Source organism: Schistocerca gregaria, chromosome 1 (assembly GCF_023897955.1).
Source record: "Schistocerca gregaria isolate iqSchGreg1 chromosome 1, iqSchGreg1.2, whole genome shotgun sequence".
NCBI lineage: Eukaryota > Metazoa > Arthropoda > Insecta > Orthoptera > Acrididae > Schistocerca > Schistocerca gregaria.
The window spans coordinates 748,744,660-748,816,748 of NC_064920.1; positions in this window are offsets into that span (position 1 = coordinate 748,744,660).

Here is a 72,089-nt window from a genome sequence, read left to right on the forward strand (position 1 = left end):
TCAACATGGCGGCCACTGAGTGACGCGCGTTTCTTTGGCTCGCGAGTTTTTCCGCTCATTGAAGGTGTTACAGAGAAGTGCGGCAGTCCACAACGTGTGCATCTGACTAAACAAGTGTTACTTGCCGTGGTGTATTGTTCTCCATTGATTACCACAAGTGATAAGTGAGTGAAAAATGGGAAGAGCACGAGTAAGCGGCAGCAGGCGAGGCTACAGGGGCGCAGGCAGCGCGGGCGCCCGGTCTCCGGCGGCAGGTGAGGCCCCGCTTCCCGACATCGGGGAGCTCGTCCGGTCCCAGGTGAGTGCGGCGCTGCACAGCAAAGACACGCTAGACGTAATCGTCCAATCCATCACGGACTCCGTGACGGCAGCGGTCATGGACAAACTACAAGAGTCTGTCGGGCGCAACAGCACCGAAATCCAGTCTCTTAGAAAGTCCCTGGCCGCACAAGAGAAAAAAGCCGCCGACCTAGAGGCTAAACTGTCTGCTGCCACCGATGAAATTGAGCAGTATCAGTGAAGGAACAGCTTGCGCTTGTTCGGGGTAGCTGAAAACGATCGCGAAAACACCGACGACCTGGCCATTAGCCTCGTGCGTGAGAAACTTGGCGTGCAGATCGACGTGGGCGATATTGACAGAAGCCACCGTGTTGGGCGCAGGATACCAGGTGCCATGAAACCCAGGCCCATAATAATTAAATTTGTGTCTTACCGGAAAAGAGCTGAAGTGTTTGCTCAGAAAAGAAAACTCGCCAAGAGTGGGGTTACCCTGAGGGAAGATCTGACGCGCGAAAGACTAAAAGTTTTGAACGCTGCGATCACACAGTTTGGCCTTCAAAATGTATGGACCCAGGATGGCAGGATCGTAATCAAGACGGAAGGAGGGAGGAAAACGGTGACAAACATGTTCGAACTGAAAGACTGAGCGAAATTTCGCGAGACACAAAGTCTCATATTGTAATCTGTCTAATATAAGTTAATTTTTTTTTTATTCTTTCTTTTCATTTTTTAGCTTAAATACTGCTCCGTTATTTCTATAAGTACCATAAGTACTCTATTTAAAATCAGTCAATTGTTTCACAAAAATATTGTTTCTTTATTTGTCTATTATAAGTGCTCATGTATATTCATATTGTCAGTCAAATGGGAATTAACATTCTCCATTAACAGGAATCTCCTTACAACCGCCTTTCTATATCTGTTATTTTCATCTTCGCCACTACCACTACTACTACTACTATCTTTTTCGTAACTACTACTGCCACTTTCCATCTTTCTTTTCACTCCCTTCTTCGATACTTCCAGCGTGTTTTTCACCTTTAGTCCACAGACGCTTGAGTCAGTCACGACCTTGGACACACCTGTAAATATGTCTTGCCCCGCGAAATCCAGCTTTTGTCCCTCTTCCGGCCAGCAGGTAAACGGAGCGCGTTCGGTCCTACAGGCGGCCACAATGGGACGGACCTGTTCCGGCGGTGGGCTCTTTGTGGCCCACGCGAACGCGCAGTCGCTAACGGCTCACTTCGACGAGTTCTGTGACCTGTTCTGCCAATCGCTGTTCCACATTTCTTCCGACGCTATCCGAATCGCTGGTTACTCTCTCCTAAGGGCAGATCGTGAAACACGACGCGGGGGTGGTGTGGGTGCCTATGTTCGCTCTGATCTGACACCTACTGTGCTATGCACATCGGATGCAAAGGGCGAAGGAGAAGCAGAGTTCTTGTTTTTCGAAATAAATACATCAAATCAGAAACTGCTAATTGGAGTAATCTACAAACCTCCAAACGTCGGTGCCATGTCCTCCTTTCAGTCTGCCCTGTCCTCACTCGTGACACAGTATGAACACATAATCATTATGGGCGACACAAACATCGACTTACAGTTAAAATCTCCCTCTGCCGAAAAACTAAGGCGACTGTTCCACTCCAATGATATGAGTTTAACAGCGCTGGACCCAACTCATCACACGCCACACAGCCACACAATCATAGATATAATAGCAACAAAGCGACCAGATAAAATAATCCGCGCCAATCAGACATCCGCTCCTGGACTCTCTGCTCATGACGTGATATTTTTAAATTACTCAGTGCATACTACCAAAGAAAAATCTCACCTGGTAACCTACAGAAACTTAAAAAATGTTAACAATGACGCTCTTCAAAAGGATTTCTCAGACATCCCTTGGCATGATATAAGCGATGAACCGACTTTAGACGAAAAAATTCGGCAATTATGTCGCAAAATTATTGCACTGTATGATAAACATGCTCCTCAACGCACTGTTAAGGTAAAGAGAGCTCCCGCTCCGTGGCTCACCACTGCATTACGTCAGTTAATGAATAAACGTGATGCTGCACATAGGGCCTTCAAGCGTAACCCAACTCCCGAGGCGTACGAAGCTTATAGGAAACTCCGAAACAGAACCAAGCAAAGCGTGAGGAATGCCAAAATCAGACATGCCCGCTCTGTCGTATGCGGCATATCAAAACCTGCTGCACTGTGGAAAAAGTTGCGCAGTTTCGGTATAGGGAAGCGAAGATCTGACGCTGCTTATCCAGCGTCTGCAGAAGAATTAAACGATTTCTTCTCAACAGCTGCAAACTGCCACGCAGCGACAAATTACCAGCCCCAAGATATCAATCTCTCGAGAGACAAGTTTTTCCTAAAACATGTCACTACCGGCACAGTACACAAGGCAATTATGAGAATCTCTTCCGAGGCAGTAGGAAATGATGGAGTGAGCATTGGCATGATTAAGGACGTCGTAGACAGTATTATTCCAGTTATCACAGACATCTTCAACCTGTCTCTTGTCAGTAGTACATATCCTACGGAGTGGAAGCAAAGTTTAATTAAGCCTATACCCAAGACTGACAACCCTAAGTCGCCAGGTGACTACAGGCCGATCAGCATACTACCTGCAATTTCTAAAGCCCTAGAGCACATTGTCCATGAACAACTGACGGATTACCTCAAAACTCATAACATCCATGACGAATATCAGTCAGGCTTTCGAAAGCACCATAGTACAGCAACCGCATTAATCAAAGTAACTGATGACATTAAACATGCTATGGACAGACGTGAAGCTACTATCCTAACACTGCTTGACTTTAGCAAGGCTTTTGACACAGTTGACTTCGATATATTACTAATTAAAATGAAACAGCTGAATTTCTCAAACTGCGCAATACAATGGTTCGACAGCTACCTCAAAAACAGAAGTCAACAAGTCATTTGTGGGTCGGAAAAGTCATCATGGAAAAGCGTGCGCTCTGGAGTTCCCCAAGGCTCCGTCCTTGGTCCACTACTCTTCTCACTGTACATTAATGATATTTCTTCAGTGATTCACTCCTGCAACTACCATCTTTATGCCGACGACATCCAACTGTACATAAGTGCAAGCCCCAAGAACATTGCTGGCGCAGTAGCTAGTATGAACGCAGATCTTTGCTCCGTTTCTCGATGGGCACAGAACCTAGGTCTGAAACTAAACCCCAAGAAATCCCAGGTCATACTTATATCTCATCCAAAGTTAATCAGCCGGTACTTTCGCGAAACAGTCCCTCAAATACTTCTCAATGGTACCCAACTACCATACCAAAAAACAGTAAAAGACCTTGGAATAATCTTGGATGAACACCTAAACTGGGAAGAACAAACAGTCACAGCTTGCCGGAAATCGCTCTCCTCCCTACATGCAATTCAAAAATTTAGAAAAATATTTCCAACCCATGTTAAACAAAAATTAGTCCAAACACTAGTCTTGCCTAATCTTTACTACTGCGATGTAGTTCAACACGGCATAAATAGTGAAAATTCTAGATGCCTCGAGCTAGTGATGAGTGCTTGCGTTAGATACGTGTGCAATATTCGGTTGTATGATCATATCAGTCCTTCATACTCCCAGCTAGGTTGGATACGCCCACATACGGCACGCGATCTGCACACGATGTGCTTACTTCATCGATTTGTTAGCCACTGGTGCCCCCAATACTTATCTTCTCACATTAAACACCTATCATCATTCCACAATCGCAACACCAGATCGGATACGTCTATCATCTTGGCTGTACCTTTACATAACACAAAATCTTTCTCCGTGTCATTCTCCATCTCAGCCATACGACTATGGAACGCGCTCCCCTGTGATCTGCGTCTTATCCAGAAATACTCAACATTCAAGAGGGAACTCAAAACATACATATTAGGGACGGTATAGCCACCATTCTTGTGCCCCTCCCATCTCTTTCTTTCTCCTCTCCATCACAGCTTCGAATTTTACCGTTCTATTTCTCTTCCTCTAACCTATCTACCTCTTATATATCTCATTCACCCCATTCTATCGTCTCATGTCTGTGCTCGATGAGAATAACTCACAAGCTGCAAGAACATAACGAGAAAATTCCCAACTAACAATGTGACTGACATTCAGAAAAGAAAAGTATGTTTACTTTCATATTCATAGTCATTATTATTATTATTATTACTATTATTATTACTATTACTATTATTATTATTACTATTATTATTATTATTATTATTATTATTATTGATTGTTATAATTATTTTTTATTGTTATAATTATCATTGTACTACTGTTATAATATCTATTTTTTTCTTTAACATCAATACTGCATAATAGGCTATATGTCCTTAATGTTAAGTAGAAACTGTAACTCGTTCAATCTGAGTATGCCTGGTTAGGTGTAAGAGAGGGCCTGAAGGCCCTAATCTTGCCAGGTAAAATAAATGCATAAATAAATAAATAAATAAATAAATAAATAAACGATTTGTAACAGTTGGTTGTGTCACAGTGGTGACAACTACTGATCAAATCGTAGCTGCCGATGCAGTACGATGCTCCAGAGCCATACGCCAAACATGATGGTCTTCTGTCCCGATAGTGTCACATGGCCATCTCGAGTCCAGTCTTCTCGCGACCGAACATTCTTATGACTACCGCTGTCAACGATCACGTACAGTGTCTACATTCCCGCCAAGTCTTTCTGGAATATCGCAGGAGGGACAAACAGCTTCTGGTAGCCCTACTACATGATCTCATTCAAACTCAGTGATGGCGATTTTCGCGCCTTAAATGCACTGTTGAATAACATGAACTCACCACGTCCAATCTCTTAGGCAACTAACGCACAGGACCGTCACATAGTGTGTTTAAAGCAAACCTGATTTTCATGGTGCCACTAGCGCCACTCTTACTCCACTGTCTGAATAGACATAACCTTCCTGCAAGCCTACCAACTTACATACACATCACAAAACTCCTTCTTCATGCTGCGATTCTTTTCCGTCAATGAACATCCACAACATGCTCACGTTTTTCGTCACTAATCTTGTACTCAGATATAATCGAATTCTTTCTCTTCGCTATAGGCATTATTTTACGTTTATTGTCATTCGAAGACACCTACAGTTTATTAGGCCGAATGAGAATCCATTTCGACTAGCTCACTGCAGTCGCCTCTCGGTTTCCCTCTACAGTTTTTGCCCCCCCCCCCCCCCCCCGCCTACACTTCGCTCCACAACTAAACCGACGAATCTTTGACTCCTCAGGATGTGTCCTACCAATCGATTCCTTCTTTTAGTCAAGCTGGGCAGTACATTTCTATTTTCTGTAATTCCATTCAGTATCTCGAAATTAGTCATGTAATCTTGATCACTCTACTGTAGTACCATATTTCAAAAACGTTTTATTTCCTCCTTACTTGAGCAATTTGGTGACTATTTCGTTCATAAATATATTGTCTTAAATATATTGTCTTAAAAGATGGCAAAATGTCTATTGTATTATCATCCGCCTAATATGTGGAGGAAATAAATCAGGTATGATTCTCTTTAATACGGAAGTTAAGCAAAATGCGATGACACAGCTTAACTGTCTATGTAAGAATTTTTAGATGGAAGCTAAAGTTTATCAACGTTCTGTAATGAAGTGAGATGCTCCTATTCGAAATATCACATCAAGGACGCACGGCTATTTTTGTATATTGTACTTGTGAAGTAAACAAAATACATGAGACTATATCCTAAAACGAAGGTATGTTTTTGTATGCAAGTAGTACAAAACATACTCTCAACAATTGCTGTACAACATTCCTGAGGAACGAGACTGCAATGCAATACTTTTTTTGAAATGCTTCTTCTGTGCTACAAAATTTCACCCAAATTTATATCGATTTTGTGATTCGTTCTCTTTCCAAATTGGTTCAACTGGCTCTGAGCATTATGGGACATAGCATCTGGGGTCATAAGTCCTCTAGAACTTCGAACTACTTGAACCTAACGAACCTAAGGACATCGCACACATCCATGCTTCAGGCAAGATTCCAACCTGCGTCCGTTGCGGTCGCGCGGTTTCAGACTGAAGGACCTAGAACTGCTCGGTCACAGCGGCCGGCGTTAGCTTTACTGATATGACTTCGTAACAGCTGCTTTTAAAATTCTTTTGTAAGACTCCTTTTAGGCCCACTCCTATTTAGCTCGCCCGTGACGTCATCGAATTACTCTTCGCTGTGAAGACACATTTTTGTCGGGGAGTAGAAAGGCGGGCAGTCTGGGGAGCTGGGCAGGACTTGACAAACAGACCTGCGGCCGCGTGCCCGCCTGATATTGGCCGCGAGGGCAAACAGCCGCGGATCTGAGGGCGACGGCCCTTCAAAGGGCTCAGCGCGGCCCCGGGCCACGCGCTGGCGCTCCCAGCTGAGGCAGAAAGGGCTGCGAGCACTCGTGGGCCTCGTGCGCCTTGTCGTATCAAAACTGGAAGACCATCAAAAACCTTTATCCATATCTCAGCACCTCATGTGTAATTCATTTAATACTCTGCAACTGTTATTTGCTTTCTAGGAACTCACAAGGGGAAACAGCCTTAGGTCGCTCTCGAACACAGTCCGAATTTTGCAGGCTGAAAGAAGGATGAAATTAAAGGAACACGTATTTTGGATTAGATACCCATGATGAACATATTCCGAAAAAATGATGGTAAATGTTTCGACGTCACTTCGTCAGTCTGTTGCACTTAGCAAAATCATGTGTGTGTCTTTCTTTGTCCTGCAAGTATCTTAAAACAATGATTTTGTGACATAGCGGAATACGATGGAATTATTGAGAAAAAAAATATTTTCAGATCTCGTTAAAAATATATTTCGTCATCACATATCATATCTCATCTTATACAGTTTACATTAATTGAGACACATACACATTCCAGTATTCCAGTTTTGCTTTGATTTTTACTTTTATACTTCAAGCGAACCAGTGAATTTACCCGGATGACACCTAAAATACAATCAGTCAAACCACGAAAATTCACATAACTACGAGCAATGAGCCAAGTCACGTGTGCCCAATCATTTGTAGTGCGCTTATCATTAAGAAAAACACCTTCTTTAACACTGTTAAAAACCTCTCTACCTGGCGACAATTTTGCGGCAAACCACTCACCTCGAATGACTTTCTCTAGCTGGAGTTGCTGAATATGCATCATTTTAAACGAATCGCTTTCTCTTGTGATTTACCTTTCCTGTGGCATGGGAAAAGCGCAAGTGTAATTCTTCACTGTCGGCATGTCACTGGGTTGATAGAAGGCGTGTTGCCCGTATTTTGACTTTGTCGATAAACAGTCCATCGTGTAGGAAAGAATAGCGTTGCCCATTCTATGAGTAATGTACAGAAATGGTTCTGTTTTACTTAAGGCAGCAAAAAATTTGGAATACCTAATGATAGGTGTCATTCGTGAGCTTCCCAGAGTTTGTATTTGTTATTTGCTCATTCCGTTAATTGGTTTACGTCGTGTTGTACTCAAGGACCAATTTTGCCACTGACTTTATACGAAGTATGTGGTTGTGACGTATGTGCCTCAGCGCGTTGCTTGAGGTGTTCCACATCAATTAGTTTTTAAAAGTTCGGTGATAAGTATCACTATGGTGAATGCACTGGTTCTCTTGAGGTATAAAATTCAACGCAAAAATTGACATACTGGAATATATATGTTTCTCATTTTCACTTGATGTTAATTATGTAGGAAATAAAGAATAATTTTTTGCAACATACCACAATGGCGTAGAGGAAATCGAGACGAACAATTTGATCTACGACGTTTGAGGTTTATCAACTCGAGAAACTACCTCAGACTGGCCTATGTACAGCTAATGTACAGCTCATGCACGTTGCGCGAGATTTTCCGCATTCTCCTGCTCTCTGCGTGCAGTCTACCAGAAACAGTAAATAGAACATTTTTTGAAGAAAGTTTAATGTTATTTAATTTTGTGCTGGTATACGTTTCCATTAGAGGCCGCAGTTTTCGAGTTATTCAAGAAAAACGTACAAAGGTGACCCTCAAACACATGCCCAACCTCACCCCTCCATTTCAGGACTAGTAAACTCATGGCACTCCCTTCTAACACAACAAAAATGAAAAAAAAAAAAGAAATGCGACTACGCGAATTACGATATTCGATCTTTTTTGGTCTTCACTGATTGAGTTACTACCGTACACGGCATGCGTAAATTTTATCTCCCAGTTTTGACAATTTCAACAGCATATAATTGTCGTTTACACCCTGTATAAACTTTATGAGATTTGTGATGACGTAATGTACTTTTAATGAGATCTGTAACGTTTATTTCTTTAGTTAATAATTCCATTGTATTTCACGATATTCCAAAAAAAGTTGATGTAACCTACATACGCAACAAAAAAAAGCTGGATTAGGACACGGACCCAAAAGGTCGAAATTGACTCGATTTTGCTACTTGCGTGAGTACTAACGAAATGAAATCGAAACTTTGACCGTCTTTTCTCGGAAGCAATAGAGTGTTGACACCTACACAAAAATAGGTATCCCTTTATATTCACACTTCTTTCATCCTGCGAAGTTTCGACTGTGTCAGAGAGCGACCTAAGAGTGTAGATGGTACCCCATATGGAACGCAAAAGTGAAAACGAATGAGCTGGATACACACAAAGAAACTTACGACGAGAAAGAAGCACTGCGCCAACCTAGTCGCCTCCGTGTTTCTCTTTACATCGATAAAATCCGTCTTAGGGGTTTTGAGGTGAAGAAACGGAACCTTCCATTCTAAACCGATATCAGAAGGTTTACCGACTACATGATTCTGCAAAGGAGAGAATGTCGAAACGAATTTTCCTCAAAGATTATAACTGTGTGCAAGATCGAAACAAGTAACAGATCCGCTGTTTTTCGTGGGCGTCGTTCATATAAACTAAGCAATTCGAGCACTACTCAAAGCTCTGTACTGTAAGTATCAAACTCCACACTCAGTTACATACGTACTGAGCAAGTACAGCCAATTAGGGATCAGGCAAAAAATTTTATTACGCAGAGACTCCTCCCCTGGAGGTTCTACTTCATCAAAGAAAAAAATTTCCGACTCGGGTATCCATTAATAAACTATGCGTATATTTAACTGAATTAGAGATAGCTAGCCTTTTGGAGTAAGAGAGCCTTCCTATTGCCATAGCGACTTCATCGTTTCGGCGTGTGAAGCGACTGAGGTATTGTCAGGTGAAAGTCACTGACGTGGCGGCCCAGAGCATGGCACTCAGGCTGCAAGTTCTGCTATGAGATGAAGAAGTTGGAACAGGAGAGGAATTCGTGGCGGGACGCATCAAACCAGTCAGAAGGCTGAAGACTCATAAAAAAAGTTTACTGCTGAAGTAAGCCCGCGCCTAAATGCTGTGCTCCGAACATAGGTTCTCAGAAACTTCTTCAAATTAGGGTCTATGTTTAATACTACTATTTTCTTGGCCAGCAATGCCCTTTTTGCCATTGCTAGTCTGCTTTTGATGTCCGTATTTGGTTATTTTGCTGCTTAGGCAGTAGAACTCCTTAGCTTTATCTATGCCGTGACCATCGATCCTGATGTTAATCTTCCCGCTGTTTTCATTTCTGTTACTTCTCATTATTATTATAAGACAAGTTATACTACAAGTATGCCTCGTCACATTTTAAGCGGATGTTTTCACATCCATCAGAGTAACAATTTTTCGTTTGGCATATTTTATAGCTCTAAGACGCCATCTATTCTGTAGTTGTATTCCACTGTATTGCTGACTGAAACCTGTAATCTAAAGTTATGTGAGCAATGGCGGAAATATAAGAAATTCGTTCCAATCTTTCTAGACCAGTGCTTTAATCCGCTACCATGACACAACTTGTAAAAAATAACACGACCATTAAATCGTCGCAATCACTGGCTTCACATTTTACAATAGGGCGTACATTCAGTTACAATAAAATCAGTCTTAACTTCCACTAACCACTGTGTCCATGAACTACTCTCTACCGCTAACAGTACTATCAAAAGAATTACTAATTCGCTTTATATACATGACTTTACATATGTACATATAATATTAATCACTCTCGCTGAGTAACGATAACAACAGGATTCACAAGGCTCTCCTCACAGAGATTTCAACGCCAATTCAAGGTGTTCAAGAAGAATACATCAAACTAAATACACGATACTGTGTTCACGGTCCGACCGTGCGAAATACAACACCATGCTTGCTACATTTACTGTAAACGGGGTTCAATTCGCACAACACAGCATTCAATCAGCACACCAAAATCAATGACTGACCCAGTAGTGCTTCTGTTCTGTTGCGTGATTGAAGCTTATTCTGGTTACCTGACGGAGCCGCCGTCCTCTCGCCACGGGCAAACACAGCGACTCACAGTTATGCCGTGGTCGAAGGAATTTCACTTTAATAAACAACGTTTTTCCCATCTGCAAAGGACTTTTCAAGGTGCATTGTAGTTTGAGTGTCTGATTCACACTCTGGCACCCTACTAACAGCAGGAAAGTCTGTTTACGCGGGCACAATTGGCCGTTGTTGATTGTCATCGTCGGCTGTTGCTGTCACCCCATGGTGGCAGACAAGTACACATCTTATTCAGTATCGGGATATCATTCAATTTCACGCTCTCCTCCCTCCTACTGAAATTGTTGATGTGTTTAACTGTCTTTATGACCTCTCTGTACAACCTTACATGGTACACGTCGGTATTTGAGTCCTATAAAAGTAAATGTGATGGTCTCCTGGGCTGCAAAACATGGTCCGCAAAAGCTAATACGTCAATATTTCCCCTACAACAGTTGCCCTTGGGCTCATATAGTTATTTTTGACAGTTATTTTGGATGGACCAATGTACAGCTCCACATGTCTACCTATAAATACCTGTTTTTTACCAGTCGTTTGGGAGAATCCTTGGCCAATTTCAGGTGATCCCACATCTTACGGAAAGGTTTGCAGATGACATCGACGTTCCGTCTTGTCAAGATTTTCCCTAAGCATTTAGTAACGTCGTCAACGAAGGAAATGAAAATTTTCAATTTCACAGACGCTTGTCCACCGCTAAGATTTTGGCGCGGCTATCATAACTCCCTTTTACCTCAGCAAAAGAACAAACATTCTCGATCAGTGAATTGCGTTTAATTACGCGTGAAGCAGCTCTGGTTCTCAGATGTTCCATTCACTATCCGCCAACGTTTTTATGATGTCTTGCGTTTGTTGTGGCTGGTAGTGGTAGTTCGAATCCGGTGTACGTGACGGTATGTGTGCAAAGGTTTTCGTTAAACTGTGTGACCTACGGTACCATATTCTTTCCTGAACGTTGACGTATCAAGAAAATGCAATCTACTGCCAACTCTTCTACTCTTCCATCTCTCTCTCTCTCTCTCTCTCTCTCTCTCTCTCTCTCTCTCTCCCTCTCTGTTGTCTCTCTTCTCTCTCTCTATCTCTCTCTCCCTTTTTTTCATCAGTCTTTTGACTGGCTTTTCTGGCACGTCACGAATTCCTATCCTGTGCCAACCTCTTCATCTCAGAGTAGCACTTGCAAACTAAGTCCTCAATTATTCAATTATTTGCTGGATGTATCCCAATCTCTGTCTTTCTCTACAGTTTTGGCCCTCTACAGCTCCCTCTATTACCAGCGAAGTCATTCCGTGATGTCCTCCTTGTCAGTGATTCCCTCGTATTCCTTCCCTCTTCGATTCTGTACAGATTCTCCTCATTTCTTACCTAATCAGTTCACCTAAATTTCAAGTCGTCTATAGCACTAAGTCTCAAATGCTTAGATTCCCTTCTGTTCCATTTCTCCCACATCCATGTTTCACTACCGTACAATCCTGAGCTCCAAACGAACATTCTTAGAAATTTCTTCCTCAAATTAAAGCCTTCGTTTGATACTAGTAGATTTCTCTTGGCCAAGAATGCCCTTTTTGCCCGTTTTACTCTGCTTTTGATGTCCTCCTTGCCCCGGTCATCGTTGTTTCTTTTTTTTTTTTAATTTAGGTAAGCTCATATTGGACCAAACTGCTGAGGTCGCTAGGCTTATACACAACTTACGCTAAGGACAACACGCACACCAATGCCCGAGGGATGACTCGAACCTCCTACGGAAGGGGGGGGGGGGGGGGGGGGGGGGGGAGACTGTGGCAAGACGCCGCAGCACGGCGTCGTAGGTTATATTGCTGCCGAGGTATAGAAATCCTTAACTTCATCTATTACGTGAATATACATCCTGATTTTAAATTTCCTGCTGTTATCATCTCTGCTAAGTCTCATTACTTTTGTCTTTCTTCGATTTACTCTCTGTCCATCTTCTGTACTAATTAGACTGTTCCTTGCATACAGCGGATCATGTAAACTGTTCTTCACTTTCACTCAAGACAGCAATGTCATCAGCGAATCGTATCACTGAATTTTAATTCCATTCCAGAATCTTTCTTTTATTTCCATCGTTGCTTTTTCAGTGCATGGATTGAATAATAGGAGTGAAAGACTAAGTCCCTGTCTTACACCCTCATTCATTCTAGAGCTTCGTACTTGGTTTTACACTCTTATTGTTCGCTCTTGGCTCTTGTACATATTGTATATTATTCTTCTTTCCCTGTGGCTTACCCCTATTTTTCTTAGGATGTCGAATCTCTTGTACCATTTGACACTGTCGAGCGCTTTTCCAGGTCAATAAATCCTATGAACGTGTCTTGAGCTTTCTTTAGTCTTGCGTCCATTATCAACCGCAATGTCAGAACTGCTTCTCTGGTGCCTTTACCCCTACTAAAGCAAAACTAATCGTCAGTTAATAGGTCCTCAGTTTCCTTTTCCATTCATCTATTTATTACTCTGGTCAACAACTCCGATTCATGAGCTGTTAAGCTGATGTGCGATAATTATCGCACTTAGCTGCTCTTTCAGTCTTCGGAATTGTGTGGATGATATTTTTCCGGAAGTCAGATGATAAGTCCGCGGATTCTTACATTCTGAAAACCAGTGTGAATAGTCGTTTTGTTGACATTTTCTCCAATGACTTAGAAATTCTGATTAAATGTTATCTTTCCCTTCTGACTTACTCTATTTTAAGTCTTCTAAACGTCTTTTAAATTCTGCTTTTAATAATGGATCCCCTAACTCCTCAAAATAGACTCCTGTTTCTACTTCTGTCGCATCACACAAATCTTCCCCCTCATTGAGCCAGTAAATGTACTCTTTCCAACCATCCGATCTCTCCTCTTCGTTTAACAGTCGAATTTCCATTGCAATCCTAGTGTTACCACCCTTGCTCTTAATTTCACTGAAGGTTATTCTGACTTTACTATGTGATGAGTCAGCCCTTGCGACAATCATTTCTTTTTCGTCTCATTTTTCAAGCAGCCTTTTCTTATTAGCTTCCCCGCACTTCCTATTTATTTCATTTCTCAGCGACTTGTATTTCTGTATTCCCCAATTTCCCTGAACATTTTTGTACTTCCTTCTTTCATTGACCAAGTATTTCTTCTGTTACCCATGGTTTCCTCGTAGTTTCTTTCTTTGTACCTATGTTTTTCTTTCCAGCTTCTGTGATTGTCGTTTTTAGAGATGTACTGCATACAGAGCTATTCGTTATTGCTGTATCTATAGTCTTAGAGAACTTCAAACGTGTATCGTACTTCCGTACCCCAGTTTTTTGCGTATTGAATCTTTCTGGCTAGTATCTGAAATTTTTGTCTACTCTTTATCACCACTACATTGTGATCTGAGTCTATATCTGGGTAAGCCTTACACTCTAGTATCTGATTTCGGAGTCTTTGTCTGACCTATGATGCAATCTAACTGAAACCTTCCCATATCACCCGTCCTTTTCGAAATATACCTCCTCCTCTTGTGAGTCTTGAACAGAGTGTTCGCTACTACTAGCTTAAATTTATTACAGAACTCAGTTAGTCGTTCTTCTCTCTCATTCCTCCAATATTCTCCTGTAACTTTTTCTTCTACGTCTTCTCCTGCAACTGCATTCCAGTCCCTCATGACTATAAGATTTTCACCATCGTTAAGTACTGCACCGTCTCCATATTCCCATATACTTTCTCTTCATCTTCAGTTTGCGGCGTCGGCATGTAAACCTGAACTATCGTTGTCGGCGTTGGTTTCCTGTTGATTACGATAAGCACAAACCTATCCTTAACTGTCCACAGTAACACTGTACCCTACCTTTCTATTCATAACGCATACTACTTCCGTTATACCAATTTCTACTGTTGTTGGTACTACCCTACAATCGTCTGACCAGAAACCCTTGCCTTTTTTGCATTTTACTTCACAGACCTCTGCTATACCTACAGTGAGCTTTACATTTCCCTTTTGGGATTTTCTAGTTTCCTTACAACATTGAAGTTTCTGACATTCCGCGCCCCGACCTATAGAACGTTGTATTTTTATTGGTGATACAGTGTTTTTCTCTTGGTCACCTTCCCTTAACGGCAGTCCGCTCCAGGAGATCCCCTCCTCCATAGTAAACCTCGAATTAATCCCATCGAGATCTATGCGAAAACGACCTAATTCATCACTGCCATGCCTCCACAAAACAAACGTATCATCTACGTAGCAGAACCAGATATTCGTATTTTTGTTAACAGTTACCAATGACTGCGTCTTAAATGTTTTCGAAAGAAATTCGCTATAACTGGGCTCCCCATACCCACGACATCCGTCTCCTGATAGACCTTTTAGAGTGAATTTCTCCATGGAAACATTGGAGGAGCAGGCACTGGAAACGGCCAGCCCACACAAACCCCCCTAGAAGGTAAAGGATTACTTAAAACTTTCCAACGATAGTGGGATTCCATGTAGATGTGGGATTCCATGTAGATGTGTACAGGTGTACGTGGGTACTACAAAAAGAATGGTGAATAAATGAGTAGAAGAGAAAATGACCAGATGATCAGAAGGACAACTGTAGACGCGAGGTAGTGGCAGATCAGCCGATGCGAATCATGGCTTGCACACCACATTTATTTTTATGCGTCTCAAGTACTGGCAACCACATGCAGATACCATGAAAGACTACACAGGGAGGCCGTAGACATTGTTAAACATCCCAGGAATTTCTGTAGGAAAGAGGAGGGGATGAAATTGAATGATAGCTAGATCTTGGTGCTGAAGAAGTTCTGTACTACTCTTCCACAACGGGCTGAGAACAACAGCAGACGACTACAACCGACAACATAGAATTGCACTCGGATGTTCAAAGCATATGACGTGACGCCACTGCGCGGGAGCACGCTGAAAAGGCTTTTTGCTGCAGTCAGTATCGAGCAAGAGTATGAATCAGACATTGAAAGATGCTGCGGTCCCGCTTGAAAATGTCCTCCGCTGATGGAGACGGAATGTTGGGTTTTAATGTAAAATCCATACATTCACAGCATGATAGCCCAGAATATTTTATTGTGACATTTCCTGCTGTGAAAGTGTACATTGTAAAAAGGCAACGACTATTCTCCTGACGTGTTGTGTCCATTCTGCTCGACCACGCGCTTTGCCGACTGATATTGATTCCTAATATCCAGCCACCGAGGCCTATCATCTCGCAGTTGATTTCCCTACAGTTTGTTTTCCACCCAGTCACCCTGGTTGTACACTCCGTACTCGCCCCTCCACCTCTGTTGCACTGGCGTCGATGCCAGCGCAGAAAGAGCGGACAGAAATTTCAGTTGCTCACGATTGTGTGATTAGAGGTGTAGTAGGCGTCATACGGCAGCCAGTGGCTCTGTCCAGCTACTCCTGTATTCCAACGAAATAACACTTGATATTTTATTCTCGTCTCCTCTATATTTATCTTAGGCTGTATCCACCCAACAGCGGCCACACACATCGCAAAATCTGTCCTCAGTCGATAATGAGTGATGTTCAGTTCTCTATGTTACAAAGACAAGTCTAGCCTAAGTAAAACGGCTGGACAAGTGCACTGGATAGAAAAGTGTATAATATTATTAGTAATCGTTAAAGCTCCATACAGCGTCGTTTGGTGAATTCGTATTCTGTGTTGGCTAGTGCACCTGTCTCAGTTGATATTTGGAACACAAAACTTGATCTAACTGGCGAAGTTGCTGTCATGGGTGACTATATACCTTGCTGTAGTAAAGTAAACCCATTCGATTTGCCCAAAGCCGAGAATTACTGTTTTTTATCCCCTCAGAGTACTCAAAAAGTGTCCTGTTTGCTGGGGACCCTTCTTGCTCCGTGCGAGGTCACAAAAGGCCAATGGTGTTTACGACATTCGACAACCCACTTTTTGCCTAGCATGCAACCACAATATTGGCTGCTAATGGCAACAGGGAGCGGGACTGGAGAAACCTATGTGTGAGCAGAGCATGAGCCTTCGTAGCATTGTAGTGCAGCGTACTCCAGCAGTTCTGTAGTGCAAATGGTGCTGATACAAAGTAGAGCAATGGCGACGATAAACAAAGCAAACATCGTATTTTGTCTACAACCACAGTTGCCGAAGCTGATATTTCGCCAGAAAGGAACCCAAGTAATATCACAGTGTGAGAAAGAAGTGGCAGATGATATATTAGCGATTTTTTAAGTCGTCTCAGCGGAATGTGTGGTGTCGTGCACTCTCGATTGAGCGGACGATATGAATGAGGAGTACAATGATGCCGATAGGTGCTTAACAAGTGAAAGTGACGCTGAAACAAGTGATGAGCCATGTAGCTCTTCATCCTTGTCGTACAGGGAACTACAAGTTCCGTCTCCGATGAAGCACAGTAGGACAATCGTTATCCAAGGAGCGGGTACTTATTCTAATCACGTAAATGGGAGATCATCCGCAGCATCATAAAAAACAGTTATGAGCAGATTTCGAATAAGTCCGCAGCAATGTGACCATATAGTGCGTAGGTGGGCAACTACACTCCTGGAAATGGAAAAAAGAACACATTGACACCGGTGTGTCAGACCCACCATACTTGCTCCGGACACTGCGAGAGGGCTGTACAAGCAATGATCACACGCACGGCACAGCGGACACACCAGGAACCGCGGTGTTGGCCGTCGAATGGCGCTAGCTGCGCAGCATTTGTGCACCGCAACCGTCACTGTCAGCCAGTTTGCCGTGGCATATGGAGCTCCATCGCAGTCTTTAACACTGGTAGCATGCCGCGACAGCGTGGACGTGAACCGTATGTGCAGTTGACGGACTTTGAGCGAGGGCGTATAGTGGGCATGCGGGAGGCCGCGTGGACGTACCGCCGAATTGCTCAACACGTGGGGCGTGAGGTCTCCACAGTACATCGATGTTGTCGCCAGTGGTCGGCGGAAGGTGCACGTGCCCGTCGACCTGGGACCGGACCGCAGCGACGCACGGATGCACGCCAAGACCGTAGGATCCTACGCAGTGCCGTAGGGGACCGCACCGCCACTTCCCAGCAAATTAGGGACACTGTTGCTCCTGGGGTATCGGCGAGGACCATTCGCAACCGTCTCCATGAAGCTGGGCTACGGTCCCGCACACCGTTAGGCCGTCTTCCGCTCACGCCCCAACATCGTGCAGCCCGCCTCCAGTGGTGTCGCGACAGGCGTGAATGGAGGGACGAATGGAGGCGTGTCGTCTTCAGCGATGAGAGTCGCTTCTACCTTGGTGCCAATGATGGTCGTATGCGTGTTTGGCGCCGTGCAGGTGAGCGCCACAATCAGGACTGCATACGACCGAGGCACACAGGGCCAACACCCGGCATCATGGTGTGGGGAGCGATCTCCTACTCTGGCCGTTAACCTCTGGTGATCGTCGAAGGGACACTGAATAGTGCACGGTACATCCAAACCGTCATCGAACCCATCGTTCTACCATTCCTAGACCGGCAAGGGAACTTGCTGTTCCAACAGGACAATGCACGTCCGCATGTATCCCGTGCCACCCAACGTGCTCTAGAAGGTGTAAGTCAAGTACCCTGGCCAGCAAGATCTCCGGATCTGTCCCACATTGAGCATGTTTGGGACTGGATGAAGCGTCGTCTCACGCGGTCTGTAAGGCCAGCACGAACGCGGGTCCAACTGAGGCGCCAGGTGGAAATGGCATGGCAAGCCGTTCCACAGGACTACATCCAGCATCTCTACGATCGTCTCCATGGGAGAATAGCAGCCTGAATTGCTGCGAAAGGTGGATATACACTGTACTAGTGCCGACATGGTGCATGCTCTGTTGCCTGTGTCTATGTGCCTGTGGTTCTGTCAGTGTGATCATGTGATGTATCTGACACCAGGAATGTGTCAATAAAGTTTCCCCTTCCAGGGACAATGAATGCACGGTGTTCTTATTTCAGTTTCCAGGAGTGTAGAAAGCCGGGCACCCGGAGACACCTGCATGAGCTCGGGCAGAGCGAAGGAGCCGAGAGCAGCTGGCGTCTATCTAACAGTTTATGTTGTGAAGAGTAGTTGGCGATACGTGCAGTCAAGGCGCAAGCATAGCCACGACACCGTACCTGGATGAGTATATTACGTCATGGTATAGTACTCTGTGTAGCAGAAATTGCTAGTCAAGGCCATGCAGTAAAGCGGCGTTCTGTAGCTGGGAGCGCGATTACTTGTTCATTGAAAACGAAGGGCGAGCATAATGCTTGTGCTAGTTACAAAATAGCTTTACTGATCGCCCATTCTTCCCGACCATTTTGTGATGGCAAATTTGTGAAGCAGAGTTTGGAAGTCGTAACAGACGATCTGGGTCCATAATTATCACGTTCTTCCGCAAATTTGAGTCTGTCGCGACGCACTACAACTCGCCGCTTGTCAGGTGGCATTGCGGAACTATCAATGGGTCATTTCAAACGTCTTGAAGTTCTTTATTGCATTAGACGAGAGTGCCGAGTTATTGGGCACAGCTAAGTTGGGAGTATTTATTAGAGTTGGTGATGCAAAGCGAGGAACTCCTTGCTTTATGTCATCTCAAAGACATCGGGACAGGGGATGACATACAGTGCAGTGCGTGGATGATGTATGTATCACGTTTGGTCTACCGTGGTGAAAGATCGTTTCAGTTGCCACTGATGGAGCACCCTGTATGGTCGGATGTAGAACAAAGCTTTTAGGTCGTCTGAGAAGCAAACTACAGCAACACGAAGTGAGGTTAAAACTGTGCTTTGTTTGATTCCTCAACAAAACCTGTGTCAAAAAACGTAACAATGCGAAATGTAATGACCGTTGTAGTGAGAACAATTTATTTTATTAAGAGCCATGGACTGAGCCACAGACAATTTAAAGTTCTTCTAAAGGATATTATGTGAATTTGGTGATATTGCGTACTTCTGTGACGTTCTTTAGCTCATTAGAGGTGAACTGCTTTTTTCATTTATTGGAAGAAATGTTTTATTCATGGAAATGAAGGGGTGTCTCGTCCATGAATTCACTGATCCTAAATGGGTTACTTAGTTAGCATTTTTAAATAACATCACATCCCACATGAATAAACGTAATCTGAAGTTGAAGGGAAGCAACATGCATATTACTTATTTTGTAGACAGTGTTAATGATTTCAATAAAATGTTGGATTTTGGTATCGTCAGATGTTGAAAGATGAGTCTGCTCAGTTTACCAAAATCAGAAATCTGGTTAAGCCCAAGATCAGTTACAGACATTTTCAGGTACTCTTGCGACAGTTGTCAAGGAATTTTCCACCCAATTTAGAGATCTGGATGATTTGTCCATGGATCTGAAAATCTTTGCTGCACCCGTTTCAACTACTATAATAACTAATCATGTTCCGTCTGCTCTAGAGTGCGAACTCCTCACAGTTCCATGTCATAGTAAATTTAAGGCTAAATATAAATCACAAACACGCCTATCACACTTTTACGAATATTTTTCGCAAACATATTTTCCAAATATGCACAGTATGGCTGCCAAATTGTTATCAATGTTCGGCACAACATATCTGTGTGAAAAACTGCTCTCTCCAATGAAGATAAATAAATCTCCGCGAAGATCCACTCTAGCTGACGCACATACCACTGCAGTTCTGCGAATTGCAAGTGTGAGATCGATCGCACCAAATACAACCCGTCTTCTTCAGCAAAAAGAGATGCATACCTCCACATAATCTGTTGAATGACATTTCAGATCTATAAAAACACATAAGCCTATGGTTTTTTCTTTGTCGTGAGCTATATTTATTCATTTTTTTCTGTGCTTAACTTAGAGTTCCTTTGTCGTTAATTAGATATGCTTTATTATAAATAAGCTCCTATGTTAGCCTACTGTATTTTCGTGACTATAGGCAATAGTCGAAGGCGTATTTAGTTATGAGATGTCAATGTAATTACTTTTTTCTACGCACTAGTGAGAGAAATATAATTAAAAGTAGGCCTATTTATTTATCACCATAACCTAATGTACGGAATAGAACGAGACAATAGACACCACAACTATGTCACAAGTTTATACGATGGTTGAAACTTTAATAATGGCAAATGTTTATTTAAAACTTAAACAAAATAGATAAATGTTTCAAAGTTTTACTGTCCTTCACACCCAGTAGTCACCAGAATTGTGTAAAACCAGTTGTCAGTGATGTGTAACTCGTAGGATAGCTTTAGCAGCGCCAGTTGTCTTGATAGTTCGAGAGAAGCGGTCTATTTCCCGAATTTCTGTAACAGTACTGAAACGAATGCCAAGAAGTGCTTCCTTCATCTCACGAGTCAAGTTGAAATCACAAGGGCTTAAGCCCTGGGAGTGTGGTGGATTCCATAAATGAACGGCTTAGAGAAAGAAGCGGCGACACTCTTCTCAGGATCCGCCCATCATTTTGTAGGATAATGCCCGGTGTCGTGTGGCACGACTTGCGACTGATTTGGTCGATCGATGGGGCTTGATTCCTGATATGAAGGAACCATTTTATGGCATTCGTTTCAGAACTGTTACAGATATTTGTCTGCCAACAGACCGCTCCACTAGATGTATCAACACATCTGGCGCTACTAAATGTGTCCTACGACATCCACATTGTTGATAAGTAATTATACACAATCCTGGTAACTACTGTCAAGGACAGGAAAACTTTGAAACATGTGCCTGCATTGTATAAGTTGCAAATCCATATTTGTCACTATTAAAGTTCCAACCCTCGTATTTGGTTTGATACGCGTCCATTCTCCAGTTGTCACGGCAAGCTGTGCAAACAGCTACAAGGTTAACTTCCACCGGAGCGCAAACTCCACTCATTTTCCTCCTTGGAGTGCCTCTGGTGTAGTGCATAAGAAAAACTACCTATACTGAAGGGAGGACAGACCGCACTTGTTACAGAACTGGTGTCAGCGTGTTTCAACGGTGCTCGATACAATTTTCCTGATACCGAGTTACTGCGTTATGCACATCAAGTTACAGTTATTTCAAGGGAATCTGAGGATGGTTACATAACTTCCAACAGTGCTACAGAATTGGAAGGCATAAGATAAAGAAATTTCAAACAAAGTGTCAACTTGACGAAGCACAGCAAACTCCGGAATGGGAACGAATGTTTGTAGACGAGATAAACAAACTTACCCCATCGCACAGTAAGAAATTTGTTCTCAAATCCGACCAGTCGGGACCTGAAGAGGAAATGCATGTAAAAGGAAGCCTGGAAATTTCAGGTACCAAGAGACTTGTATCAAGACCACCTAACATCGATGCCTTAACGTGTTCGTGAAGTATTATACCAACTTTTTCTGCTGTTAAATTGGCTGGATACTATTTAACGTGTTTCGAAAATTTGTAGGTGCTCTGGTAGCTATAATTCCTCTCTTGTGCGTGAGCTTGCAAGGACAGTTGAGAATATTTGCGTCACACCAAAGAATAGCGTGAAAATGGGCGTAAGAGAACTGCAACTATGGTATGAGCACTGCTTTTGGGCAGTGGATGGTCAAAATAATTTTCTTTTGCTTGATTCCTGATCTCTGTATGAAAATCATACTTATTTAGAGCAAACTATTCCTCCTGGAATCCATGGACGAATTCCGTGCCTATAAAACTTATTATCGCACTATCTCCAGCTACGCTTAAAGGACAGCCAATTTCACTATAATCTACACGCCAGACCGTTTCGCATTCTGTTACACCAATATGATTCGATACGCATTCTTTAAGAGTGGATACCTAACTGGACTTCCTGCACGGTTTGTAACTCTCAAGAGCTCCCCTTCGATCTTGAAGGTGCAAACATTTGTGTTCACTGGGGCTCGCCATTTCTCATTCGGTGTTCAGGGTACAAATTAATGGTTTGTTTTGAACATTTCTTGAATGTCAACGACATCCATTTTTGTGAGATGTAATACATACATCCCATAGCAAGATGATGTTTCAGCTCCCGAACATTCATTTTCTGTCGTCCTCTGAATGCACATGGTGAATCATTAGTAGCTAATATTTTTCCTGCCTTAATGGCTAACGCAACACTTTCAAATGAACATTACTAAAGATTGAACTTGCGGCCGCGAACTCAAGCACCGCTCGCTATGCTTCCCATGCTCGTATTACCAGCTTAACAAGTAAATGCTGTATAAGTGCGTTCGCTTTCCCGGGCAGCCGCTAGGGTCCTCTTTGCATCACGTGACAATGCTGCTTCTTACGGCGTTTGAAATATTAGGTTGGTGCGTAAGCTCGTAGCCTTTTGTTTTTCGTTTTGATATTCCTGTTTTTATGGGTTTATTTATGGATTGTCATTTTTATTTGTAGTTCATTGTTGCTATTAGAGTTTACATATTCTCATCTGGAGACAGTGAGTGGAACCTGGGACGCTAGAAAGTGGAGCGCGAAACGGAGAAATTTGAACCATTCCGACATATCCTTCTGTCTCAGTTCAGTAGAAAGTGGCAGCAGCAGAGGCAGTCAGAAACCATTCGAGCGGTCTATGGGATAATGCCACTGGACAGAGCACGGCTGGAAAAATGGTCTTCTCGTTTCAAAAGATGTTCTTTCTGACATTAGTGGCTCTCCACGTTCAGGAAGACCTTCGAGGTGTGATGAAGACCATTTCAAAGCATTAGTTCACAATTGTCCGCGTCATTGTGCTCGAGAACTGACAAATGTGATGAACTGTGACCATTCCACCATCGTGTGACATTTGCATGCAGTGGCGAAGGTCAAAACTAAGGCTTATGGGCACTGCAAGTTGAAGCCCAAATCACAGAAATCATCAGCTGGCCGTGTGTGCATGATTTGGTGCTCGACATCAATTGGCTCATGAGCAAGACCGACCATTCCTACCCCGTATCGATACAGGTGACAAGAAATGGTGTCTTCATGATAACGTAAGGAAAGGAAGGGAATGGTTGAGCCTAAACAAAGCAGCAACTCCCGTACAAAGACATTCTCGCATCCACGAAAGACAGTGTTATGCATCTGGTGGAACGGCGACGATGACGTGTTCTACCAATCGCTTCACCGATTTATTGCCATCTCTGAAGACATATATTGTCAATAACTAAGACATCTTGCAGACGCAATCCAAGAACAGCGACAAGGAAGACTGCGTGAAGTGTTGCTACTTCACGATGACGCCCTCCCGAATTCTGACAAAAAACGCAGTACAGGAATCGGCCTGGGAAGTCATATCGCCCCTACCTTGATCACCTGACCTTGTACGTTCAGATTTTCACTTTTTCTATTACTATAGAACAACCTCCAAAAACTTCCTTTCCAAACGAAAATTCTCTCCGACCACGGTTCGGCAATTTCTTCTCCTCAAAACCATGTGAGCTGTAGAAACACGGAATATAAAAGTTACCCCGACGTTGGCAGGCTATTGTAAATGATGAGGGAGAATATATTGTTGATGACTAAAGTCTCTGTTATGTGTACCAGCTGTGTTCAGTAAACTTACAAAAAAAGTGGTACAAACTTACACCCGAACCTAATATAACCAAATCTATAACGATGAAATGGACTACAGCAAAACATTTTCGTAGAGCTATATTCAACTTCGCACTGACTAAAATTGATATTCATAGAGGTGAGGACTGAGTGATCATTGCAGTCGTCCGAGTGGACAAGGACAACGTGGCTAACATGGCTCACTCCCGTCTAACTATGTATAATGTTTCGAGATTCCATCCCGACAGCTTGGCTGATGGTTGATAATGAGGATGCAAACCCGGATCTACTAGACAATAAACAAAGAAAATAAAAAAATAAATAGCGATATTCCTATGAACAGCTCTATAAATATTGCTAGTAAAGAACTGGAATTATGATATAGTTGTTGTCATTGACTTTCACTTGTTGACAAAAAATTTGTTTTTCCATCCTTTTGGATACAACTATTTTTCAGAGTGTGAAACACTCCCGTTTCCTCTATATCTCTTTTGTTACGCAACCTTCCCTTCTACAATAAGCTATGAAACCTTCCCTTACGATTTCTATCTCTTTCTTAATAATAACCAACGAAATCTTCCCTTTGAAATTAATTCTCTTTCTCAATAATAATAAGTGTAATCTTCGCATACAAATTTAAATACTGCTTATTAAAAGTGATTTGCTGATTATTTCGACGAACGTCGTCTTCATGGCCCTCAGTCGTTACCTGCAATAACCCAAAACTATTCCTTACCTTTTTTACTGCTACTCGATCGCCATCTGACTGCTACATCGAACTGCGACATGAATATACCTACTCGGTTTTACTGTACTCTTTTAGCTGCTGGTGGGCTGTCATAATAAGTGGCTGTATTTGTTACCAAAGCTGACGTTATTCTTTAATAGCAAGGCTGACGTTATTCTTTAATTAATTTGACGGAAGATACGTAATTCACAGTTAAACTTTTTCTTGAGAACTGTAAAATTTCGCAAAGTTTTACGTTGATGGTTTTTGGGATGGATTATAATTAGAAATGCAATATTGCTGGCAAAAATTAATTATATTCTGAAAAAGATTCTTCAAATATTTACTGTTGGTAATGAAATGATTTTACAAACGTTAAAATGGGACTTACTTTTTACAATAATCTGACAACTAGCATTGCGCAAACATACCTTCAGTAGTCTTGAGTTTCACAAAAAAAAAAAAAAATTAATAATATTAGTTCCTCTTATGATAAGCCGGCAGGGTTGGCCGAGCGGTTCTAGGCGCTACAGTCTGGAATCGGGCGACTTCTACGGTCGCAAGTTCGAATCCTGCCTCGGGCATGGGTGTGTGTGATGTTCTTAGGTTAGTTAGGTTTAAGTAGTTCTAAGTTCTAGGGGACTGATGGCCTTAGAAGTTAAGTCCCACAGTGCTCAGAGCCATTTGAACCCTATCTTATGATAATAGTTAGCTGATGTCTCTGTACATCCGTTTATAATCTCTTGTAAACCACAGATGGTGGGTGGCAAGCACACCGCTCCTCTCAACGCTTCAGACGAGCTACCGACTCGCTTCACATCTTGCTTACTACCGATTTCCAACGAACGCTAAGGTTCGGTCTCTCCCGCCAAGAATGCTTTGTGGTTCAGACAATCCCTGCTACCATTACAAAGTGTTTCAATGCACTGCTTTCCCTCTCTTTTCTTAAAATGTATCCATACGCGGTCTCTCCCGCCCTTTTTAAAATTATATCAACGTGCGGTCCCTCCCGCCAACAATACTTTGGTGCATACATTCCCTGCTACTACAATTATTTCAAACATAACAAATATTAATTATTTCTTCTTAATCCTGTTAATAAAATATAAACATCTTTCATAAATTGTGGTTTGACTATATACAATAGAAATATATACGTCTTACAAGTGTACATGTATACAGAAATGAACTTTTCGACAGTGACATCAAATTCAAAAGGTAACAAGACAGGCACGACCACTGTGGAATACGTAGAGCGCGTGAGAATGGCTTTTCAGACTGTGGTACCCTGGAGAGGTCGCCGCTAAGGGTCTGCCGAATCAGTGCTGTTTGAGACGTCAGCAGGTGGCGATACGTCACTCGGGCGATAACGCAGGCCATTGTGGCTCTAACGAGAGCGTCGTTTTGTCAACTCCGAGGCGCGGGGCGCCCTCCAGGCGGAAGACGCCCCACGACCTTGCGCGAGGCACTCCTGCTGACGATCCAGCTGAGTGAGGACCGCCGAGGGGGAAGGAGGGAGGGGCCGCCTCCTGACGATCGCTCCACAGCGCCGAGAGATGGAACGGCGGAAATGAACCGCGTCAAGTCGTTTGGGCGTCTGTCAGATTGCCGCGGGCGCTTGAGCACAGGTGGATGTAGGGCCACAGGAACAGCGTACACGCCGGTTTCGAGCGCAGTACACGTCAGCGCGGAGCACCGGGTCTCGTTAATGTTTACCCTTGCGTAAAAATAGGAAATTAGCTCATTTCCCTCACCATTATGCTGGGCTCTAAACTGAAAGAATTTTTTACTGCTCTTGAAAGTGTCTGAAAGTCCTGAAGCCGTGTATTTACGTACTAGCGTTGCTTCAGCTGTCTGCTATGCCTTACGTCCTCTTTTTAAGTTTTGGAAATGTTGGTTACACGGGGTGTTCAAAAAGTCTCTCCGCAGTGCCGTATGATTGTTAGCCACGCTTGCCGTATGCTGCAGTGAATGTACCAAAATGAAACTCAGCGAAATACAAGTTATTAATTTATTGAATATTCATTTTTACTTACAAATTTTCACATTAAATGTTAAAAAAGTGCCCCCTGTTGTTGAATACATAATTCAGTTCGTCTAATCATGTTTCCGAACACAAGCTGTAATATTTCTACTGTTACAGAAGCAGTGAGAGTGGAAATTGCAGTTTTCAGTTCATCGATGGATTTTGGACTGTTTTTATAGACAGTTGCTTTCACTGCACCCCAGAAGAAAATGTCAGGTAGTGTTTGGTCAGGCAATCTTGGAGGCCAAAGTACCTGGGAAATTATGCAATCACCAGAAACATCAGTAAGCAGTGACATTGAAACACGAGCTGTATGCGCGGTTGCACCATCTTGTTGAAAATAACCGTTCAGTATTTCACTTAACACAAATTCTCCTATGAATGGCAGAGTCCACTTGAAGGGAAGTAAGCCCAAGCAGGCGAACAATCATACGGCACTGTGGGGAGACTTTTTGAACACCCCGTATGTTTGATAGCCACAGAGGAACAACAGTGCATGGAAACTTCTCCTAGAGCACGCGAGAAACTTTTTTATGATACATTCTCGAAACTGTTTAAATTCTGAATTTAGCACTATTCAGATGGAGCGTAAAAAAAGCTCTAGCGCTGATGTAGATACTCTTTAGTATACCTTGAACTGGAAATAATACAGTATTGTTCCATTTTAGGGGAAATCTATTCGTTTATAGAGAAACTGAATGTAATCATGAAATATATTTTTTCATAACTTTTCATACAGCTTTAACCATGTCTACTGAAACGCAATCATCTCCAGTTGCCTTTCCATTTCATGCACCTCCTTTGACTTTATACACCTAATTGTATTGTCCCAGTAATGCCATTACTTTAGTTGAAATGCATGATGGACACAATTCTCTTTGCAAGTTAATTTATTTAATACCGGTTTCAGTCGTAAGACTATTTTCAAAGTAGAAAATATCTTTTATAAAGGCATCACATTCATGTTAGAACTCTGAAAGATATTTTACCATTGTCGAAATGGTTTTATGTCTGAAAGTAATAGATAGAATTCTTTTTCTCAGCGGAAAACAATGCTACGAATGCGAAATGTTACGTATGTATTATTTGTAGTCTCCTGAGTGAGCGCGCCAAGTTTCCGTCACTTACAACACATACCGTAGCTGCAGAACAGTGATGTACGTTACAACCAAAGTGCTGCCATTCGATTTCTCAGTGCAGAGAAAGAAACTGTGGTGAATATTCACAAATGCTTTTGCAATGTCTATGGAGCATTTTCTATCGACAAAAGTGCAGTTAGACTCTGGACACGGAGTGTGAGGTCATCAGAAGAAGGGTCTGAGGAGCTCCACGATTTGCAGCGGTCGGGCAGACCATCCACGGAGTCACGCCTGATATGTTGCAACGAGCTGATGTCATTCGCGAGGACAGATGCATGACTACTTGGTAGTTGGCGCAGCAAAGGAACTATGGATGCTATTAGCCGTACTCTTGGATATTCAAAATTATGTGGAAGATGGGCCCCACGTTGTCTAACCGTGGAGCACAAATCGCACCGAAGAAACATTTGTCTTCATTTGTTGCAACGTTTTGAAGCTGAGGGGGAGGCCTTCTTGTCCCGGATTGTGACAGGTGATGAAACCTGGGACTGTCAAGGTGTGATTCTCATTTATGTGATGGCAAGAGACGATATCATTAATTCAGTAGCATATGTCAACACATTAACAAAACTCAAACACGCTTCCGGCGACTTCGGTGCCACAGCAACCCAGGAAATGTTTTCCAGCAACACGATAACGCTCGGTCTCATACCTGTCTCAGAACTGCTGAACATATTGCAAAAAAGGCTTGGGCTGTGTTACCCCATCCACCCTACAGCCCTGACCTAGCTCCCTCGGACTTTCACTTGTTTGGGTCATTAAAGGATCGCATTCGTGGAACACATTTTGAGGACGTTGAGGAGATGATTCACACAGTGAAGCACTGGCTCCGCCACCAGGTCAAGAATTGGTACCGACGCGACATAAACGCCCTTGTTTCGCGCTGGAGGAAGATCATGGCATGCAGATTACGTGGACAAACAGGGAGTGTAGATAAAACACCATTCTTTCATCTGTGTAATTCTCATTACGTTCAGGAAAGGACTGTCGAAGAAAAAAGGCGGTGCTTTACTGTCTAGCCAACCCTCGTATATTGAAATGATAATTAAATCAAGACCCTAAGCTGTCGACAGGCGTTAATATACATCAACGGGGACAGTTGAAAATGTGTGCCCCGACCAGGACTCGAACCCGGGATTTGCTGCTTACATGTATGACACCCTACCCATCTGAACCATCGAGGGCACATAGGATAGTGTGACGGCAGGGATATATCACTTGCACGCTCCCTGTGAGACCCAAATTCCCATTTTAATGTATAGGAACTCATGCCCAGAAACGTCATGCAACAACGCTACAGAGCCCCGGTTCTTGTAAGTATATGTATGTACTGGGTGATTCCGTGATTATTACAAACTTCCAAGGATGATGGACGTGGATAAATGTATCAATATGAAGCAAGGGTCCCTGGTTCGGAAAAGAATGAGGCGAAAGATATAAGAGAAAACTGATCTGGAGTACGTGTATCGGTATTTTTCTTGCTAAGATTTTAGGGTAGGCGACTTTCACTGGTGTTAGTATGCACCAAAACAAGAAAAATTGTCTCGCAGACATGGGCTCTAAAATGAATAACTTAAGAGCTATAAGCGCTTGCTCAATGCAAGAGATGTTTTTCTCACTAACGAAGATGAACAAATAGTCATAGCTCCACAGGCATGCGTTTTAGAGCCCTTGCTTACTGGGAAAATCTCCTTGTCTTGGTCCACACAATCATCTCGTTAAAGTTGCCTAACCTACATTCTTGTCTTGGTCCACACAATCATCTCATTAAAGTTGCCTAACCTATATTCTTAGAGACAACAGCACCGATACTTGTACTCCAGTGTCAGAGGTAACTCAATAATTTTCGCTTGTAACTTCCGAAACGTTCGTTCCTAACGAGGGACCATTGCCTCAAATTGATACATTTATCTGCCTCCATCAGCCTTGAAAGTTTGTAATATTATCACGGAAGCATCCTGTATATACATACATTTACAGGTGCCGGAGCCTGTAAGTTCGACGTTCTGTGGCATCGTTGGATGATATTTTCAGACACGGGTCGCTATTTAAAACTTGACCTACTACGTTTCCTCTACAACAACTACAAGTGTGAAAGAGGAAATGTGAAACACACTGCATATTCAATTAAATTAATTTATATAAACCGACTTCCGTTATTTATTTTGTATCTATCTAAATTCGCTTATGAAACCTAAATTATAAAAATTCTCATACACTTAAAACGTGTTTTTCATGGTAACTGTACCACGTGTGTGTAAGTCGTCGTTCTATACATTCTAGTCATATCAATATGATCAACTGTCCAAATCTAGACGTGAAGGGAGAGGGTTATTGAACTTCTGGAAGGTTCTGGAATGTACCGAATCCAGGGTCCTGCTAGGCTGCGCTGGGTTTCTTGGTAGAGGATTCTTGGCACGAACAGACCGATCGAGGTGCCTCTCGGTTGGGTTTAAGTGCGGCGAGTTTGGTGGTCAGGGAAGTACGGTAACCTCATCCTGCTGCTCTTCGAACCGTACAGGTACATTGCGACCTGTGAGACATATTGCATTGTCCTGCTAGTAGATGCCATTGTGCTGATGAAAAACAAACTGCCTGTCTGGTAAGACATGGCCCCCAAAGAAAGATGCGTACTATTGTTTAGCGATTGTGCCTTCCTGAATGCTGATATCCCCCAGGGAACGCTGCGAAAACATTTCCCAGTTCATAACACCCTAAAGATTGTTGCAGGGTGGTTGATTTCAGACGTTTCAAGGAGTACACGCCAATGGCTATATGTCCGATGGAGCGTGAAACGTGCTCAATCTGAAAAGGCAACCTTTCATCGCCCATTGGACGTCCTGTTGAGGTACTAGCGTCGCCAACGAACAGCTGTCAGCATGGTTGCGTCAACCAGGTGCCTGCTGCAGGGGCCCATACGCAGCAGTGTTCGCCGAGTAGTCACTGAGGATGCACAGAATCTGTACGTCTGTTCTCCCGTACAACATATCTCCAGCCGTCGTCATCTATGGCCCGTGGTGCACAAGTTCCCTCGGAACCGCTTTTGTATAGCGTCATTGTACCATGCACCGTGTACTTCAACACGGCGGCACGGGGAGAGTTTGCAGGCCTTTTGGAATCAAATAAATCGTTCAGTTTCCGCATTACGACAATGACTGCACTGTTTTCTGCGTCGCCACAACGCGCTTTGTATACCCTCCACTGCTACCGCTGCCCCACTCGGTCTGTGAGTCGTTATTGCACATTGAAATTGAACATAGGTGGTGGTCACTTGTGTAGTTCCATACCTTGAGTGTCACCAGTTTTAACCTAAGAGTGTGCTTCATGCCATTTTTAACCGTTGTACCTTCATTCAAGGAAATCGTTCGCTCCAAATTCCAGTGTTTATATATGTGAGCAGATCTACATTTGCGAAAATTTTCAGAAATCACGATTATTGCACATAACGTATATTTCGAAGTAAATCGGCGTTTGTGAGCTACTGTAGCACGTGTTGCAACTAACATACACTCCTGGAAATTGAAATAAGAACACCGTGAATTCATTGTCCCAGGAAGGGGAAACTTTATTGACACATTCCTGGGGTCAGATACATCACATGATTAAACTGACAGAACCACAGGCACATAGACACAGGCAACAGAGCATGCACAATGTCGGCACTAGTACAGTGTATATCCACCTTTCGCAGCAATGCAGGCTGCTATTCTCCCATGGAGACGATCGTAGAGATGCTGGATGTAGTCCTGTGGAACGGCTTGCCATGCCATTTCCACCTGGCGCCTCACTTGGACCAGCGTTCGTGCTGGCCTTACAGACCGCGTGAGACGACGCTTCATCCAGTCCCAAACATGCTCAATGGGGGACAGATCCGGAGATCTTGCTGGCCAGGGTAGTTGACTTACACCTTCTAGAGCACATTGGGTGGCACGGGATACATGCGGACGTGCATTGTCCTGTTGGAACAGCAAGTTCCCTTGCCGGTCTAGGAACGGTAGAACGATGGGTTCGATGACGGTTTGGATGTACCGTATTCAGTGTCCCCTCGACGATCGCCAGAGGTGTACGGCCAGTGTAGGAGATCGCTCCCCACACAATGATGCCAGGTGTTGGCCCTGTGTGCCTCGGTCGTATGCAGTCCTGATTGTGGCGCTCACCTGCACGGCGCCAAACACGCATACGACCATCATTGGCACCAAGGTAGAAGCGACTCTCATCGCTGAAGACGATACGTTACCATTCGTCCCTCCATTCACGCCTGTCGCGACACCACTTGAGGCGGGCTGCACGATGTTGGGGCGTTAGCGGAAGACGGCCTAACGGTTTGCGGGACCGTAGCCCAGCGTCATGGAGACGGTTGCGAATGATCCTCGCCGATACCCCAGGAGCAACAGTGTCCCTAATTTGCTGGGAAGTGGCGGTGCGGTCCCCTACGGCACTGCGTAGGATCCTACGGTCTTGGCGTGCATCCGTGCGTCGCTGCGGTCCGGTCCCAGGTCGACGGGCACGTGCACCTTCTGCCGACCACTGGCGACAACATCGATGTACTGTGGAGACCTCACGCCCCACGTGTTGAGCAATTCGGCGGTACGTCCACCCGGCCTCCCGCATGCCCACTATACCCCCTCGCTCAAAGTCCGTCAGCTGCACATACGGTTCACGTCCACGCTGTCGCGGCATGCTACCAGTGTTAAAGACTGCGATGGAGCTCCGTATGCCACGGCAAACTGGCTGACACTGACGGCGGCGGTGCATAAATGCTGCGCAGCTAGCGTCATTCGACGGCCAACACCGTGGTTCCTGGTGTGTCCCCTGTGCCGTGCGTGTGATCATTGCTTGTACAGCCCTCTCGCAGTGTCTGGAGCACGTATGGTGGGTCTGACACACCGGTGTCAATGTGTTCTTTTTTCCATTTCCAGGAGTGTATTATATTACATTTAAAGTTTCTTTCAACAGGAGTCTATATTACCTGCATATATCGCAAATTATAGCTATTTTCTAATTTGTTAGTTATCATAACGCCAACAATGGTTCAGGTTTTTCTGTTATCTTAATAGGAATCTTATTTTCTAAAGTTGTTTAATGGAACTAGTAACACTTCCAGTTTAGCATAACAAGTAATTAAAAGACAATCAGCAAGCATAGTTGCTTAGTATTCCGCAAAAAAGTTGCCTCTACTACAGTAAAGCTCCACTGTTAGAAAACCTGTGTTGCTCCATGTCCAGAAGAGGCAAAATAGGAGGGGTCTATGAAACACTAGCATTTCAAACGTACGGTAAATTATAGTACACTTAACTGAAGTAACAAAAGGAAACGGCAGAAATATCTGATTCATTCAGAGCGTTTAAGAGGTTGCTCTGGGAAACATTCAGGGAATAGGGTGCAACAGGTGCGGATTGTGGCGCATGTTGGGACCCTACAGTTAGGGCTGCAGCACCATACTTGGATCATTCGAGGGAATGACAGAGAAGGTTGAGAAGATCAACTTTACTTCAGAAGCCGCAACGTATCTCCCGAAATGATGGTGACGCCTGGTTCAGTGTGAGAGGAAGGGGTGAGTCAGGGATCAGATGCTCTGTGATAAAGCTGCGCTAGTACTAGTCTTAGTCATAGAAAGGGGGAATTTTGTTAAAATTCAGTAAAGGCGCGGTTTGGCGATGACGTCTGGGGCCGCTGGAAGTGTGTAGTAATAATCGGCAGGCAGTAGGACAGACAGGGTAAACATGGCGCGGAGCTGCAGCGGCATATTGCACGTACGGTTTGTTTGGAATGAAGCAACAGCGAGGCAGGAAACTGCAGCGTTAAGTAATTGCGATGTATGAGGCGGGGCATTAGGCCAGAGCCGGGAGTGGCGATGTGTAACTGGATGAAATATGGGAATTTACCCCCACCATACTTGCTGTCTCTCTCTGACACTGCGTCAGAAGGAAGCGAGGGGAAAGGCAGTATAAATAGTCAGGCACTTCTAGCGTGAGGGGGTGCCAGGTCAGTCGAGAGTCGGGTCAGACCTGTGCTGGTCTACACTTATAGGGGTCAGTCTGGCAGCGATGTTGTAAATATTGTATGTAAACCTGTACTTTATTTCTATGTACTTGTTTTGGCTGTATTCCACCTCTGGGGACGCAACAAATGGGCGGAGCGGTACAGAATGGCAGCCGGGTACTGGGAGATTGCATGGTCTGCCTGAAGGAGGGCAGTGACGGAGGTCTGCAGGCGCGGGTTCGAGTCCGGTCCTGTCCCGAGCCACAGGTGATCAGTACATCCACCTTCGTCCCATGTTCAGTCAGAGAATGCCAAACGGGATGGAGGGTGTCGAGGACCAGGGACTGTAACAGTTTCGGGAATCGCGGGCAGCTACACGATGCAAGTTGCAACACCTCGGCGGGTGGTGGAGAGGAGAGTGCGGCAGGCTTCCAGCTGAGTGGCCTTGATGACGGAGCAGCGGCGTCGGCATACCAGGAGTTCCTGAGCCAGCTGGACTCACGGAACAGTGCTGCGGGCGGCACGCCAATATTACGCAGCACCTATCGTAGTACTGTAAATTACGTGAATAAAGGAACACCGCTGTATCACTCTGCACTGCCGCTATTGAACTTGCTTGGTCTCCTGACGAAATACGCCGCGATGGGTCCCGGCTTCAGCTCGGCCATCTGGAGTCCTGGGTTCGACCATCAACTCCCCGCAACAGTAGTGTCAGAAGGATGCCGGTTACAATGCTGGTACCGGATTTCAACTCCCATGTCTTACGTGGAGCAAGTAGCGTTGAGGTGTGCCTATGTAGAGGGGTAGTTAAGGTGTTTGGTTGCGTTCATGATGGGTGGTCGTACACTTCTTGTTACGTCTTGTCGTTCGGGAAGTGTTTGTTCATACCACTATAGGGAGGAAAGAAGGACGGTCTGCTACGGTCGCAGGTTCGAATCCTGCCACGGGCATGGATGTGTGTGATGTCCTTAGGTTAGTTAGGTTTAAGTAGTTCTACGTTCTAGGGAGCTGATGACCACAGATGTTAAGTCCCATAGTGCTCAGAGCCATTTGAACCATTTTTGAAGGACGGTCACCTGTGCATGAACACAATGTGGATGGATGAGTGACGTTTGATTTATTGTTTATATGTCATTCTTTTGTGTTTTAAGGGGTTACGTGTCAATTAGGATGGACATTCTGAAGGTGTCTTTTGTAAGGCTGGAGGAGCCTGTAGATTTATCTGAATTCAGGGGAAATGGGGCACATGACGACTTAGTGCTAAGCAATGTAATTTTTGTAACCTATCAGGTCACGGATTACGCACATTTGAGGCGCAATTGTTCAGAATGTAGACGGGCGATGATTCGCCACAAGAACTAAGTTTTGGAGTAGTGGCGTGGAATTAATACTAACAGCAGAGCTGTAAGCAAGAATGGAGGAAACACGGCAAGCAGCGGAGGTTGAGGCTGTGACTACAGCCAAAGCTGTAGCCGCTCTAACTGAGAAAATTAGGGTGTTGCCGGAGGCAAGGATAAGGGAGAAAGAAAAATATGAAGAATTAGCGGGGAGAATTGAGGCATTGAAAGTAGACGAAGGGACGTCGGGTGAAAGTAAATTGCAGATCGAGGAGTGTCATTGACCATTTGACCCGGAAATCGTGGCATTGATTAATGCATTTTCGCGTAAAACAATGGAGGATGCGTCAGTATTCCTTAATGACATTATCGCAATGGCTAAGGCCAATGGGTGGTCACATGATGTAATGTTGAGAGTGCCAAAGTTATGCTTAATAGGGGTTGCCAAGTCGTACATATTGTACCACGTTGAACAATGTGGGGACATTTACAGAACTTGACGCTGGGCTACGCCAGAGGTACCAAAAACAGAAAAGTACCTGGTTTTTTCGGGAAAAATTGAGTGCGTTAGGAGAAGAAATGAGACTGTGGAGGATTTCTCAGACAGGATTCGAAAACTGAATGCGCAAACGTTCGAAGTGTCACAGAATGGGGAGACTGATAAAGTGCTGTTACAGGAGGCTGATAACAGGGCGTTAGATGTGTTTTTGATGGGAGTACTGCCGGAGATGTCATGTCGGGTGAGAATGGGGAATCCCAGTTATCTTGCGGCGGCTCTAAAGATTGCCACATACTTAGAGGAGGCAGATTATGCCACGAAGTAAAGCGTGGAGCATAAAGTTCTGACAGCGGAAGTTACGTGTTTTGGTTGTGGCTAGGTAGGGCATATTAGCAGGCAATGTAAGCGTCAGTTGCGGTGTTACTCATGTGGGAAAATGGGTCACCGGGCAGTGAACTGCAGGAGTAAAAGTAGGGGAGAACCTCGGCGACAGCAGCCGTAAACGAGCCTGGGACTGCTTCAACCATCGGAGGCAGTCCCAGTGAAATTAGGTAATGCACTTGTAGTTGCGCAGACAGAATACTGCTTATTAGGTTTGGAGAATGGAAGGGAATAGAGGTTTCTGGTTGACATGGGGGCACACGTGTCTTATTAGTCTAGACGGGGTTAGCAGGAGAAGGCTTCAGCCACCACGTTATAGGTTACGTGGGGTGGGGGATAATAAAGTGGAGCCATTGGGTACGAAGGTACTTAAATTTGTGATCGCAGGAACTACGTTTAGTGAGCAGGTAGAGGTGTTACCATGTGCTGGTGAGGGTTATTCGGTGATTCTCGGACTGGACTTCCTTGACAAACATCGTGCGAAGATAGATCTTTGGCAAAAAACAGTGGAACTCAGTGGAACTATGATTTGCATGGGGGGAAACGGTTGCAAATGGACAAACGTCGCAAGGCGCACTTAATGCGAGAGTGAAGCCAGCTAAACAGTAAACAGATTCATTAAAAGTCGATCGGCAGGACACATCCCTGCAGGTACAGGGAAGGTACTCTAGGTTTCGGTAACTACAGACTTACCAAAGGAGACGTTGTACATGGTGGAGCCACTCTCGAGTAATGAGTAGCTGGATAATGCGCACTGTTTTGTGCGGAGGAGTTTAGCTCACGCAAGTTATGTGGAAGGAGATTATAGGGTTCCTGTAAATATAGATGGGTTTTTGATGAAGATGACCTCGATAAGGAGGATTAGAGGCAAGCCATAAGCAAAACGTCGATGCAGCGCAGTTCAGGGGGAAATTACAGCAGTTGAAGGGAGACAACAGGGTCGTATTGGAGGAATTGTTATTGACATTTAGTTATTTATTCGGAACGGAGGATAGGTTACCGGCAACACCGATTACGAAGATCACATACCAACGGAGGATAATACACCAGTGTTTAGGAAACCATATAGGATAGCACGTCATATGCAACTGCTACTAGAGGGGTTTATAGAACAACAACTACGGGATGGAATCAGAAGCATAACGGTAGTCCATATTCAAGCAATGTAGTTCTGGTACCTACGAAGTCGGTGGATGGTAAAAGGAAATATAAGTTTTGTTGTGATTATAGGTTTCTGAATGCGAAAACCATTTCGGATGCATATCCGATTCCGAGTATCAAGGGTACACTGGACAATCTGGGACAATGTAAGTATTTTACGACGATGGATTTACGGAGTGGATGTCGTCAGTTGGAAGTAGCGCCAGAGGATACGGCAAAGACAGCTTTTAGTGTTCCTGGGCGACACTATCAGTATATACGTATGCCGTTCGGGTTGAAGAATGCACCGGCCACTTTTCAGCGATTATTAGATGGTATTTTAAGGGGATTGAAACCAAAGACATGTATGGTTTACCTAGATGACATTATAGTATTTTCGAAGGATATTCCAGAACATGTATCGCGTTTAAGAGAAGTCTTAGAAGATTGCGGTAGGCATGGTTAACATTAAGATTAGAAAAATGTAATTTTGCTCAGACGTAGAACAAGGGGTTCAAATCGATTCTCGGTTAACAGAGGCAGTTCAAAATTTTCCGACAACACGTACAACGAAGCAATTACAATCGTATTTTGGGTTATGTTCATATTATCATAAATTTGTAATGGATTTTGCTAAAATAGCCGAGCCGTTAACAAAGCTTTTAAAGAAAGGGGTTAAATTTCAATGAGCGGAGGAATACCAGCAAGCTTTCGATGAATTAAAAATGAGATTAGTTTCTGGTCCGATGTTAGTGTTTCGGAATTTTTGAAGAAGACTTCATCTTGTCATGTGACGCTTCAAATGGCGCAGTAAGATGTGTTCTAGGGCAAATGTTAAAGGTACAGGAGCATCCAGTGGCGTATGCTTCCAGACAGTTCAATAGGGCAGAGAGGAATTATTCCACAACGGAAAAGGAGATGTTGGCTGTAATATATGGACTAACGTATTTTCGTTGTTACCTTTATGGTAGGAAGTTTGGGGTCGTGACAAATCATGTAGCGTTGAGATGGTTACTGGGACTCAAGGATCCTTCTAGCTGGTTAAGACGCTGGGCTCTAAAATTGAGTTTGACTTTGTAGTAATTCCGGGAAGAAACACGGGAATGCAGATCCATTAAGTCGAAAGTTAGACGCATTAGAAGTAACGGGTGAGAGTGTCGCGGAATGGCAACAGGCACAAGCAGAGGATGAGGAGTGCCAGGGTTTTAAAACCCAACCACATTTCATTGTAGAGGGAAATTTGTTGTGTAGAGTTACCAGATGTAGACCACGGGTAATGGTACCAAAGAGTTTGAGAGAGGAAGTTTAAAGCAGGCCCATGATCATGTGCTTTCAGGGCATGGGAGTCGTTGAGCAACGGAAAGACCAGAAGCAGAACGATTTTGGTGGCGCACTCGGAGAAGGGATTTGGAACAATACGTAGCAAATTGTGTACCGTGCGCACAGCGAGCGGATGTGACACGCGCAAGAATTCCATTGCAACGGTTACCATAGGCTTCGAAACCTTTCAAGTTTATCGGGCTAGATGTCTGCGGGCCATATAACGAAACGCCGGCAGGGAATAGTTACGTTTTAACTATAATTGATCACTTTTCGCGGTTTCTAGCCATGGTCGCACTACCAGTCCAACATGCATGTATGGTAGCACAAGCTTTAGTCAATAACTGGTTACTGAAGTTAGGGGTGCCTAATACCGAAAATTACAGATCAGGGAACGAACTTCATGTCCGAATTAATGTCACGTTGTGTTGCTTATTGAGAATTAAAAAATTATGGACCAGTCCATCCGCAGGCGAATAGGAGAACGGAGCGAGTACATAGGACAATTTTGAAAATGCTAAGTTATTATGTGAATGGAAACCATGATATCTTCCATACGTGGTATCGAGTTATAACACTAAAATACATTCGGGAGTCGGATTGTCACCGTTCGAGGTGGTCTATGGAAGAAAGATGGCATGGCCTTTTGACGTTCTATGTCCGAAATCGGGAGCTAAATGTGACACAGTGAGGGAATTTGCACGAACAATATGGAAAGTCTGGAAGAGGGTACAGAAGGCCAATACGAAAGGGTTAGAGAGGCAAAAAGAACCGATTAAGCGGTTGGGACCTTTACCACAGTACAGGGTAGATAAATGGGTATTAATCACGACTCCACATACATCTAAGGGAAGACGAAGAAATTCTTCACGAAGTACCACGGACCAAACCTGGTCGTGGAGATGACTTCGCCTGTAAATGTTAAAATGCAGCTGCCAACAAAAACATCCGTTGTACACGTAAGTAGAGTAAAGCCTTTTAAAGGAATGGTGGACGGAATACCTCAATTACAAGGAAGTGACCCACTCGCAGAAGCTAGGCAGAGCAAACGGAAGAAGAAGGTAGTGGCAGAGGGACAGCAGCGGACGCACAACGTTCCGTATGCGTTACGGTCACGGAGGGAGTAAATTATTATATGAGTAATATTGAATGGCATGTTTACATTTTGATTTTTTGTATCAAGGGATAATTTGGGTTTTTTGTGTGCGTTTTTCGGTGTTCGAATGAAACGGGGGATCTCATCTGGAACCCTAACATAGCTGCTTTAATCAAATAAAGCATATGGATCCTGGAAGCGACAAATGAGTGATTTATGATACTTGAAAAACTCTCTCGAAGCACATAGTCTCATTTAGTTTAAGGTATCAGGGTTCCAGGCAGGATACCCCGTTTCACTCGATGCTGAGGTTCTATTCCAATACAATTGAAGAGTTTCTGCAATGGTGTTCGAGTTAAGGGGTAATACCAAGTGGGCTGAGGAGCGAATCGGAATTTTGACTGAGGAGGGAGGAGTGCTAGAGTAGTCCACGCATTTGTGCAAAGCCACTGTGCCAATGAAGCGTAGTGGTTAGTGCATCTGCCAAGTGAGAAGGAAACAGTAAAACTGTTAGTTTTCTTCTAATCACAAATATTGTGACGTTTACCCAGTGGCTAAGTGTACATTTTTAAGAATTATGATAAGTATGTGTACATATTATATAAAATGTATGTACCTGTGTATGTAGGAATGTTATGTACGTATTCTCGACATCTCCTAAACCACTGGACCAAATTCAACTAGACTTGGTACACGGATCAGTTATTATCTGTAACCGGTGGCAGTCTGTGTAAGAACCACTCAACTATCAAAGGGGTCCGGGCGGGGGTGAAAAAGCAGTGTACTCCATGACGCGCGAAAACCAATACTACATTAGTCCAGTATTTGAGAATGAGAGCACTTGTAGAATTATGGCTTTGCAATGAAATTTGTACATAATTTCAAACCTTTATCAGGCTTTTTACTCGCTGGAAACCTGCACAGAAGAATGAAAGGAAAAGAAAGAAATTTTTCGCATACTACATTTCCCCAGTTAATGCGACAAAACAGTAGCATCAAGGCTGATTTTAATTTATAACTTCTTCACTCCTAACTGAACGCGTTTTTACAGACAGTATTCACATTTACCACTGAATGTACTAGAAAAATTATATCATCGTATTGCACAGAGCTCAAGCGATATAACATCATTAACACAGCGATTCGTGAAGAACTTTCGCGTCATGCATGATATTTGTATTTATTACTTCTTTACTCCTAACTATCCACAACACTTTATGCTGACAGTAGCCACTTCTATCATTGGATGCACGTGCAATATTACATCATTGTACAACATACAGTTCAGGAGCTACGACGTCATGTACAACGAGCAAATGAAACTGCAAGATGTAATTCGTTAGAGATACAGGTGAAATATGTTACATGTATGTAAAATATATTTGTTATGTGCTTATACAGGCAAAGCCATCCTAAAAGCCTCGAAAGATTTCAACCAAATTTGGTACACATTAATTACGATCCGGAAAGAAACACTGTGATGGTAAGAAGGCGAGAACCACCAGCTTCCAATTGGGCTGGGGGTGATAGCGTGGAAAGAGAAGGGGAAGCAGAAGTTGGGTAGATAGAGAAGGGGAAGGAGGAAGAGGACACAGATGGGCACGGAGTACGATATGGACTGAGAGAGGGGGAGGGGAGATATGGACAGAGAGATGAAAGAGGAGGAGATGGATACAGACACATAAGATGAGGAGATGGACAGGGGCATGGGGAAGGAAGTGATCAGCAAAGGTTGGGGGAGGAGATGGACAGACAGACAGGGAGGAGGAGACTGACAGAGAACGGGAAGAGGAGGAGGTGGGCAGAGAAGATAGGAGGAGATGAAATTAGAGAGGCAGGGGAGGAGATGGCCAAACGAGGGAGAAGTGTATTTAGAGAGGGGGAAAGGAATATATGGACAAAGAGGAGGGAGGAACATATTGACAGAAGAGGGGTAGATGCAGATAGACACAGAGAGGGGCAGGAGGAAATGGACAAGAGTGGCGGAGGAGATGGCTGGGGCGAGAGAGAAGTAGATGGACAGGAGAAGTGTAAAGAGGAGGTGAACTAGCAGAAGATGGAAATAAATACATACCTGGTCAACACCGCACTCTCAGCTAGTATGTATCAAAATTCTAGCTCCCAGATCTCATCTTTTACCTATGTAACTGTTACCTTGGTTAGGGTCCTGTATCTTTTCTACAACAGACAAACCGAGTCTCGTAGACTTATTCAAACTAAAAGAAGAATAACAGATAAGGTTAGCACTGTCAGTTTTGTCTCCTTCTTAAAAACAATATGTTACAGATCAGTAATGATACCCCAGTGAGTTAGTCATTCTGTTCCATACGAATCAGTGGTAAAGTCCATTATTACGAGCTATTTGGAGTAACAGTAAAGTAAAGTTAATGAAAGTCATACTGGTAAATAGAGATTCGAGTTAGATTTATAAATTTGGCAAATTTCACGTTATGGTATTTTTCGAAGTGTTATTGTGTTTTGGCTTAGTTGGTTCATATATTGGCGCTGCAATATTCCTGAAGACTAATTGTAATTTCTCTTGTGTGATGGCTTGATTGGTTCGTATATTGGCGCTGCAATATTCCTGAAGGCTAATTGTAATTTCTCTTGTGTTGGCTTGATTGGTTCGTTTATTGACGTTGCAATATTCCTGAAGGTTAATTGTAACCTCTCAGTTACTTAAGATGCCTCTACGAACTTCATTTGCAAATTTGAAGAGCTTTATGCAAGTAAATAAACGTTACTATGAGGCAGTGCAATTTCTGCTATATTAGAAAACTGTCTCCACCATTTCATGAATTACTATTATTCCACATTATGGGTTTTGAGTTATAACAGTTTAAAACAACTGCTAATGTTTCTTATTCTTATTGCATACCGAGTTGTGTTGATTACGAGTGCATAAACATTCTGTTGATACAAGCTTACTTAAACAAATATGAAATTATTATTGTCGTGATTATTGATTAGATAATGAACAAATATTGTCTAGCTGGACTGGTGACAGTTTAATTTTAGAAACTGATTCATTTGATTTTGCTGTGGAATACTTTTCCGTTCATTTTTTAAAATGTCAATCACCATTGTGCATGCATTAATCAAAATTCAAGTGACTAGAGATTGCAGAAAGCTATTTGAAAAAATAACTCGTGCACTTCTCTCCACTACACAGTTATTCACTTCGGAAACAATAATCTCAAAATTTGCTTATTACAATTAGGATCAATAATCATGGTCAATATATATACGTATAGCTGATTAGTTGAAGGGGGTGTTTACATATTGTGATGCTCGTAAGTGGACAATGTCAATTTTAATATTATATGTTGTACCAAATTTTGCAGTTAGTGCAAAGCAGTATACGAATAAAACCCTTTAATTACGGATATATAAGTACATATTCCAAGTAAGTCAGAGGAGTAAAGCAACCACGAAGAGTACAAGACAGCATACTTTGATATTAATTGTTAAAGAAAGAAAAAATAGTAAACATAGAGATTCAAAGAATAAGATTTGTTACTGTACACTCAAATAAATAAAATGGTCCCCACTCATGATAAAATGAATGAACTGTACGTTAATGCAGGAATGCTACACCGTTCTTGGTGTGCGTGAGTCTTAACAGTATCCTACCGCATTAAAAAGCCTTGGGACAGACAAGTGGGAACATACACGGGTGACACACAAAGAGAAACGAGCACTCGTTCGCTTACTCTATAAATTAGGTGGTAAATTATCCACTGCAGACAAGAGCTACGAAACACCACTGTGTATTCGGCAGAGAACCACAAACGTGAGCATATGGCAAACGTGAAAAATACATTAATTTGAAAATCACGAAAACAAGTAGAAATCGTCCACAGATAAAGGTATTCTTACTGCATGCTCATACAGCGTATAAAATAGAGTACTCCTCATCAAGCAATGATATTTAATTGTAACCATTTACCTGTGGCAAAACCTCCCAAATACATTAAATTGAATGTTACAAGAGGTATTCATTCAGAATGGAAAATAGAATACTGTTCCTTTATTGATGACGGATGAACCTGAGAAGCACGTGAATGTACGTGAGATAACGAGCACAAGAAAAACCCGTTTCACCATAAAATCTAATAACGCCATAACCTATAAACAAGCACGTATGAGATATTTATTGCCTAGACAACAAAACACCTATAAACAAACGTGTCTGTACAGAAGAACAGAACACATCAAAACTGAACTTACAGGAGAACGGGTGTGACACAAAGACAATAGATAACATAAACACAATACAAAAACAAGCAACACATAAACAGGAGATACACACACATAAATACAACACTACTCCCAACAAACTAGCAGACATTAAGCAACAAATTCCACATAATGACTTACAACAACAAAGTTACACACAGGTTGGGTAATATACTAAAAAGGCAAGTACCCAACGTAACTTACAGAATCAACTACATAGCTCAGAACAGACGTGGAAGAAATACCATCATCACAGACAAACAAAACCAATGTGATATATACCAGCTATCTTGCAACTTTTGTGAATATTTACATGTGGGTAAAACATACCGAAATTTTAGAACCAGGTATATAGAACGTCTCAATGCACGGAAAAACAATAGATCACACTCACCATTTGCAAATCATTTGATAGCACAGAAGCACCAACCAACGACCACAGAAACTGATCTAAAAATTTGTAAAATCTAATAACAGCGGACTCCAAAAATTAGAAGGAAACTATCACACCTAAATATCAGTAGCCCAATGAAAGAAAGTACTGAGGGTATGCGTCACTGTGCAACAAACCCTTTCTGCCGCAATAAAAGGATAATCCTCTCCCCAAAAATTACATATGGTCTCCCTGCAATATTGAATTTCCCCTGCACGTACTCCACACCACTCATTCAGTCTGCCTATTCATAACACCCTCTCTCTGTCTCTCTCTCTCTCTCTCTCTCTCTCTCTGTCTCTCTCTCTCTCTCTCTCTGTGTCTGTCTCTCTCTCTCTCTCCCTCCTCCCCTTCTCGCAGATTCGCACACTGAGCCCACACCCGCACTACACCCGCACACATACTGGAACTAAACATCACAAGCGTCAACGACACCTCAGATTCCCGCGCCACACCACCACACAGCTATAACAACACGTAATGGCAAAATAGATGTTTAATTACGGGGGTACGCATAAAATATCATCCGAAATTGTCCTAAACGCATTCTGCGAAAATTATTTCGAGCAGTTAGATCATGAGCCCATGCGAATGGTTAACGGTTGCGAAAACTGACTTGGCATCAGAACGGATACAGGGATTAGTGAACACAGAGTTGTCGTAGCGAGACTGAATATTGCAACCCCCAAATCCTCCAGAAATAAACGAAAAATATACGTACTCAAAAAAGCAGATAAAAATTCACTTGACGCTTTCCTACGAGACAATCTCCACTCCTTCCAAATTAAAACGTAAGTGTAGACCAGATATGGCTTTAATTCAGAGAAATAGTATCGGTGGCAATTGAGAAATTTGTACCAAATAAATTAACGAACGACGGAGCTGACCCCATGGTTTACAAAATGGGTCAGAACACTGTTGCAGAAACAATGAAAAAACATGCCAAATTCAAACAAACGTTAAATTACCCAGATTGTAGATCTTTTTCAGAAGCTCGGAATATAGCTCGGACTTCAATGTGAGATGCTTATAATAGTTTCCACAGCGAAACTGTGTCTAACAACCTGGCAGAAAATCCAAAGAGATTCTGGTTGTATGTAAAGTTTGCTAGCGGCAAGACACAATCAATGCCTTTTAGTGCGATAACAATGGAGATACTACACAAGATAGTGTTGTTAAAGCAGAGTTACTAAACGCAGCCTTCCGAAATACCCTCACCAAAGAAGATCAAGTAAATAGTCCAGAAATCGAATCAAGAACAGCTGCCAACATGGGTAACATAAAAGTATATAACCTCGGAGTAGTGAAGCAACTTAAATCACTTAGTAAAAGTGGGAGTGTATAACAATTAGGTTCCTTTCAGACTATGCTGATGCAACAACTCCGTATTTAACAATCATATATAACCGTTCGCTCGACGGAAGATCCGTACCCAAAGACTGGAAAGTTGCTCAGGTCACACCAATATTCAAAAAAGGTGGTAGCAGTAATCCAGTGAACTAGAGGCCCATGTGATCAACGTCAATATGCAGCAGGATTCTGCAACGTATATTGTGTTCGAACATTATGAATTACCTCTAAGAAGAGGCTCTATTGACACACAGTCAACACAGATTTTGAAAACACCGCTCCTGAAAACACAACTAGCTCCTTACTCGCATGAAGTGCTGAGTGGTATTAACAAGGAAATTCAAATGCATTCCGTGTTTCTAGATTTCCGGAAGTCTTAGGCACTGTAGCACACAATTGGCTTGTAGTGTAATTGCGTGCTTATGGAATATCGCCCTCAGTTACGTAATTGGATTAATGATTTCCTGTCAGAAAGGTCACAGTTCGTAGTAATTGACGGAAAGTCATCGATTAAAACAGAAGTGATTTCTTCCATTCCAAAAGATAGTGTTATAGGCCCTTTGCTGTTCCTTATCTATATAAACGACTTGGGGGACAGTCTGAATAGCGGTCTTAGGTCGGTTGCAGATGACGCTGCCGTTTATCGACTAATGAAGTCATCAGAAGATCAAAAGATTTAGAAAAGATGTCTGTACAGTGCGAAAATCGGCAATTGAGTCAAAATAACGAGAGTTGTGGGGGCCACCAACATGAGTGATAAAAGAAATCTGTTGAACTTCGGTTACACGGTAAATCAGTCAAATCTAAAGGCCGTGAATTCAACGAAATACCTAGGAATTACAATTACGAACAACTTAAATTGGAAAGGACATATAGTTGTGGGGAAGGCCAACCAAAGACAGTTTTCTTGGCAGGACTCTTAGAACATGTAACAGAGCTACTAAAGAGACTGCCTAACTACGCTTGTCCGTCCTCTTTTAGAAGACAGCTGGGATCCTTACCAGATAGAATTGACGGAGTACATCGAAAAAGTTCAGAGAAGGGCAGCACGTTTTTTATTATCAAGAAATATGGAAGATAGTGTCACTGCAATGATACAGGATTTGGGATGGACATCATTAAAACAAAGATGTTTTCGCTGCGGAGGACTCTCCTTACAAAATTCCAATCACCAACTTTTTCCTCCGAATGCAAAAATATTTTGTTGACACAGATCTACATAGGGAGAAACGATCACCATGGTAAAATAAGGTAAATCAGAGGTAGCACGGAAAGATATAGATGCTCTTTCTGCGCGACATACGAGATAGGAATAATAGTGAATTGTGAATTTGGATCGATGAACCCTCTGCCACCCACTAAAATGTGATTTGCGAGTGTCAGTGTAGATGTAGATCGTGAAAAACTACAAAATTTAGTGCCACATTAACCGCAAATGCTTTCCTCGAGTTTATTGTGTGCGTCAATAGTTAATTTACTTCATGAATCGTGACGCAAAAACATGGTTTCTTTGTACTATCCCTGCACATTGTAGCAATTCAATCTGTGCACAAAATGCTTCCCACAGAATCCGCAATTATTCTTGCATAAATAAATTTACATCTGCAGTGACTACCAAACTTCACAGCATCCAAAAGTCAAACATGAAATTGTTAAACAGATTAATAAGTCACTCACAATTTATTCCAATACCTTTTTCCAGTGCCTAGCCGAGCCGAAAGAGTGCTGGTCGACAGCCAGTAGCTACCGCACCTGCTTATAACTGTAGACAGGCACCTGCCCAAATAGGCGCCATATGCAGGAACCAACCTAACTGTACATACTAGCCCGAACTACCTGACCTGTCAACACTGTTAATTTCTTTGTCTTTCTGTTTTTATCGCCAATTTGTTGAGACTGTTCTAAGCAAACTACCGATTTCCGTCACCCGCTAAGATCCAAATTCATATCAAACGAAGCCAAGCACTCTGGATTTATTTACAGGGGTGGGACATAAAAAAATAAGGTACCTGAAATATACAGTAATGACTGAAAACTACTTTTTCATTGAGAGTTGTAACCATTGCATAGGGACAGGCAGAATAACTCGACAACGTGAAGTAATTATATGTAACTAATCTGATGGATTTGTTTCAGCTCTTCCTATCATGTGTTTAAGAATTTTTGATTTTTTTGTGGGTATACATAATACTACTATAACCCCATACTATCGGAAACGACCTTATGTTCAGAGATTAAACAGGAATCTACGTTCTGCCTTAAAAACTGTCTTCATAGAAATCAAACTTCGTAAGACCGCCCGCTCTTGTGGTTAATACTAGCCTATAACTCAACCAGACATGAAAGTCACCAGGCCACATCTCCCGACTTATCGTTTTAGTTTAAAGTCGCGACATTACTGAGTAATCTGTAGTGAATTAACGCCCTGTTGCGAAATGTTCTCTCACAACCTATTTGTTGCTCAATGGAGAAAAGAGCAATAGCGATATCCTGAAAGGTAGGAGATAAAGTTATGGAGAAAAAGTTTGGGGCTACGAGCAAACGTGTTAACAGAATTGCTATATAGCTTTTACCTCGTTTTAGTGAACTATGGGAGATAGTAGGTCTCTAAAGGTCAGTTACACTGTTTTTCTTTGATGCGGAGCGAAAATGTACCTTCAGAGTGCATCAACCTCATGTAAAGTCTGTAAGTGATAATACTCTAAGTAAGAGTTTGTTTTCTGGCGAAAGGTGTGCTACAGGCATGGGGAATATGTGCCACATCATGACGTTGTTGACTTAAGCCAATGTTTAGAATCATTACGGTCGCAGTTAGTTTCGCACTGGGGTTAGTGTTGATGGAGCATGTTGTCAGTATGAGGATGACGCGTGAATGGTTCATAGGCCATTTGTAAGAAGTAACCCCAGATTCACCCTGCTGCTTATTGATTAAACTTACTTAAAATTCTGGGCCACAACGGTGCAAAGAAATAGTTTTAACTACTTAACTTACACAATGCTTTGTTGCTATAGTTATATGTCACAGGTTATGTGATATATGATGCTGTTGTAGTGTCTTGAAAGTTCATTGAAGCTCGACATGGTTGCTATTTAATGAGGTGTTGTTTTAAGTTGCTTAGTAACATGCCTGTTAAATTTAAAACTTCGAGCTGTGAAAATATTGCTTAAAGTATGTTGTCCTGCACGTGCTAGTCATTTCATGAAGTATTATTTGTTCGCTCACTAGATGGCATTAAGCTTTAAACACCGAGGTGAGGGTGTATTTTTATAATATGACCTATAATATGACTTAGTTGACAAAGGGATTTTAGCCTTATGTCTTGGCCAAATTGTAATGGAGACTAGAAGGGGCGATCAAAAAGTCTCCATTAAAAGGCCACACTAACACCTTTTTTGCTGAAATGGTTCAAATGGTTCTGAGCACTATGGGACTTAACATCTGAGATCGTCAGTCCCCTAGAACTTAGAACTACTTAAACCTAATGAACCCAAGGACATCAGACACATCCATATCCGAGGCGGCATTCAAACCTGCGACCGTAGCGGTCGCGTGGTTACAGACTGAAACCTTTCTTGCATATCGGTGCTTACATCAGCACGGAGTCGCGCTAGGTTGCATATACGCTGGAGTAACGCCCGTAAACGGAAACCTTTTTGATTGCCACTGCGGCTGGACGGGATCGGTGGTCTTCATTCTTTCTCTCTCACTTACCGAAAGTCCACCTACCTCGATATTCCTTCCTTCCGACGTCCCTTCACTCTTTAGTAACAGATACGTGCTAAGCAGTGTAAAGCAGCGTTGATGAAACCACCACCTAATAGCTATCTCGCAGAGGTCTCGTAACTCGAGCTGAAAGTCAGTTCCTGGAAGTCCATATTTAAAAAATCGGGCGTTCGGAGGATGCAGTCTATTTGCAGAAAGCATTTAAAATTTAGATTGAATCTGCTTTTTATTCATACGGAAATACATGAAATGGCTATCAAGTCCGTGTTTAATATGGTAATCTTTATCCTTCAAAATTCACTGTGTGTACAACACATTTTCACTCGAAAAGCAGCCAGAATTTATGCAAGTCCGACCCGACTAATTTTCATGGTATAACAGTCAGATTCACCACTCTTCGCGAGTTAAACATTCGGTCGTTTCATTGGTCTTCTTAATAAGAAGTGCTCGCCAAATTATTCCGTACAGAGCACGAAATATACCACGCGGAATTGTTACTACGATCAGAGAGTTCACACGTTCATAGATCTCCAACTATTTAATTTAGAAACAACCCACTTTCATTAAAATGTTTTTAACTCCAGTCGCTTCAGTCACGACATGCTCTAACTGAAATGAACGCAATAGTTCTTCATCTTGCAGACTATTTTTACGGAGCTTTCTAACATGGTGTATCCGTAGACCGGTTCGCAAGCGACTCTCTCGAGCTCCTCTACTCTCAGCCCACATCACTATGTTCGCGTGGGAACAGCTTAATTCTGATTGGCTGTTGATCTAAACGACCAATGAGAATGTTCCTTCCAGATCATTCTTGCGGCAAAACTTGCCTTATACAACCAATAATCTGATAGTAATTAACATCATTAAAACTTCAATTTCTAGTACATTGTTTAACCAAAATAAAGGAATTTCAAAATATTCTCCAAATTGATAAATAAAATTATTCCATCTCTAACTTTCATTATGACTGCTTGTATACAAAAGCAAGCTCACACCGACATACGTCATCTGAATGGTGGTTGCACCATAACTTCCCCACGGTTCGTCTGTACAAGGTCTTACACAAAGTGACATTAAGTTTTAACGTATTTCTCACATAAACTCTCTCAATCAGTCTCAAGCACTCACACAACAAATTATAAAGAACAATAGTTTTGACCGATTTTTGTATTACGTAATGCAGAGTGACTATAGTTTTGGTAAGAAAATTCTAATTAATTGATTTTATGCACTGATAAATTCGTATTCGCTTCAACTGATAATGAAAGTCGATCTGTACTTATTCCTATTTTCAAAAAACAAGCGTCGGTTTTAGGACTTTTAGGTAATTTTCTCTATCTCCAGAACTGTAACAAATACAAATCTGAAATTTTGAGAGCTTCATTCCATTAATAACAAAAGTCTGTGTACCAAATGTGAACAGAATTGGATAATAACTAATATGGATTTTACAGATTCGTAGAGGGTATGAATTTTCGTACCGACTGAATGTTACTCTATGCTTTAGTATATGGGCAAGAGCAACACAAACTTTTGGCTATTTGTACCTGTGGAAGAAAGTTCACTTCCAAGAAGCAATGAAACCTATTCATTGCATTTAATGTAAACTGTCCCTGTCTGTTGCGGCATAAGATTATTTTGATTTTTAGTGTCAGATATTATAATATTTTTAATTAATAAATATTAAGTAATTATCCACATTATTAATCCGGTTCTCGTTTCCAGTACCGGCTTTCGGTAGAACATTTAGATGTTTATTCACGAACAGTAGTGCTCCATACCCCTTTTTTAGTCCGTCCCTACACAAAACATCGTCAATAAATATTAGCTACGAAATGGTCCAACTTTACAGCGTACTGAATGTACAGCCTAATAGAAATGCAGTGAGCCCCTGCTCGTTATAAAAAACGATTAGATAAATCTCAACTTAATAGATTGCAGAGGCAATTGTAATAACTCTGAAGGTCGAACGACCACCAACTCCACAAATTCAGTAACTGTCTTAAAATTCTGTCATTCATTATCTTAAAGAAATCATTAGTGTAGTGTCAGGTTGGTGCATAAGTTCTAAGAGTTTTTGTTTTGCATATTGGTGTCCCGGTTGCTACTTGTTTATTTATCAATTGCCATTTATTATTTGTAGTTCTATGTAGTTCATTGTTGTTATGTAAGTTTACATATTGTCATTTTGTCATCTGTAGACAGTGAGAGGAGATGTGGACTCTAGAAAATGGAGTGCCATGTGGAGAAATCGGGACATTTCCGACATATTCTTCTGTTGGAGTTCATTAGGGAGGTTGAGGCAGCCAGAAACTTTTACGGAGTATCTGAGGATTGTGCCACTGGACATAGAACGGTATGAAAATGTTTCTCTCGTTTTAAGGAGGATTGTTTGGACATTAATGACTCCCCATGTTCAATGAGAGCTTCGGGGTTTGATACATTAACCCACAATGGTCCATGTTAATGTACTTGAGAACTGTCAAATATGGTGAACTATGATCATTCCACCACCGTGCACATTTGCATGAAATTGGAAGGTTCAAAAATCGGGTGTATAGGTACCGCTTGCTTCAAGCCAAAACCACAAAAATCAGCAGGTGGCCATACGTGCATCTCTGCTTGTTCCTCATCAATTGGTTTGTGGACAACAACAACCATTCGTACCTTGTATCGTTCCTAGCGACAAGAAATAATGTCTTTATGTTAGCATAGGGGAAAGAAGGGAAGGGTTGTGTCCAAACAAAGCAGCAACCCCCGCACAAAGACCTGCGCGCATCCACAGGAGACTGTTATGCATCTGGTGGAACAGCGGCGGTGTCGTGTACTGCCAATTAGTTCCCAAACTGTTAGCAACTGAGTCGTCTTACAGAAGTCATTCAAGAACAACGGCAAGGAAGACTGCGTGAAGTGATGCTACTCCACGATAAAGCCCGTTCGCATTCTCCTACATTTAAAAAAAAGAAAAGAAAAAAACTCTGTTCAGGAGTTAGGTTGGAAAACTATTCGGGCACCTACTTTGTTCACCTGATCTTGCGCCCTAAGATGTTCACCTTTTCCGCTCTGCATCGAACAACCTTCCATATTTTTCTTTCCAGATGAAAATACTCTCATAAGTCATATTATGGCGTCTATTGTGTTTATTAAACTTACGGAAAAACTCTACGAACTTATGCACCAACCCAAAATTTAGATTCATAAACGCAAATTGATACATCATTTATTAATTACTTTATTTTTAAAGCACATACAATACCATCTGGAAGCAATCAATCCATCTACAACCTGTGGTACTCTGTTTTCAACAGTGTAATAGGCCTATGCATTGCAAGTTTCTGTAGCAATGGTATCTCGTGGCCTAATGGGCATACTAGCAGTGGTGGAGGGTATGACTGGCCGATGTTTCGTTACAAGCTATACCTATGTTCTCAGATTTTGGCGCGGTACAGACAAGTACATATGCTAAGGAAGTTACAGACTTCATAACGTATTGTGTTAAAGTGAATGGCATCAAAGAATGTTTAGTAACTTTTTAATAGCAGACTGTTATAACTGAGTGTGTTAACCAGATTGACCATAGTGCATAATTGGCGGTGATCATGTTATTAATGTCGATAGATGATTGCTGCGTTTTTTGCCTAATTCTGAACTGTTTCAGGCGAATCACTTCTTCGTTAACTTTCATGTTCACTCTATGCAAGAATGTGGACCTATTGTCTTGTACCAAGGAAGAGGATAACGGCAGCCAACTGATATCGCAAACATCGGTGCTCTTCCTAAAATCTAAACTGTTTTTCTTAATTTCTACTGTTGGTTAAGTCAAACGGATAAGTACTCTCTCCCACCAAGTATGGGGGCATGCCGTGGGATAGTAATACCTATTATAATTGGTGGATTTGGTAATGCCTTGTAGCAGTAATAATTGGAGCACTCATATACCCATATAACCTATCATGCATTTCCTTCTTCATGACAGTGCTCAGCCGCAGCACCAGGGGCAATGAGGAAGTTCAAATGGTTCAAATGGTTCTGAGCACTATGGGACTTAACAGCCATGGTCATCAGTACCCTAGAACTTAGAACTACTTAAACCTAACTAACCTAAAGACATCACACAACACCCAGTCATCACGAGGCCAATGAGGAAGCTCCTGCAGCGGTTTCGATAGGAAACATTTCATCACCCATCTATCACGACAGTATTGGAAAGTTGATACAACACTACGATAAATGTCTAAGTCAGAGCGGCAACTATGTAGAGAAGCTGCTGGAAAGTGTAGCTAACTGTTCAAAGTAAAACAGTTTTGATTTTCACTGTGGTTCCCAATTCGCAAACAATCGTTCCTTACTTTCCAAACAGCCCCCGTATAAAGCACGTGTGTGCATGTCCGACTTCTCCTCCCAAACCTGTGGACCAAATTCACGTTTGGCACAGATACAGCAGGCCTTACGAGTACAGCACTGTGAGGTTATAACCTCCTAGCTCGAATAGGGTCGGTGATATGGGCAAAAGCGTGTCTCTTGTTCAGGCTGCTTTCTGACAGGTAGGTTGTGTAGAAATAATTGGCCAGCCAAATTAACCTGGTTTTCAGAGCAATCTGCAGCTCAGGGGCAAGAACTGGTTTTCCCCATCCCAATACGAAGCTTCTGTTGTGGGAGTCATATCTGCCTGCTTCATTGCGCTGTATTGAAGGGGCTACATGTGTTGACCATGCCTGGGGATGGGCTGAGATGTATAGAGGATGAAATAGACAGGACGAAGGGGAAGAATAAATGGTGAAAGGGGAGTAATAGGACGGGAATGAGGCATGTGGAAGATGTAGAGGAGCAGTGAGCAGATGGAAGAGGAAGAGGGGCTGCTAGAGATATAAACAGAGACAAGGAAGAAGATAGAGTCAAAGGGAGGAGGAAGGATTATGTGGTCAAAGAGAGGGGATGGAAGAAATGGACATAAAGAAGTGAAGAAGCAAATTGAGAGGCAGAGAAAGCAGGAGGGAAGACATCGACTGGTAAAGGTGGAAGGATGAGGTAGACACACCGAGGGAAGCTGAAGACAGAAAAGGGGAGGAGGCTAGTCATAAAAATAAAAGTGTAATTATTATCATAACTCCAACTCATTCAGTCGATCCCATCCTTTAATTCTACAGGCCAGCACCTCCAGAACGTTTATGACAAGATTGGCGGACCCAGTCCTCATTTACAAACTACGGCATTTCACGTCAGAACGCTACATTGAACAAGTCGATCTCAGCTACTGTGTTATCAACAAACAGACTCTGCATTCAGGTAAGCACTATTTGTACACAGATTACACAAATCACCGCACTCTGTAGTGAGTGGTCTGAGCGATTACGCGTTATGACGCGACGCATAGGTAGGCTTACGTCAATAAACATCATTTTGTTCCATCGCAGAAGCCTGTAGGCAAGTAAAAGAAAATTCTGTTAGTGCCACCAATCACATCGTTTATGATTTAAGTAGCACAGGAACACTGAACCAGCTGCTACCTAGAGTGCTTAAGCCTTGTGCAGTACCTATCAATTTGTTCAACTAACAAAATTTTTGCCTTCTTAAGAGGTACAAGCGTACGTGATGCGTCTGAAACATCAGTATACTACCAATTAACTGGATAGTTAGAACAGAGCTTCATACTTGCGAAAATTAAATTATTCAATTCGACCTTGTGCTCTAATTCACTTCGCAGCAGTTTTATCAGTAAAAAACATTCTATCATAAATATATATCCTTCTTAGTATTAGTGGGACACACAGTACTCTTTCGTTGTTCGAAGCTGCTGCCTACGCAATGAATGTGGTTGTAGTCGGTTCAGGTGGAATAAAGACATAGTTTCATCGGAATGCGGCAGCGTACAGCTTCTCAGTCTGGCTCTGTACATCTCTGGCCTATGTTAAACTCAGAATATTTCCGAAACTTGGAGTGAAAGCAAGCGGCACTGTGGCTAGAGCTGCTTTCTCCGTCAGCACCGAAGTGTCTCTGGAGCTTTCCTACTGCAGTACACATTGCATCTGTATCGTCTCTCTCATCCATAACAACAGTCACATTATCACTCTTCTCCAACATCCTCATGGGACAACAGTTCATCAAAGATATTAGCAACATGACGTGGTCTGACAACAAATAAGTGCAGTGTGGTTGGTAGCGGAAGGCATGCATTATAAAAATAGTCACAGGAATTTATATCACACGGTTTTGATTCTGGCTATTTCTTTTCGAATCTGAATTTTCACCAATATCACCGCATTTTGTGCGAAAATTCATTTCAGTTTCCCCTATAACTCATTCTTTGAAATACGCAGTTTTTCCCCCATACAAATACTAATAGCGACAGATGCAGGCGTAGTACTATCTGGATTTAACTTCGTTATTTTAATTCATTTCATAGCGATAGACTGATGTGGAGATAAAATTCTGTCAGACAGAATGGACTTCGGAAGGCAGTTCCCTACAGTGAGCGGCGAAGCGAGTGCACTCGCAGTCGAGAACAAGACGCATCGTGCGTCGCTCGCAGGTCTGTTGTAAACTACGAAACGCGTAGTTAGTGCTCGTTAATGTGTTAAAGCTATACGGTGGCAGACGCAACAAAAAGTTCGCAAATTTTTCCGCACACAATATTTGTTTCATCGTAAGCATTGCGGACCACAGAGTATATTTCCACAGAGCAGCGTGCACCTAGCATATTTAAAGACTTACAAAATTTCAGTAATTTCTGAGTAATTTTCGCTTATTTTTCCCACATACACACAGTGAGAGAAAGAGAGAAAGAGAGAAAGAGAGAGAGAGAGAGACAGTGTGTGTGTGTGTGTGTGTGTGAGAGAGAGAGAGAGAGAGAGAGAGAGAGAGAGAGAGAGAGAGAGAGAGAGAGATGAAGGAAGGATGGGGGGAGGAACAGAGGATGGGAGAGAGCTTTTGGCACGAAGTGCTTCTAAAAAGTTCAATCTAGATTGGAAATAGTTAGATGTAGATGCTAAGGTAAGGAGTGGAGGAGGTTCTCCATGGAATATATGGAAAAGCAGAAGCTATGTCATTTTCGCAAATTGAATAATGACCCGGAAATGAAGGAATTTCCTTTACTTATTGTATATGGCCACAAATTTTTACGTCTGATGACAAAAATTTGTGATCATATATGTTAAGTAATTTCTTATATGGGAAACTGTCATGACGAAGGGACAAGATGACAGAGCTTCTGTTAATCATCAGATAATAGTTCTTATGATCCTAGAGGGAGCTCTGGAGGTTAAAAACTGTAGAAATAGGCAAATATTGGAATATGTTTAGCAAATAACTGACAACGTATGTTACAAGTGCTGAAATGAGAAGGTTGGATCAGGAGAGAAATTCGTGGTGGGCAGCATTGACTCAGGCCGAACAGTGATGACGAAAAATAAAGAAAAAACTGGGTGATTTGCCGTCGAACGATTTATAACACTTTGGCTGGAGACCTCTCGTAATGTACAATGAGAGGAGAGCTTCTGTGGAGATTGGAAGGTAGGAGACGAAGAACTGGCGGAACTCAAGCTGCGCCGACGGGTCGTAAGTCGTGCTTCGGTAGCTCAGTTGGCGCCGGCATGGTAGCTCAGCATGTTTGGACAGGGAGCCACGTGGCCTCTGTAATAAAAAGCTGAGTGGAAGAATCAACAAATGAACTTGAACGGATGTCATGTGACGTCCACAACGACCAAACACAACGATCAACAACCTACAAAATGGAAAAAAAGTTGGTAGAACACTTGCTCGCAAAAGACGAAAGTCCCGTGTTCGAGTCTCGGTTCGGCACACAGTTTTAATCTGCCAGTAAGTTTCACTAGTAATGTACTTCCAACGTTTTTCATGTAACTTTCAATCTAATTTTTTTTCTTTCCCATTTACAATGCAAATCACTAATTCATGCTGGTGATACACCGCGTCTTGTACTAGTCCACAGCGACGTTCGGTGTTACCGAACAAAGAGTTAAGTGTCCTGGTGTTCACTGCATATTCGTTTAGTCATACAGTTATCCGTAGTATCTTCTGGTGTCTTTTTGTCATTAAGTTAGGTTTTACAGTACCCAGCCGAACCGCTGGTTTCTAAAATTTTTATACGGAAATTCTTTTTTCTACTCTATGTGTACTACTGAGTGTAAAAACTATTATTAGCTCCGGTGTCTTATTTATTTTCAGTATAGCACCTGACGATGAGCACAAAAGAGCCAGAAACCGGTCGTATTTGAAATAAATAGAACCTTACAACTAAAGCAGCATTTTCAATATCTCCTGTATTCCAGGCATGTTCGGTAGGGTTCATGTCTGGAGAACACGCTGCCGACTCTAGTCAAGCGAGGCGTTATCCTGAAGGAAGTGATTCACAACATGTACACGGTGGTGGTGCGAATTGTCGTCCATGAAGACGAATGCCTCGCCAATATGCTGCCGATATGGTTGCACTATCGGTCGTCGGATGGCAATCACGTATCGTACAGCCGTTACGGCGCCTTCCATGACCATCAGCGGCGCACGTCGGCCCCACATAATGCCACCCCAAAACAGCAGGGAACCTCCAACTTCCTGAACTCGCTGCACAGTGTGTCTAAGGCGTTCAACCTGACCGGGTTGCTTCCAAACACGTCTCCGACGATTGTCTGGTTGAAGGCATATACGACACTCATCGATGAAGAGAACGTGATGCGAATCCTGAGCGGTCCATTTTGCATGTTGTTGGGCTCATCTGTACCACGCTGCATAGTGTCGTGATTGCAAAGATGGACCTCTCTAATCGGGAGTGAAGCTGCGCATCACGCAGCCTATTGTGCACAGTTTGAGGCGTAGCACGACGTTCTGTGGCTGCACGAAGAGGATTATTCAACATGGTGGCGTTGCTGCCCGTGCCTTGTTCCTCCGAGCCATAATCCTTAGGTAGCGGTCACCCACTGTAGTATTAGCCCTTGGGCGGCCTGAGGGAGGCATGTTATCGACAGTTCCTGTCTCTCTGTATCTCCTCCATGTCCGAAAAACATCGCTTTGGTTCACTGAGAGATACCTGGACACTTCCATTAATGAGAGCCCTTCCTGACACAATGTAACAATACGGACGCTATAGAACCGCGGTATTGTTCGTCTAGGCATGGTTGAAATACAGATAACACGAGCCGTGTACCACCTTCCTGGAACTGTTTGGCTGTCGGACCCCCTCCATCTAATAGGTGATGCTTATCCATGTTTGTTTACATCTTTGAGTGGGTTTACTGACATCTCTGAACAGTCAAAGGGACTGTATCTGTGATACAACATCCACGGTCAATGTTTATCTTCAGGAGTTCCTGGGAACCGGGGTGATGCAAAACTTTTATTCATATGTGTAATTTCCGCTGCTAGTATGTTAGTTGTGTTTTTTGGTTTTAAAGCAATTGCAAGATTTAGAGTTCATTATTTATCTGTTTTAAACAAGAGACCTGTTTTTGAATTATGCGTAAGTTCGTGATTTCATACCCAAACTAGGAAATATGTCACGTAGGATGCGGTGGAAAAAGTATTTCTTCTCCGTCGCGATACCTCTTTAAAACGGAAACTTTGGAAATGTAGCTTCCACTTGATGTTGTTCATCTGTGCCGAGTGCTGGTTAGTTTGAAAAAACTAACAATCTTCACACATTAAGAGGAACCAGACATGCAAATTCGTTACGTAAATGTGAGACGGAATGCGAAGGAAGCAGCTGAGTTGTTCTTATCAATGTATCCCAACGGGCGGTGTCCATCAAGAATGACAATACAGCATATGTGCACAAAGATTGGAAGGTCACGTCAATATGACACAGAGGGTAAGGTACAAAGGAATTTCTAAACACAACCTTGTTCTCATTTTGCTCGCAAACAGCTTCCGTCTTCATCATGAGTCGCTTTACCACATGTTCACCAGCGGGCTGCAGTAGCCGCATGGAATCTGTCGCTCAGTTCTGATACAACATCAGGAAAATAGGTTCTTTCTTCAAAGATTCCTCCTGAACGAACATTTAAGTTGTCCCAGCAGAGATCAAGTCGTATCAACGGTGTTGGGTGTGCACACGCCATATTAATGTCCACTAATAGTCGACCACATACTTTTAAGACTGTGTATTACGGCACGCCCTCTGCAACGAACACAATATCACATGATGTTCTGGTTTATATAAATTAGGCACTAACAGCAGAGCTATTGTATCGTCGTCTTCGACAGCCGACTACACTGATGAGAAAAATCATTATTACCACTACCCACCGCGGAGCTAAATACAACCCTAAAGGTATTTCTGGCACGTGATGGTGTAAGGAATATACACATTGATCAGCCGGAAAATTATGATCACCGACCTAAAAGCGGTATAGTCCTGCCCAGGCGATACTAACATCACCTGGCGAGGAAAGACCGCTAGTCAGAAACGTGCACGGTACATGTAGCATCAGTGGGCGTGCTGTCCGTGTATAGAATGGGGAATCCGCACGATCTATCTGAGCTTGACCGAAGACAAATTAAGATAGCCCAGAGGGTCGACACGAGCATTTTAGAAACTGCCTCATTTGTGTGGTGTTTGAGGAGAGCAGTGGTGAGTGTCCTCAGCACTTGGAAAAACCAACCTGAAACCCATTCGTGGGGTTGGGCAGCCACCCCTCATTACAGATGTTCGACGTCGTAGGCTGGGCAGACTGGTAAAACAGGACAGACATCTGTCTGATGCGGGATTAAAATCAGACTTTAATGCTGGGCAGGGTGCGAGTGAGTCTGAACACACAGTGCACCGAACACTCCTCCGCAGCCGCCGACCCATGCGTGTACAATTTTAACACCACGACGTCGGGAACTACGACTGAAACTGGCACGTGATCATCGGAACTGGACGTTGACGCAGTGGCAGAGCGTTGCGTTGTGTGATGAATCCCAAAATCGTGCTGATGGGGGAGCCACGAATCCGTCGCTTCCAGGGGAAAACCTCCTAGACACCTGTATTGCGGGACGGAGACAAGCTGACGGCGGTTCCATTATACTCTGGGGAATATTCACATGGGGATCCATGGATCCAGTGGAGCCCGTGCGAGGCACCATGGCGGCTAACCCTCATAAGGCCATCCTGATTTAGGTTTTCTGTGATTCCCCTAAATTGCTTCAGGCAAATAATGGGATTAAGAGTAGCGTACACCAGTTGCAGCCCAAGCGTACATCTTCAAGACGACTATGTTTCTCAACGGCAGTGGTATTTTTCAGCATGATAATGCGACAAATCACAAATTGATGAGTGTCATGGAGTGGCTCGAGGAACACAGTGGCAAGTTTCAGTTGATGTGCTGCTCCCCCAACATGTCGGACCAGCACCTGATCGATCACATCTGGAATGTGATCCAACGTGGCGTCAGAGCTCATCGCCCCATCCCCGGAATTTACGTACCAACTCCCTCCCGCGACGTGCCAAGGTCTCATTGCATCCATTTCACGACTCATCCTCGGTGCCATCCGTGCAAAAAGTGGGACATAGCAGCTATTCGGTAGATGGTCATAATTTTGTGGCTGATAAGTCAAAATCATTCTAGAGACGATATGGATCGTTAGTAGAGAAATCGACTGACAAAAGTGGCTTTGCCAAAGTACAGATTGCTATCGCTCAGTGCTTGGGAACGAGGGCATCGGAAGCGGCGAAGCTGGTGGGCCGTTCGCGCGCTACTGTCGTCGGCATCTATGGAAAGTGCCCAATGGATGGCGAAACCACGACAGTGTGTTCAAAGTGCACACTTACGTTGAGGTTGGAGGCTTGCCCACTCCACAAACGAGGATAGGCGGCGATCTGTGACAGATCCGAAGGCGGAGAACAATGCTGGTGCAGGCACAAGTTGGGGTTGGGTTGTTTGGGGAAGGAGACCAGACAGCGAGGTCATCGGTCTCATCGGATTAGGGAAGGACAGAGAAGGACGTCGGCGTGCCCTTTCAAATGAATCATCCCGGCATTTGCCTGGAGCGATTTAAGGAAATCACGGAAAATCACGGAAAACCTAAACCAGGATGGACGGACGCAGGATTGAACCGTCGTTCTCCCGAATGCGAGTCCAGTGACAGGCACAAGTATTTCGGAGCATCCCGCTCAACTGCTCCTCGGCAGACGACCCCGTGGGTGTTCCCATGTTCATCCAGTGACATTGTCAATAAGGATTGCAGAGGTTGAGTCCGCCCTGGTACCTGATTGGTCAGCGCGAAGGAATGTCATACCTAACAGCCCGTGTTCGACTCCCGGCTGGTTCGGAAATTTTCACCGCTGTGGGACTGGCTGTTGTGTTGTTCTTATCATCGTAATATCATCCCCATCGACACGCAAGTCGCCAAAGTGGCGTCAACTCGGAAAGACTTGCACCAGGCAAAAGGTCTACCCGACGGGAGGCCCTAGCCACACGGTATTTCCATTTCCATCGAGGTTGCACGTAAACGTGTCGCCTGGCCAAATGAATCACTTTTTCCTGTTAAATCAGGTCGATGATGATCACGACCGGATACGCTGTAATCCAGGTAGAATTATACAACATAATACCTTTGCATAACTGACTGTATTCTTTTTTCTTTGGTATTAATAAGCGCCTTTTTTTAAGTGAAAGCAAATGGTACGTGTTACGTTGTAAACGTATTTGAAAAGGGGTTATCAACAGCCGTCAAGTAATGTATAAAATGCAAGTTCAACCATCAGATGTTTTTATTTTAAACGCACATATCGACCGCTTTCGATCACAGACCTTATTCAGGGACTAGGACTCAAACATAGCAGTACTCTGAGCAGTATTTAAGTAATGACAGATCTGATGTTATGGCTTAAACTGCTTTAACCCTAACCGGTGAAGATGGTCTGGGACTGAAACTAGTCGATATTTCGGCTTAAAGTAAAAGCAGCTGATGGTCAAACACGCATTTTATATCTTACTTGTGTACTTAGAACTACACTGATCATTCTGGTGCCGAGATCCTGGAAGAAGCAACGTAGCTGAAGCGTGGCAGAATTCCTTCGAGCAACACTAACTTTGCTAATGAGGCGTAGTCACGCAATGATGTTAACGTATCTGGTCAACATTACGCTGTATGACCAACCCCCACAGAACGGGGATCTTTCACGCCTGTTTAATTCTTTGCTTGGAGTTGCTTTCTGAGTGAACTTACAACCCCTTCAATTACATTATAATCTGAGACATCACTATTCGAGTTTATAAATTAGAAAGAGGACACGTTGTCAATTTTTACGCTTTTGAACGACAAAATATACGACCTTCCAGAGGTAGGAATCCTGTGTTAGGTTTATATCAATAAAGCGAAGAGCGTTCTTTCCATTGCGCTTATCGACATCGGAAGGAAACTCTCTGACCCATATCTACTTTAAGCTCGAATTATGTGGTCCCCTTGGCCAACGCAGTTCCTGTGACAGTCAAATTGCCGCTCATTGAACGAAAGCCCTTCTCAAGAGACTGGAGTGCGTGTCCAGATTTTACGAACAATTTGAAAACTCAGTGGAGACAATAACAAAATTTCGTCCACTGCTAATAAGAAAGTCCACAGTCGACGCTATCTAGAAAATGAACGCAAGATGCTCGTCGTCGGCATCGCCGCAACGGCAACCATTTATGACGATACAAAGAAAAAGGGCTGGAGGAGTACGAAGAAAAAAAACAGAATGATTAAGATACAGTTAGACAGTTGGGAAGTGATTGCACTTATTCACCTCGTATCTCCGTAAAATCCCACCTTAACGCTCACAGAATGTAACCGAAGATGACAGGATGAAAATCATTGGAGGGTACGTCAATGCACAATGCACTTACTGGTCAAAAAATGGTTCAAATGGCTCTGAGCACTATGGATCTTAACATCTGAGGTCATCAGTCCCGTAGAACGTAGAACTACTTAAACCTCACTAATCTAAGGACACCACACACATCCATGCCCGAGGCAGGATTCGGCCCTGCGACCGTAGCACTCGCTCAGTTCCGGACTAAAGCGCCTAGAACTGCTGGGCCAGCGCGGCTGACTATTTCCTGGTCAGATGGAGGCTTATTACAAGAGGCAATCGAACGAGATAGATAGAAATGAGTAGTAAACTGTTTAATATTTCTGTAGCAATCGTCGTAACTGTTAATCCATTTATCTAACTGTGAGACAAGACGGTCAATGCCTTCATGGAAAAACATTTGCTGCTGTATACGGAACCATGATTGTACCCTGGTCCACATGTTGGTAATGTTCTTTCGAGAACGCTGCAGAAGTTTCGCTGGTAAACCCCCACACAGCCTCCTCACGCTTCCGATTTCTTCCCATGCGATTTCCATATTTTTGGAACGCTGACTAAAGACCTTGGTGACCGTCAATTTGCTTCGGACGAAAGGTGCACGCCTGGGTACAACCATGGTTCCGCAGGCAACAGCAAACATTCTTCCATGAAGGCACTGCCCGTCTTGTCTCACAGCGGGAGAAATGTATCAACGGCTACGGTGATTACTAATCAGTTTAATCACTTTCTTCCATCCATCTCTTTTTCGACTGCCCCTTATACCTTGCTGAGAGAAAACGAGCCCACCAAGTCATTTGACATAGTAACATAATTCTATGCTAGTAGAGACTGTAATAGGACTTCTCTTTCGATCAGAGACTACTTGTCGTTACTCAGGAGCGCTTATCAATTTCGAAACAGCCGTAGAAGCCCAGATATCAGAATCGGCTACATCATCCTTCTGCAAGAAGATGTCTTGCTCCAACATATGTTGAAAAACGCAAGGTTTCGACAGCAGTTCAATTCTATTTTAAAAGGTTTACTATCATCACTAATTCGTCAGTGAATTAGGCACCTGTTCCAGCACATGACGAAAATTAGACACAACAAAGTAGTTATTTCTGCGAATGTTTCACGCCTAAATAACGGGTATCATAGCAGGTACTTGGAGTTTCTACTTTTTGTTAACTTTGAAAAAATACGAAGTATATCTACCGATTAGTCTAAAAGTATTACGTAGTTTGAAACACACAGAGGTTTAACACCTGTGGCCGGTTGAAGGCAGCTAGTTCGAATACTCGTGCCGTTCTGTAATGCAGAAAATCAATTACTGGTTCATTTTGCTGGCACTAGAGCGAAGCATAGATGCGTGAAGCATAAGGTTCAAATGGTTCAAATGAGTCTGAGCACTACGGGACTAAACTGCTGAGGTCATCAGTCTCCTATAACTTAGACCTACTTAAACCTAACTAACCTAAGGACATCACACACATCCATGCCCGAGGCAGGATTGGAACCTGCGACCGTAGCGGTCACGCGGTTCCAGACTGTAGCGCCTAGAACCGCACGGCCACCACGGCCGGCGAAGCATAAGGGGTTTTGACAATTGATACAGTGTATTCGTAAGCACAGAACTTATCTCGAGATCAACAGCGTTCTAACCCCCATCGGTATACATGATTCAGGTTTTCAATGGTCGTCTTAAAGCAATTAAGGTAACTTTCGTAATGGTTCCATTGTGGAGGATTATGGCTAAAATCTTCCACCTAAACTTCCTGCTCTAATGACCTCGTCGTTGACGACACTTTCAGCCCTGATCTAGCATTCCACTACCCTTGCTTGCGGAAATTAAATTTCTGCTGAGGCCTCAAATTAGAACAAATGTCCTGAAACCTGTTACTGACGAGCTGGCATTAGGAAGGACACTGATCATGCCATTAATCACAAATTTTTGTGTAATCGTTGAATTTGTTCTATATTTGTGCTCATATATCTGATGAACAGAAAGGAACACACGTGGAAACAACTGGAGATACAGTTGTAAAAAGGGTATAGTGGAGACTAGTCTGAAAGAAAATATTTTTTTCGTATAATTGCTTTTTCCGTTCCAGCATTCTTTTTAGACGTTCCTTGTGTTTATTAGCAACCATTATAAACCTTTAAGGACAGATTTCGAGGTCTCCAAAGTACACTCTAAGACAAAAAAGGACGTACAATGTAGGAGCTATGCAAATTGGTCAGAAATTGATATTCACGCAGGTATCGACTAAAAACGCAAAGTTGTGAACTTTGGAGGCCGATGACTGAATGTGTAACGCTGAGGCTCAATTCCCCCACGCAGCTGGCCATTATAGTAAACGGGGGACATTTCGGTACTACGGCATATTAGTATTTGCCAATTGCATTTCGTATTTTTTGTTGGACACGCCTCGCAGACAATTGCATGGCAATATAAACGATGTCAGCATTTGGGAGAGGACATGTAGTTAGGATCGTAGAGGCTGGTTGCAGTAAGCGGCAGGAACACTCCACATATTAATAGGAGTGATTTCACTATCCGACAGTGTTGGCAGGCATAGGTGAACCATGGCCGAAAGTAGCGTCAAGAAGGAAGCGGTTGACCAAGAGAGACGACAGAATGAGGAGACCGAGAAATCATCATAGGAGCCTCAGAGTCGAGGATTTATTATTGTCATGGATCCGGTGTGCAACTGGTGCTTCATTGACCACCTGGAATATTAATAGGCGGCTCACAGGGAGGGTCCTGAGCCAACGGCGCTCATTGCGCTCATCACCATTGGCCTCTGCACACCGACAAGCACTCCGCAGATATGTAGGACACATTCGGCCTGGATTCTCATTGACAGGGGTAGAATTGTTTTTAGTAATGAGGTCAGCTTCGACATGTAATGTGTATCCACAGGACATGTAGCTTATAACTGAAAATGTGTCATAATGCTGTCTCTTGTGGCAAAAGATTCTAGATCAGCCCCCCGTTCTGATCTTCCAGAGGGGGCTGCCTATGGGAGGTGACCATGAGAAAAGGATGGAATAACTAATGGTAGAACTTCATTCTACCAGTCGTAGCATGGAAATTTTAACGTAATAGGAAGGCTAGAAAATATGCAAAGGGAAGTAAAATAGCCTAATCTAAATATAGTGTGGATCAGTAAAGTGATGTGGAAAGAAGATAATGATTTCTGGGCAGAGGAGTATAGAGTAATAACAGCAACAGATGATAATACAATGGAAGTAGGACTAGTAATGAATAGGAATGTGGGGCAGACAATGAGTTACTGTAAATAGTTCAGTGATAGGTTTGTTCTTATCAGATTCGCTAGTACACCAAAGACGATAGCGATAGTTCAAGGTCGCAAGCACCAGATGAAGAGAAAGAGAAAGTGTATGAGGATATTGAACGGGTAATTCCGTACGTAAAGGTCGATGAAAATCTAATAGCCATGGAATGCGGTAGTAGGAGAAGAAGAAAATGTCACTGGAGAATATGAGCTTGGCAGTACGAACGAGAGAAGAGAAAGATTAATTGCGTCCTCCAACAAATTTCAGATCGTAATAGCGAATACTCTGTTCAAGAATCGTAGGAGAAGGAGATGTTCTTGGAAAACACGGGAATATTCTAGCTTAATGACAGCACGGTGAGGAAGATTTTCCGAAATGGGATATTGGACTGTAAAAATGGCTGTGAGCACTATGGGACTTAACATCTATAGTCATGAGTCCCCTAGAACTTAGAACTACTTAAACCTAACTAACCTAAGGACAACACACAACACCCAGCCATCACGAGGCAGAGAAAATCCCTGACCCCGCCGGGAATCGAATCCGGGAAGCAGGGCGCGGGAAGCGTGAACGCTACCGCACGACCACGAGATGCGGGCTATTGGACTGCAATGCGTACCCAGGTGCATATCAGGAAGGACAAAATTGTTTAGGGAAAGACAGGAACACGGGAAAATAAATCTCTTAGGAATGAAATAAACAGAAAGTGTAGGCCGAGGCCAAATGGCTGCAGGAATGGTGTGAAGAAATCTAAAAGGCAAAGATCGACGTGAGGAGTGACTCAGCATGTAGAAAAGTCAAAAACAATCTTTGGGGAAATTAAAAGCAAGGATGATAACATTAAATGTCCAATCGCAATTCCACATTTAATCCGAAATTTGAGTCAAAATTTGAAAGAGCTTTCAAAGACTTGAGATCAAACAAGGCAGAAGGGATAGATAACATTACTTAGGAAATTCTAAAACTAATAAGTGGAGTCGTAACCAAAAGACTACTCAGGTCGGTGCGTAGGATATGTGAGACTCTCGATGTACCACCACACTTCCTGAAAAATTCCGAAGAAAGCAACAGCATGTCAGTTCCAAAATTGTAGTACTATCAGCTTAACAGGTAATGCATCCGAGCTGCTAACAACAATTAGAAAACTGGAAAGAAAATTGAGTATCAGTTAGATAACGAGTAGGCTGGCTATAAGAAAGGTAAAGGTACGAGAATGGTAGAGCTCACGTTGCCTTTGATATGGAAACAAGGCTGAAGAAAACTCAAGACACACTCATAGGATTCGTCGATCTAGAAAGAGCGTTAGACAATGTAAAATGGTGCAAGATGTGCACGATTAGTGAGAAACTGAGATAATGGACGGCAGATGACAGATTGTTGCACACTCTCCGTTCACTCTCGTTGTTGTTCTGAATATGATATCAAATACAAATATTCTGTAGCAAGTTATATCTTTATATGTAATCTGGTGGCTAAATTTTGCCGTAAAAGTATTTGTCTATTTGTATTTTGCTTATCGCAGGTGTCACAGAAATTGTCACACACTGCTTCTGATACACTTATGAGTAGAAACTACAAACTTCGTCTCTAAGTTACACATTTATTTTATGTAGCTTGTGTTCTTCTCTCTCTCTCCTTTCTTTCTTTCCTTTTTTTGTGTGTAGCTAGGCAATTATAAAGTGAAAAATTGTGCAAGATGTTAGAAATTCTCAGAAAAAGGGGTAAGCTATAGGGAACGACGTGTAATACACAATATGTACAAGAACCAAGAGGGAATATTAAGATTGTGTGATCAACAACGAAGTGCTCGGATTAAAAGGGGTGTAAGACAGAGAGATGCAGTCTTTCGCCTCTACTATTCAATCTGTATATCGAAGAAGCTATGACGGGAACAAAAGAAAGGTTCAAAACAGAGACTGAAATTCAGGATGAAAGGATAACAACGATAAGATTTGCTGATGACATTTCTTTCCTCAGTGAAAGAGAAGAAGAATGACTGGATCTGCTGGATGAACTGCTGTCTATTGAGTGCAGAGTGTGGATTAAGAGCAAATCGAAAAAAGACGAAAGTAAGGCGAAGCAGCAGAAATGAGAATAGAGAGAAACTTAACACCCAAATTGCTGATTACGAAATAGACGAAATTAAGGAATTCTGCTGCTTTGGAAGCGTAGTAACTCAGAACCGGACGGGCGAGATGGACATTAAAATAAGACTGGGACAGGCAAAGAAGACATTTATTGGCGAAAAGATGTTATTAGTATCAAAAATAGGCCTCAATTTGAGGAAGAAATTTCTGACAATGTACATTTGGAGCACAGAATTGTATGGTAGTGAATCATCTACAACGAAAATACCGTAACAGAAGGGAATCACCGCGTTTGAGATGTGGTGCTACAGAATAATGATGAAAATTAGGTGGGCCGATGAGGTAAATGGTGAAGTTCTTTGCAGAATCGACAAAGAAAGGAACATACTGAAAACATGGTCCAGAAGAAGGGACAGGATGATAGAACACATGTTACGACATCAGAGAATAACCTCTATCATTCTACAGAGAACTGTAAGGGTAAAACCTATAGCAGATAGAGATTTCAACAAATCCAACAAATAACTGGGGACTTAGGATGTAGGTGCTACTCTAAGACGAAGAGGTAGCGTAGGAGAGGCAAAAAAGTTGTCGATTCATCATCTTACTTTCATCACTTAATATAGCAAAACGCTGATAGAGCACAGTGATGGAATCAAAGCATTTTCAGAGCTCCCATAATTTCTCAAACCTTGAAACATCTGAACATAACTGATTGTTCACCTATTGTTTTGTTTCTCATATGAATTTTTCACAACACGCCACTTAACATATGTGACAAGGATTGCAAGCCTTATATTATTTATGGATTCATTCATCAATTTTGTTTCATCTCCTACCTACAGGTGTTCGCGATATGTTGACTTTTTACATTTATCACTTACTTTTTCGTCATTATATAGTAATCTGATTGTAAAACTTATATAGGACGTGAAAAGGAGGGAAATGAGAAGAAGATAGAAATTACAACAATCATATACGAAAAGCGTAATTTTTTCTTTTATAATTATTTAAAATTTCTTCAGGCATCTAGTTTCTAACGTCATAAGTTTTCTTGAATTATTGATAAAACTACCTCGTTAGTATTAAAGACGTTTTAACCCCAATCCAGTTTGTGCTACAGTACATCATCGCTTTTCACGCAGCACATTATCTATGCTATATTCTGTGACCTGTCAAGCAAACCACATGATCTGAAGGAGGTCTATCTGAAGTTAATTACCAGCGACCCGTTTGACAGCTGATGAAGAACAGCGCACTCTGCACAGCCAGCCTGTGAGCTCCATACGAGAGTGCAACCGGAAAGCTGTCAGTAATGATTTATGCATGCGCTTGCAGATACACGCACACACACACACACACACACACACACACACACACACACACACACACACGAGCAGAGGAAATTAGCCGCGTGCTGTTTGTATTGATTTTGCGTTCTGTGTACATAACAAACGAGGACATCCGTGCTTCCTCCGTAATGACTTTATTTCTGCTCATATGCTGCTGCCGTAGAAAATATCATTAATTATTTTGGTATCTGAGGTCACTTTTCAGGAAACATAGACATGGACACAAAAGTTGCAGTATTTAGAAATGCTTTTAGCGACTAAAAGTTTTGAAAATATTTACAAATTTATATTTTTCTAGATTTATTAAAATAAACTGTACCGGCGATCTTCCGTCTGTATACTGCAGAAGAAAGATATTTCCCAGATATTATGCCGTTCACAGATTCTAGTCAGTTCAATTAACAAATGTGAATAAAGGAAAACTAATTAATAGTATCTCGTGTAGAGCCTCCTAGCGCGACCACTAGTTGGACGAAGAAGAAAGCTAACATTCCTGGAGTGGAGACGTACAAAGTCTGAATGTTGTAAAAAAATCTTGATACTGTGTAACCTGAGCAGAGAAATGAGCCAGCTAGACGTTGAAAACTTACGCGAAATAAGGCGAACACTCGACAGCTGATTTTAGGGTAATAAAAACACCTTTCAGTGTCGTAAAGGTTTTGTCATCGTTATAAGTAGGAAGACCTTTTCGTTTGGGTCATAATGGATCTTTAAGGCACTTGCTTCCACCCACTCTACAAGCATTCTTCTACCTTCGACACTTCCCGCATAGCCTGATTCATGGCTGTAACGGTTAAAGTCTCTTACATATGTTGCGGGATACCATACTACTGGAAGTTGTTTGCGCCTATCGATCTTTAGTACATTGCGGATATCTTTTGCCGTCGTGTTCCCTAGTTGAATTACCACTGCCATTATGTTTCCTTCATTCGTTTTCTCTTCGAGCATAACTGAGACAAACTTTAAGTTGATGCAGACAAATGTTGCAAACCTGTTTTGTTAGAGATTAATGCAGTACACAAGAGGAAAAAGGACTGAAACAAATCCGAAAGAAACTGTCGTTGTACTGATTTACGTACTAGAATGACAAGCTGATGAAACATGAGAGACAACGCATGAAAAAATAAGGAAATTGACAAAATATGTGGCAGGAGATGAAAATTTTACCATATAACTGGAATTTAATTATAGAAGAGAGCGAGAAAGGCAGAGTTGCTTGAAAATATTGTCTGAGGTAAGGAAAATGATATAAAACAATCCTGTAGAGTTCTGCCACAGCTTTCATCTGATTGATACGAAAAACTTCTTGCAGAATCACCCAACACGAACATATTGCTCGAGAAGACCTGAAGACACTGAAGTATACCTGCTGGACTACATCAGCGTTAGACAAAGATTTAGAGACTCTTCTGGACGGAAAACCATAACCTGGTACTAACGATAATGTAGTAATCATGAATAGAAGGTCCACAGTAAAAAGGTACATGAAGAAGATGGTCCACTTGGCACAGGTAGTCCCGCTGCCAACAACTACTGGTCACATCCTCCAGGCCGCGTCCGAATACATTCTTACGGCCGGTACGTTCTTTGAAGACCGTTATAAAACGCTCACCCTGCTACAGCGAGCGAGGCGCATCCGCCTTGTCAACGTGCGACTTGGAGTGACGTCTTTGCCCATGTCACCAAGCACAAGAAGCATTGGAATGGGGCGCCTCCCTTTGGTGCAACTTGTTGGACATTTTTTATCACACGACCACATTTCCACCTGTGCCAGTAGGCTTCGTCACGCACAACCTGCCGAACATTTCTGAATTCATCGACGACTTCAGTAACGGTCACTCTGCGTACAGATCACGCGCCTTCCTCGATCCAAAGAGTTCTACACGTCACTACTCTTCGTGACATATGCCGCAACAGCGTCGAAGTCAAACATCCCTCGAGGCATTGGTCCACCGTGTGGCATCATGTCCAACAGCCTTTCCTTCCCTCCAACTTTCGGGCAACATAGTACCATGTCGCACGTGAAAAATTCACCCCGAATCCATTTATT